Genomic DNA, 63,024 nt, shown 5'->3' with positions numbered 1-63,024 from the left:
CCTCGAACGGGGTGTGCATCTCCGCGAAGTCTGCCCTGCTCCCCAAACCTCTACCCTGCTAGCAATACACAGTTCCTTTACATATGGAAATGCAGAATTAAGGAACAAGTTTTTCCCTAGGTATTCTCAACTTTTAAGCGGAAGTAATATCGTCTTCACAGATACTCTTTAGTACTTATATAAAGTATGAAAAACGAGCGGACTTAAAAAAAAAAAAAAGTCAGGCGGTGGTAGCATATGCCTTTAGAAGTTCAAGACCAGCCTGGTCTACAGAACTGGTTAAACCAAGAAAAAAGAAAGTAACTCTGTAATTGGAATGGGAATATAACTGGTAAACGCTTGCTTTGAATGTGAGGCCCTACGTTCAATTCCTGATACCTGAAAAAGAAAAAGATTGGGCTGTATGTCAAAGTTGTCTAATCGATGCCCATTTTAACAATTTTGAAGATTATTAACTAATGGAAAGAGTTTTTTTGGTTTTTTGTTTTTTTTTTTTTTTCTTTGCCTTTGGAACCTAGCCAGAAATTATAAACCAGCTCATGCATCCTGAGTTCCAGTTTGAAAATGTAGTTACCAGTGAATAGGGAGACTGGTTTGGGCTATTGCGAAATGGATCAGGAAAAGGTTCTGGAGGCTGGGCTAAGTGGGTTAGATTTCCCCCAAGATGAGAGTGAGCAGAAAAGTGTGTGCTCACAATCCAGTGTGGCACTCTCACCCACTCAGGAGTGACACTTATTTACAAGGAAATTAAAACGCCCATGAGCTGTTTCTCCCCCCAGCACATTCACCCTGCCCTTGCCCTGTGAGGAAATGCAATAGTCAGTGATCATTAGCCCTTTCCCACAAGGCAGACCTGGAACTTAGCTCCTGACCAGAGCTGTCCATTAGGACTTAGTTTTAAAGGGAAAGATCTAATGACTCAGCCTCCTCCAGCCACAGCACAGAACTCGGGAGGACTGGGTATTTTAGGGCAAGGCTACGTGGCCTTGCTGTGTGGGAGTTAAAAGGCCTTGGGGAGCAAGAGAGACTTCAGATTAGAATCGATGCCCCTGGCAGAGGGTGTGAAGGCTCAAGAGCTGCTTGCATTATTCTACCAGTCTTTCCAGCAGTGTTTCCTCCAAGGACAGACTGGAGAGGAAGAACTAACCAACCCGCAGAACTTTTGCTGCATTTCCTGGTTACTGATGTTTCCTTTATGGTCAAAAAACACCTCATTATGCACATCCTCCCACATGCGAATGCCTGTTTTCATGGTCCCTCTGCTTGCCGGGTCTACTAGGACAAACGAGTAGATAGCTGAACGAATGAGCTTCCCACCATCTGGCTCTCAGCCTGGCCCTAAAATACCAGTAATAACGTAACAACATGAAGATAACAATAGCACCTCCACTGATGGCCATTTTTAAAAGCATCTACTCTATTCCAAGCTCTGGGCAAGGTTCTTTTCAATAAATTACCAAATTTATGTTTCTAAAGAACCCTGTGAAGAAGGTATTATTAACTCATTTTAAAAGAGAACACGAGGCTTTGAGAAATGAACCGTCAGAAGCAGAATTGGCCCAGGTTTGTCTGCCTCCAGGGCCTCAATAATTGTGTTAGTCTCTGCCTTCCATCACTAATTGGTGTCCCACAGAGTAGGCTGGAGTACTCTATCCCACAGAGTAGACCTCAGGCACCCACCTCTAAGACCACAGGGTCACTGTCACTCTACCTTACCCATAGGTCAATGAAGGGTACTAGCGTCTCAAATCTAGTTTTTCCAGAGAAGGTTACAATGCAGTTTTACTTCTTCCTCACCATCAGCAGATCGAGAACTGGGCTGCAGGTGCCTTATTAAATGAAAACCACCCTTGGCAGTGAGTTTCACACGTAAGTACCCTGAGTTTATCCAGGGCCATCACTGAAGCAGTCCAAGTGCCATTAGCTTATTAATCCTCCCAGCACCCCTGCAAGGCTAAGCTGGCGGTATTCCTGGCTCGGTTTACAGAGCATGATCTCCTTGGAAGCAGAAGCTGTGTGGGCCTGCCACACACAGCAGTATCAAAGAAGTAATGGGGGTATGGCAGAAAAACTGAGGTGCTAAGGTTGGGACACAGCCTGGGTCCCTGGTTCCTGTTCTGTGATTTTTATGTTCTTTTATTTGGCATCATTGTGTGGCCACAAAGTTACTATGTAACCTTGGGTCCTAAGTAGATTTTTCTTTTTTTCTTTTCAACTTGGAACAAGCCAGAGTCATTTGGGAAGAGAGAACTTTCCTTGAGAAGATGCCATCATTAGAATGAACCATAGGCAACTCCGTAGGGCATTTGCTTGATTAATGATTGATGTGGGAAGACCTGGACCACTATGGGTGGCACCAACCCCTGAACAGATGGTCCTAGGATATATAAAATAACACACTGAGCCAGCCACAAGGAACAATAAAAGGGATCAACACAGGCTCAGGACACCCCAAAACCAAGTTCTCAGCACCGAGAAGATTCATTTCCCTCGAGAGTCAAAGGGCAGGGAATAAGAGACAGACAGGAGAAGATCAAGGATGAGGGAGAAGGGGTATTTGTGTTGGTGGTGGGGAACACAGTGTGGAACTGACAACATGACAAAGAACTGTCTCTGGATAGGAAAGAGACAGACGTGGCCCATAGGCCAATGGCAGTTCATAAAGGTACAAGGGGAAAACCCATGGTAAGATGAGGTGTTTCGTTTTAATTGGGCATGTTAATTAGGTGAGCCAAAGTGGGGGTTTGATAGCTGGACTTCAATATCTGATAACCAGACCTTTGCTGTCAGCCTCAGGGAGAGGAATTGTTCAAATAAGGGAACAGGTCTTGGTGTCTAGTTTTAGGAATGTAATCTAATGTTTTTAACAAGGCAGGGGGAATGGGAGACAAGGGCAAAGCCTGCCAGAGTCATGTTTGCCGTGCTTTTGCTAGCTAGAATCCCTTCAAGCAAGCCAGTAAGTAACCTCCCCTATGCCCTGTTCTTCAGTTCCTGCCACCAGGTTCCTGCCTTAAGTTCCTGCCCAGCCTTTCCTTTGAAATGGGTTATAAATTGAAAGGTGAAATGAATCCTTTCCTCCTTTCCTTTTTTTCACTCTATCTATCACAGCAACAGCAGACCCCTTAGAACCTTATTTCAAGTTTCAGAGTCTCAGTTTCCCCTTCCATAAAATGAAAAGGTGGCACTAAGCCGCTAGCCCATGAAGTATAAACAAAGCATTTGCCTCAAGCTTAAGGACCTGAGTTCAAGTCCCAGAACAACTCATGAAAACACACACACACACACACACACACACACACACACACACAAAACCAGGTGTGCTGATGAGCACTTGAAATCCCCACACTGAGGAAGTGAAGACAGGTGTGTCACTGTGGCTCCCTGACTGGCCTGACTAGCCAATGAGAGCTCCAGGCCAGTGAGAAACCTGACTCAAAAACATAAGGTACCCAGGTATAGTGACTACCCCTTTAAATCCCAGGACTTGGGATGCAGAGGCAGGCAGATCTCTGAGTTTGAGGCCAGTCTGATCTACATGACAAATTCCAGGACAGGCAAAACTGTGAGACTCTGTCTTCAACACATACCACAAAGACAAAGTGGGTAACTCTTTTTTTTTTTAAGATTAATTTATTTTATGTATATAAACACACTGTAACTGTCTTCAGACACACCAGACCCCATTACAGATGGTTGTGAGCCACCGTGTGGTTGCTGGGAATTGAACACAGGACCTCTGAAAGAGCAGCCAGTGCTCTTAACCACTGAGCCATCTCTCCAGCCCCAAGGTGGGAAGCTCTTAAGGAACGAATGACATCTAAGGTGGCCTCTGACATCTATGCTCACCCGCACACACACAAAATGAAAGGTAACTTTTCTCCAGACAGTGGTGGTGCATGCATTAATCCCAGCATTTGGGAGGAAGAGGCAGGTGGATCTCTGAATTCAAGGCCAGCCTGATCCACTTAGTGAGAGCCAGGACAGCCAGGGCTTCACAAAGAAACCCTGCCTCCAAAGCAAAACAAACATAAAAGGAAAGGTAACTTCTCATTTAGTGGCATACCATTATTAATAATTAAACAGGACTGGGGTTATGGCTCAATAGTAGAGCACTTCCTACCATACATAAGTCCTTGAGTTCAGCTTCCCTCATAGGAGGGGAGAGACAGGTGAAAATTAAAAGGGGGGCATGATGCTTTAAAAACCTTTTTGAGCACGGAAGATGTTACTGTATATATCTCATGTAACACTCTACTAGACTCGAGGTTAGTGTTTAATAAATGCTAATTAATATAGTAGAATAATATATGGAATAAACTTTGATTCCACTGGTATTACAGAGTTTAATTAAAAATTACAGGTTTTCAGGACCTGGTAGTGGTGGCACATACATTTAATCCCAAACCACTGGGCAGCAGGCAGATCTCTGGAAGTGTGAAGCCAGCCTGGTTTACAGAGTGAGTTCCAGGACAACCAGGGCTACACAGAGAAACCTGTCTCAGGAAAACAAACATATATATAAACAAATCAAACATAGAGAGAGTAGATGTGGTGATACTTGCCTGTTGTTAGGGATAACTGAAGTGTCTATTGATGTGTTAAAGTGGACATTGGCCACTAGGTTCTCTGAGCATCCTCCCAGTTCCTACCTGTTACAGGGCCCAAGAAGCTGGCATACCTCATCCCCTACCCTAAACTTTTCCAGCCCAAGGGCTAGGCTGTCCTTCCCCCAGCTGCCCTTCCCCATATAATCCAGCCATTTTATTATGCTGGCTCCTTTTGGCTTTTTATCTGGTCTACCCTTTCTGTGGGTAAGCTTTTCTACCCTTGGCCAGTCTCTTGGTCAGCTACTCCTCTCTTCTCTTTCCTCCCCCCTTTCTCAAATAGCCCGGCTCACAGTCATGTTTACTCTGGACTATCACAAATGTCTGCCACATATCTCCAGTAATCTTTCACCTCCACCATACCTACGAGCAGTCATGTCCTTTCCTTTGTTATTTCCTTTTTTTTTTTTTTTCATTCTCTCATAACCTCTGCACTAAGAACACTTGGGAGGATTGGTAAGATAAAACAACAGGGGTACATTGGTGGGTTGGGGACAAGGTGTACAGCTAAGAGAGCATGCCACACAACAGATCTAGCACAAGAGGTTTACTGGGGGAGGGGAGAAGAGTGAAAGACCATCTGGGAGTTTGGACATGAGAGACAGACAAACAAGACAGACCAGGAAACAAAGAGAATGAACAAGACAGAACAATCTGGGGTGGCTGGAGTCTTTTAAAGGGGATGAGAGTTGACACAGGACTTGAATCAACAATAGAAATATACCACACCTGACATCACAGGGTGGTGACATTAAACTGCTGCCACAGAGTCAGCAAAAGGCAGACTAACAGTATCAAATTTACAACAAGAATTGTTACAAGTTTAGAATGGCCCCTTTTATATACCAAGTTCCCAGTCACCCAGTAAAGGAATTTTAATCCAGCAACATGTCTTCTGGCAAAGGATCACATCCAAAGATATGATCCAGCTCATGCCCTGGATTACAGTATGATCTGGCTGGAATACAGACAAGCCCTTAGTATACACCTTTAATCCCAAACAATGTAGGTAAGGTTAGTTTGTAGGAGGAGGCAGCCATGTTTGAAAGTGATGTCTAATTGAGGTGCAAAGTGACTATTCAGAGAAAGACTTGACAGAATGAATCAGAGATAGGGTATAGCTAACTCTCATGGGGGCAGAACAGATGAGGCAAGATAGAGAGAGCAAGAGAGGGGCGGGGGAAGAGGAGGAGGAGCTTTTGTGGCAGTGGTTTTACTGGGATAAATTTTACAGAGACAGGTTGCTGGTGAACACAGAATGAGCCAGAGATTAAGAAGGAGCCAGAAGATTGGAACAGATTGCCAAAGTTGGTTTGATACCAAGCAGAGCAATTTGGTCAGAAGCCGAGAGAAGCCAGTTTGAATCAGTTAGCATGGAAAGGCGTGTGAGCCTAAAAAGCTGAGTTGAATCAGTCAACCAGAGTCCAGGAAGAGCAAGAAATGGTGAGCTTATTCATCAGTAAGTCTGAGATGACAATTACATCAGAGAAATTAAAATCTGCTTTTCACATACCCAGGGCTGTGGAGAGTCTGTCTCACACAAACATGGCTGAAGCATCAGCTCAGTTGGTAAAGTGCTTGCCACCAAGATGAAGTACCTGAGTTAGGATCAGAAGAACTCTTATGGATGTGGCTGCAGTATAAGTAACCCCAGCACTTCCAGGACAGAGATAGAGTTGCTTGGATTTTCTGGCCAGCTTGTTTAGCCAAATCAGTGGGCTTCAGATTTGGTGAGAGATCACACACACACACACACATGTACACACACACATCTGGATCTATTGGGCAGAGATAACTGTGGGCCTGTAGTTTCATTTGCTTGGGTGACTGACTTTGGGAGGATCCTTGAGACCAGAAGTTTCAGACCAACCTAATTAACAGAGTGACATCCCATCACTAAAAGAATTAAACAAGGCTGGGGAATATAGCTCAGCATCAGAGTACTTGCCTAGCATGCACAAGGTCCTGGGTTCAGTTTCTAACAACATAGGGGAAAAAAGTCAAAATTTAAAAAAAAAAAATTTTTTTTGTTTTAATCACAGGTGTGGGATATTGGGCTTCTGCAGACTGTCCACAGCAGCTGACGATGATCTGCCTCCTGCTGTGGTGGGGAAAGTTTCCATGACTGCACGGCGTTTGGAATTCTGGGCATGTCTCAGAGGGTATATAAATGCTTGCTAGCTAGAGAGCCCCGAGAGGTTGGTGGCCGTGCGAAGAAATTAGGTATCCTGACTGTGAAGATCAAATTTGCCCCAAAGAACTCGATACCCCTAATCAGCAGGAAGTAATCCCCTTTTGGACCACTGATTTTAGTCCGGAAATCTCTTTCTTTTCCTCTCTATCCTTTTTTTCTCTTGTGTCCAGTGTTGGGGAATAAAGGGGTAGAGAAAGGTGGAAGGAAGAACCACAAAGCAGCAAAGGACCAGCTGTAGAGAGACTTCATACTATAACTGGACAGAAAACGATTTTAGCCTTGAATCATTCCTGACTGCTAAAGTTTCTTCATCTGTACAGAGCATGGTAGTCACATCTATTCCGTTCCAGTTGTGGAAAACCTAGAAATTAAGGACCAAATTTAGAGTATCTGGCACTGTGGCAGTGGTCTGTCCTTTCTTACTTCTCTACCCCTTTTTACAAACACGCGTTGCCTTTCAGTGACCTCAAGTAAAGGAAGTAACAGGGTGTGGTGGGAAATAACACACGACCAACCAAGCTGAGGTTATTCCAGGCTCAGCCACCGTGTGACCAGGCGGAAGTTACCTATCCTCCCTGAGCCCAGATGTCCCTGCCTCTAATACTAAATATGCGTTTATAGGAACCTAAGAGCAATTGATTCCGGGCTAGGGGCTACTACTACTGGTAAATGCACCCACAGACTTACAGGAAGGGCCAAGTTGGAAGCCACAGCTGAAATTCTTCGGCCCCAAACTAAATAGGTCATGAGCTGCAAATTAAGCCAACCAGTCTCTATGAAGTTCAGAAGAACATGGGAAAGTCCCGCCTAGGTTTGCACAGTACATACGGACGCAGCCAGTGAAGCAGTTAACAGAAAAGGCTATGAGAAAATGGCCCTACCCTCCGAAGAGTGATAACCTAAGAGGAGGAGGCAGGGGTTGGAAGGAATGTACTGATTCACCGCCCCACCCATCCCCTGCCTCTAATCTCTCTTCCGGAATTTTACAGCCCTCTTTCACTGGGGTGAAGAAGAGGGGGCAAGGCGCGGGTTCCAGTCCTCTGCAGAACCCCCTCTCCTCCACTCCCACCCACCCCGCCCTGCAGATCCGCCGGTACAGGAAGCCTTGGGGCCTGCGTGTCAGCCGCACACCCGGCGGCGTGCTCGCTGCACCCTTCCCTGCGCGCCTGGGTTTGAGGGAGCCCAGCGGGGAGGGAGAGGAGCCTAGATTCTAGGCGACAGAGTTCCTAGTCCTGGTGCCAGTTGGAGCAGGAAATCTTCGGATGGAACCCGCGTCGCACCCGATGGGGCAGGCAGTACACCCGAGACCTCCGTTCCCTGGGCAGTCTGCAGTCTAGATGCCCATCTCTGCGGTCAGGTGTAACTGGATTTCTGCTAGAAAAGATAATTGGTTTTAAGAACTGGGGAAGAAGGGAAAACTTGAGACATGAGGCTCAGGCGTTTTGTCTTAAAGATAGGGCAGCTGAGGCCCAGAGAGGGCCTGATCTGTCCAAGAAGGTCCTGAGAACCAGCCATAGACCGCTTGCTGGTATCTGTCCTCTTGCGTTCAGCTCACAGTATTCTCTGATGCTTCGTGACTCGCTTTCCCTATTTGGCAACAGGAAAATGTCAAAGATGTATTAATAACTGAAGCTAAAACTGTTGGGATCAGTTAGTCTCCCTCCACCCACAATGGACTCGGAAGTAGTAGTTCGCAGCTAACTCTTATTAAACACTGAATGCCAAGGCCCTGTTACTCTAAACATGCTTTGGTATGAATTAATTTGGGTTTTTGTTGTTGTTTTTGTTTGTTTTTTTGTTTTTTGGGGGTTTTGTTTTGTTTTGTTTTTGAGACAATCTCACTATATAGTTCTGGCTATTCTGGAACTCACTATGTAGAGCAGAATGCACTTGAACCGACAGAGATCTGCCTGCCCCTGCCTCTTGCGTGCTGGGACTAAATGTGTGCACCAGTCTTCCACCTTCGAGACAATTTCCGCACTGTGTAGCCTTGAATTGTTTCCTGCCTCTGTTTCCCAATTGCAGGATTAAAGGTGTGTTCCTCCAATACTCCGGGCATTGTAGATAAATTAATTTTAATACTACCCATAAGTAGTATTACCATGATTTTCACATCATTATTCCTTTTTTTTTTTTTAAAGATGTGTGTGTGTCACGCGCACGTTTTGAGTGTACAGCTGCTCTAGAAAACCCTAGATTTGGGTACCCCTGGAGTTAAGTTATAGGCAGTTGTGAACCTCTTGGTTGTGGATGCTGAGAATTTAACTTAGCTCCTCTGGAAAAACACTAAGTGCTCCTAACCACTGAGCTATGTCTTATTCTTACCTTTCAAAGGTTAACATTTATTTATTTTGCTGGGAGAAATGGGTCGAGTGCCACAGAGTACACGGTGCAGGCCGGAGGGTAACCAGCAGTTGTGATTCTCTTTCCAATATGTAGGACACCTGGACCAAACTCAGGTCACCAGGCTTAGCTGCAAATGACATTACTACTGAGCACCTTTAGGGTCCCTGCCCCATTCTTACCTTTTAGTCAACCAATCCATGATAGGGACAGGAGGATTTGAACTCTGTATTTTTCCAGGAAAAGTCAGTCCAGTGCGTATTTTTCCACAGCCCTGCAACCTCAGCCACTGTGCAGTTAGGATCTCTCTCCGCTCTGGACCTCACCTTTAAACAAAAAAAAACTTGCTTCCCGGAGCAACCTCTTCTGGAGTGCTTGGAGATTATCAGTACTCCTGTAAATCTTTAATAGGTGCTCCCTGTCCGGATCATGTTCTTGTTCTTACACTCCGAGACCTCAGAGGACCAGGTTAAGCAAGGTAATCGAGGTCAGACTGTGAACCCAAGAAGACTGCTTCCCTCACAGAGCCCAGCTTTCATCCCCAGCACCCACGAAGAGCGACTCTACTTAACTCCTGTGCTGCCAGAAAACCATCAGATCATCCCTCCCTCTGCTCCCAAGGAGTCCCCTACCCAGTCTCAAGTGTACGTGCGTGCTTGCGTACGTAGGGGCTGAGCAACTGTAGGATTCTTTCTTGGTTTAAAGCCCAGACTGGCAAGCCATCTTTCCTTCGAGTGCAAATACACAGGAGACAAAAGCTGGTTCTCCTCAACCGTTTTCATTTAATGAGAATGAAATTACCAACCCCCCACCCCCCAACACACGATTTGGTCATGGAGAAGCCAGACCTATCAACTCTCCTGAATTCAAATCAGAAACACACTCGGAAGTTTTTGAGGATCAGGGCTCCTTGCAAGGGCCCAGGTGAGCTGGGCTGCAGAGATTGGGTTGTGGTTAAGAGCACTTGCTGCTCTCCAGATACCCTGATTTTTGTTCTCAGTACCCATGTCAGCCTACTGTGAGCTCCAGGGGGTTCTGATGCTCTGACTCTCTCTCTCTCTCTCTCTCTCTCTGTGTGTGTGTGTGTGTGTGTGTGTGTGTGTGTGTTGCAGAGATGACTTAGTAGTTAAGAGTGCTTGCCACTCTTTCAGCGGACCTGAGTTGTTTCCCAGCACCAACATAACAGCAAACAACAACAACAAAAAAAAAATATTTTTAAAGTCCCAGAAAAAGAGGTCCTTGGATCAAGAGATATTGAGGGCCTGACACAAAATTAATAGGGAGGGGACTTATTGTAGGAGAAGGGATTCAGTTCATCCCAGTGTCAGAAAACCTTTCTTCTATTGATGGTTTTGGGGGTGTTTGACAGGATCTCAGTGTTCAGGCTAGCCTCCAATTAGTGATCCTCCTGTCTCAGCCTTTTAAGTATCTGAAACTATAGATGTGCCCCACTACACTTAAGACCTGCTGCTATGCCTGCACCTTTCCCTGCTCTTTCTTCTTTTTCTGCAATTAATATCATTACAGGAAGATTAATGTTTAATAATGAAAAACATCCCTGGAAAATCTGTTCTGTCCTAGAGGAAAAAGAAAAAACAAAACTATCAACCTCCCGCTTGTGTATGTGTATATCAGAAATAAAACTGTTTTGTCTCTACATCAGTTTTCTACATTCGTGTGTCGAGGTTGACTTTGTTCTTTGTAGAGTCTGCCTATGTAACATGGCTGAGCTGTAGTGAACAGGTTCCCTATTGATTGGTATTTGGGTTAGTGCCCTTTTTTTTTTTTTTTTCCTATCACAAACAGTACCGAAACACAGTTTGCACAAACATCTTGGAACTACCAAGAGAAACTTCCTTTTCAAACAAAATGTTTTACCCATTATAATTTTCATCATATACCAAGTGCCCTGATATAAAAAGCTAGTTTCTTATCAAAATCACACAAAACACATTACACACAACAGGGCTTCTTAAATGTTTCCAGTGAAATTCTCCACATGGCAATAGCTAGGGTCATACGTGTAAAAAATGCCAGCTGGGTGTTGTGGCACATGCCTTTATAATCAGCAGGTGGAAGGCAGTGGCAGACCAGTCTTTGAGTTATAGACCAGCCTGGTCTACACAGGAAAACCATGTCCCTAAAACCAACCAAACAAAATAAGCTTAAAATAGATATTCAAATCAAACACTTACTGAAAAAGTTATAAGGAAGTTTATTTTGCTGGGCAGTGGTGGTGTACGCCTTTAATCCCAACACTTGGAAGGCAAAGGTAAGCAGATCTCTGGGAGGCCTCTTTTTGAGGTCACCTTAGTCTACAGAGTGAATTCTAGGACAGCCAGGACAACATAGAGAGAGACCCTGTCTTTGGAAACACACACACACAGACTGGGCATGTAGGTCAGTTGGTAGAGTACTTACCTAGCATGCACAAAGCCCTGAGACTTGACCTCCAGCAGCATCTGAAACTGAGTGCAGAGGGTACATCTGCTGTCTAACCCTCTGGAAGTAAAGGCACAGGATTAGGAATTAAAAGCCATCTGAACTACAGAGTAAGCTGGAAGCCAGCCTGAGCTATATGACATCCTGTCCAAAAATCCAAAAGCAAAAATATTATTTTTAGCTGGTCAATGTTAGCATACACAATCCCAGCACATGGGAGGCAGGCCAGTCTCTGAGTTCAAGGCCAGCCTGGTCTACAAAGCAGGATCCAAGACAGCCAGGACTACATAGAAGAGAGATCCTGTCTCAAAAAAATTTTTTTAAGTCCACAACTGATCTATCAGAGCCGCAGACCAGACTTGGGGAGCTGACTGTGACCTCAAGCAAGCATTTTATAGTGCTTTTAAGCATGAAATCCATAAACATCTGTGCCAAATTATTCCATCAATCAAAATTTAAGGATAGGAAACTTTCTTAAGAATATGTCTTTGTTGTACATTTATACTGTTCCCACTGGCTGGGGTATCCAAATGTGGCAGGTAACATTCATGTCTTTTTTTTTTTTAATTGTTTATTTAATGTATATGAGTACACTGTAACTGTCTTCAGAAAACCAGAAGAGGGCTATAGAAGGTCACCATGTGGTTACTGGGAATTGAATTCATGACTTCTGGAAGAGCAGTCAGTGCCCTTAACCACTGAGCCATCTTTCCAGCTCAGCCTTCATGTCTTAGCTGTACAACCAGCGTGTCAGTTATCCATGCACATGACTCTTTCTGCCAAGTAGGACATCAATTCCCAGGGATGTCTTGAGAACTTAGAACTTTACTCAAATCCTACTCAAAATGGAAGACTTATTTCAAATGGCTTCTTATATTGGTGCAGGTGTCTCTCTTAGGTGGAGGTCCATCCCAGGGGCAGCTTTATAAAAGCAAAAACTATAAAAGCTCATACACAGGTGCAGGAAGTACTGCCTAACATTTGGTTTGGGTCCAAGTTCACTGTGGCTAACTATATAAAGCAATTCTAATTGACCTCTATTGTGACAGGTTTCCAAGAAGACCAAAGTACAGAACATAACAGAATGTTATAACATCACAGCAGCTACCCAGGCCTTAACAAAAAGAGAGAATAGAATCCCCACAAGTTGTCCTCTGACCTCCACATATGAGCCAGGGTATGCTTAAACAGTAGAAGGGAGAGGTCCACACTCACTAACATAAAATAAAATTAAATAAATTAAAGGGCAAAATGTAATAAAAATTTAAGCTGGACTGGAGAGATGGCTCAGTGGTTAAGAGCACTGAATGCTCTTCCAGAGGTCCTGAGTTCAATTCCCAGCAACCACATGGTGGCTCACAGCTATCTGTAATGGGATCCGATGCCCTCTTCTGGTGTGTCTGAGACACAACAGTGTACTCAAATAAAATGAATAAATAAAAAATATTAGAAAAAATTTAAGATTTATTTATATTTATATTTGGGGTGAAGGCATATATCGCCAGTCTCCTGTAGCACAAGCTGACCCTAAACTTACTATGCAGTTGAGGATGACCTTGAACTCTAAACTGAGAGTCAAAGTTATGTCTTAATTACTGTTCCCAAGAGATTCATAAAACAAAATTGCTTCTAACCTGTAAATCCCAAAGAGAGAAACTTCCTGGAATGCTGGGGGCTGTGATTTGTGGGAGACAATAAACAAATTTGTTTGACCCATCTGCACCAGATGTGCTTGATCACATGAGGGCACGAGGCACCTAGACAGAAAGTATGTCAGGATGCCTGCTTGTCCCTGATTGGATCTGATGGGAAATGTAGTGAATTATGGATTTTGCCTTTTTGAGCTCCTACAAAATGTGTCTCATGACCATTTTCTGGGTACCCAGAGATGGAGCTGACCTGAGTCTATCCTGGTCAGTATTTGAATAGGGATTGGTTCAAATTTGGCTTTAAACTGTGTGGTGGTGGTCCCATTCTCAACCAGAGGCTTTAACACATCCGGTGCCACCTCACCAGGCTTCATTTCATGATTGCTTTCTCGTAAATGAAACTCAAGTCAGCAATTTTTTCATATCAAACATTCTAGCACAATACAATCCAACGACATACTAATTCGGTATTTACAACCAAGGGAAGACGGTAAGAAAATATTAAGTCTTTGTTTCCTATAATCGAGCCATTATGTTTTTATAAGACGGAACGCAGAGTAAAACACTGCAGCGTATAACATTCATCTCACATCTGAGCAGAGATGCTTCAGGCGAGTGCTGGCACTGTCTGTCTTGAACTGTGTGCACACCACACCGCCATACTGTATGTTCAGGACCAAGGTCATAGCAAAGCTGCACAATGCATGTGAGATTACAGACGAGCAAGCATCACCATGCCCAGACTACTCGTTTTCAGGGCCATTAGTCCTATGGCTTCATGACATCATTAATCTAGTGGACAAAACTTATCCCTTTAGTCAACAATTGCCCATCAAGGGTCTGAGCATCCAGTAAAGAGATGTACATTTTGTCTTCAAGGAGCTGACATTGGGCCTAAGGTGTGGCTTGCAAGGACCACATGGCAGAAAGAACTAATTTCTGTAAATTTTGTCCTCTTATCTTCACATGCATGCCATGGGACAAGCGCACACGCGCACGCGCACACACACACACACACACACACACACATGCACACAGAGAGAGAGAGAAAGAGAGAGATTTTTAAAATGCTTAAAAAGACATTGACATTAATCTATCAGGATGATCTCAACACCCTGAGATGAGAAAATAAAATGGCACTGAATCCCTGCTTGCTTTAATCCCAGCACCTAGTTGGCAGAGGCAGGTAAATCTCTGTGAGTTCCAAGGCACTTCAGAAGAATAAAGAAGGGACATCTATCCCGCCTAGAGATGAGAAGGTCAGGAGAGGGGGTCTGGAGAGGTGACTCAGTGGTTAAGAGCACTGACTACTCTTCCAGAGGTCCCGAGTTCAATTCCCAGCAACCATATTGGTGGCTCACAACAGTGACAGTATACTCATATAAATAAAATAAATATATTTGATGGCTCAGCGGTTAAGAACACTGACTGTTCTTCCAGAGGTCCTGAGTTCAAATCTTAGCAACCACATAGTGGCTCACAACCATCTGTGTCTAAAGACAGTGACAGTGTACTCATATAAATAAAATAAAATAAATTAAATTAAAAAGAAGGGCAGGAGAGGAAGAAAGGTAAGAACTGGTAACAGCTTGATTTATCAAGGGCTCTGCCCTGTGACACTTAGGTCCTGGAACCCTGCCTAGGGCAGCAGGAAAATAAAGAAAGAATACGCATATCCAGTAAAGCTGGGGGTCAGGTGGGCTTCTCTCGCCAGACCTCAGTGAGTCTGTTATGTACAGCACAGAGGGAGAGCTTAGCTAATCTTGGTCACAGGTCTCTGTGGGTGAGCAGTCTCTGGCTTTGAACATCCGGGTGGGGGAAACTGCACTTGCTGGTCTTGCTAACTTAGCCTGGACGATGGTTCATAAATACTCATCCATGGACTCCAAAGGAAAGTCTTGCCATTTCTCCTGGGCCTGGCCCATGCGGGTAAGGGCTTTGCCAAATTGTTCCACTGGTTTGAGGTTTGGAGTTCTTGACATGACAGTTTGCATCTGAACATCCACCTTTACTCAAGACTTCAGGAGCTAGGGGCTTCCACTTGTCCCTACACAAAGGAAAGGAAGTGAATGCAGCAGCTACCAGAGATAACCAAACAGGTAAGAACACAAGATGCTGGTAAGGAAAATAAACGGGCTGGAGAGATGGCCAAGGGGTTAAGAGTGTGAATGTACTGCTCTTTGAGAAGACCCAACCTTGATTCCCAGCACCCATGTCAGGGATCTAAGGCTTTCTTCTGGCCTCCAGAGGCATCTGCACAATGTGAATGCATTAATACAGACATGTACAAATACATGTAAATTTTTAAAATATTTAAGAGCTGCAAACCAGAGCAGAAGTTTTCAAATGTCCACCCTCTCTCTGACTGGAGGTCGTGTGTGGAATAAGAAGAAATATCTGGTAAAATAGCACATTTTGTCAACATCTCATGGAGCCCAGCCAGCCTTCAATTTTGCTGTCACTGAGAATGATTTTGAAAGCCTGATTCTTCAGCTTCCACCTTCCAAGTGCTAGGATTACAGGCATGTACCACCATGTCCCACTTAAAGTGTGTACATTTGTGAGCTGAATTTCTTCCGTTTAAGGGCACCTCACTAGAATATAGCCCTCCTCCCTTTTTTGGATATAGGAGTGTAAAACAATTGTGGGCACAAAGATCATTGTGTTTGTCTGATCTTTGTGTTTGTCAGACTAAAAAGCCTTCAGACATTTTTATCCCCCATTCTTTTTCTTTCTTTCTTGTTTCTTCTTCTTCTTCTTCTTCTTTTACAAACTTTTAATTTTGATAAAGTCTGAACATGGAGAATCTCTGAGCTAGAGGACTTCTAAGATTCTTCTCGTCTTTGTGATTATAAGATCCTTTGCTCTGCAGTGATTAAGGCCTGGAACTAAATAGAGTTTAGAATCTTTGAGCCAAATTCTTTTCCAACAGATCCTGAGTAAAAATAAATACAAATGTGATCAGCAAGGCAGGAGGAGACAGGAACTTGGTATTCTTTAAAACCTTCTTTATTTTCTGGTTCCCAAACCACAGAATACCTCAAGTATCCATCTATCCTTTCTGTCCTGCTCTGAGGACATGCAGTTCTGTAAAAGAGTGACCACAGAGATCACAGATAGAAGAGATGGGAGGGGGAAGAATCAATTTGGTGCACTTTTCACAAACCTTTAAAAGAGAGCGATTTAAGAGATGATGGGTCTTCATGACCAGCGGCGACTCTGAAGGAAATGCTCACATCCCCTGGCATTCCTCTGAGTGGGCAGGAAAGGAAGGAAAATGGTTTTCTTCCTCCTCCCTTTCTACTTTAAAAGAAAATGGTGACAATGAAAAGCAAAAGTCTCCTGTAATGTCCAATTATGGAGGACAAATGAACTGCTGTTCCTGTAGCTCCTCGGCCAGGCACTGCAGGCCCCTTCCTCCATGCTGCAAAAACTAAGTATTCACCAACACACCTGGCACTGCTGTTTCCATGGTGACCCCTCACCCTTTGCATTCCTTAACTTGGGGCGGAGGCTGGTGCTGGGCACAGTTGAGTTTTCCTATTTCTCCCTGGCTTCTGAAAAATGCAAAGATGAGGGGTAAGGATTCTGATCGCCCTTGCCTGCTTCTTGGCTCCTTGTTTTTCAGTTCCTTTACTGGACCTCACTGGCCAAGGGACCTGGGATGGCAGCAGAGGATGTTTTGATGGAACTTAAGGTGCCTAGATTCAAATTTGCAACTCTTCCAGGAATCCATGTTTCTTCGTTCAAACCTGCCTCAAGCCGGGTGCTAAAAGACCCACAGAGCTAAGGGAATAGTTGGTCAGGGACCAAGCTGTAAGTGCCTAGGGAAAACCAAGTGGGCAGATGACAGAAACTAGCATGAAAGATACCAAACCAGGGGTTTATTCTTTACCTACCTAATCTATCCATCCATCCATCCATCTATGTATCTATTTACCTATCTATATGCCTATCTATGTACTATGTATCTATTTATATGTGTATCCATATATATATATATATATATATCCGTCAATCTCTCTCTCTCTCTCTCTCTCTCTCTCTCTCTCTCTCTCTCTCTATATATATATATATATATATATATATATATATATATATATAAAGTTGAACTTTTCCCCCCATGTCTTCTCTTGACTTTTCATTTTGAGGTGGTGTCTCACTGAATAACCCAGGCTAGCCTCGAAGTAGCAATCCTGCCTCAGCCGGCCACTAGGTCTTTCTAGGCTGGCTCTATCACTTCCTGGGGAGACAAAAAGATCCGAAACCCAAACTGAACTGAGAGGGACTCAGGAAGAGACAGACACTTGGGAGCGAACTGCAGGGTCTCGAAAGCTAAGGGTGAGCACATATGATGGTGCCTGCCTATAATCCGGGACTAGGGAGGCCAAGGCAGGGGTCATGAGTTGAAAGTTTGCCTGGAATTCTCAGCAAGTCCCTGCCTTAAAAACAAACTCACACCCTGCGCACAGACAGAGACCCAAACCCAGACTACCCCAAAACCCAATTCAGTAACCTTAGATAGTTCTGGACTTTAGCCCGTCAGTGTCTTTATTTGTCAAAGGATGGTTGGCCATAACCACACCAATTCCGAGGGGTTTTGCTATAATTCAGTAAGATACTCCGACATGTAAACCACCCGGGGTCCTTAAACAAAAGGACCTGAAGCAGAGTCCCTGACCAAGCAGCAGCCATTGTTTCTTTTCCTAAGCTGGACACCACTGTTCTTACTGTTTCACACATGGAGCCCAGCTTCTGGCTCACACTTCCATAACACAGCTTCGCAACCTTTTTGGACTCTTTTCCTTTGGCCACTTTGCTTCCGCCCTCTCTCCCGCGTTCATGCTGTTGGCTAGCTCTCTTCCAGGTCATGGAGGATACAGTTCACTGCTAAGGTTCCTTACTCAGAGTTACCCTTTTCACCAGCATTCCTAAGCCAAAGGGAGAAAAGATGGCTTGGGGCTGGTCCAGGGGTTGCATCTGTGCCCCGCCCCCCCGCCCCCCCCCCCAGGGAGGGCTTCTCCGGAGATCGGAGGTGGGTGGGGTGGGCAGGGTGTGCGTCACTCCTGATGCAATCTCACACTCATTTCTTGGCCCACTTCCTCCTCCTCAAGTGTTTACTGAAGCCTGAATTCCACAGAAACCTTTGGAAATGTGTGCCTTCAGCAGTAGCAGGCAGCGCGCAAGGCCGTTCCTACTCCACGGAAAGTTTAGGAAGAACGTGTTACTGTGCCCTGGGCTCAGGGATACAGGAGAATCCGGTGGGAGGGGCAAGGAAGGTAGACGGAAAAGAGGAGGCTTGGCTGAAGGACTGACTTCTGCCTCATGCCAGATCCAGCTTCCAGAACCCGCTCTGGGAAAGCTAATAAATAGACTCTTTATCTGAGCCGTGCGGAGGAGGCTACCAAAAGGGGTCTCCAGTGAGGGAGCTGCAGAGGCAGCTTAGAGGCTCATGTCTTCTTTGCCAGAAGAATTCCCAACAGCAAAGCTGCTACTTGCAAGGGCCTTGTTTTCTAGCCATTTGCCCAGTCTGAGGGGCCGCTTGCTCCTCAACCAGATGAGTGTCCTGGAGACATCCTTCGAAGGGCAGGGTGCATGGTTCAGGACGTGGGATTTGGGCATGTATTTGCTAGCTGTCCCGGGCAAGTCATTTCATCGGACCCTCAACTTCCTCCTAACAATAGGAGGATGGTGAGAGTTCACCTCAAAGGTCAGAACCTTTTCCGGCAATGTTTACAATTTCTGAACAGCCATTAGAACCCCGCTTCTCAAGCTTCCTAATGCTGCGGCCCTCTAATACCGTTCCTCGTATTGTGGTGACCACACCCCCCCATAAAATTGTTTCATTGCCAATTCATAACTATAATTTTGCTACTGTTATGATTCATAATGTAAGTATCTGTTTCACAGAATATCTGATATGCGACTCCGGGGGGGGGGGGGTGGGAGGTGGGAATTGTGTGACTTACAGATTGAGAACCACTGCATTAGATGATGGTATTCTTATTTTGTTTTCCTTAGGAATCAAGGCTTAAAGAGTCTTTTCTGAAGCCGAGGCCCAACAGCGGGGCTCTTGTCAATATCTAATGACTATTTCCCAGCTATCAGGAGAGATCAGACTTCCCCGCCCCCAGAGCTGTGAAACCTAGTACCTAAACTTGCTCAAGCTCCTGAGTCATGCAGCAAAACCAGCCCAAGATAATCAGGAGATCAAGGAAACTCAATGCAGAGGGGAAAACCCAGCCACAGGGCTAGGGCTTTCTCATAGGACCGGTCCCACTGCAGGCCCCTCCAATGAGCATTCACTGTGACCATCGCTGAGCAAACCAGCACCTGACACCTGGGTCCTTCCCAGGCTCTGGGACTTCCCAGAGTTAGGTATCAGCGACACCTGGCTCTCTAGTCAACAGCCACGCCTTCCCCTCTTGTTCACTTGGTTTTGCTTTTTTAAAAGACAAAGAGACTCTGTAGCTCTGGCTGGAACTCACTGTGTAGAGCGGTCTGGTCTTAACCTCACTGAGACCCTCCTGTCTCCACTCCTGAGTGCCAGACCTTTGCTTTTAGATGACTCTCCATCCCGCATACCCCACTGCTGGAGGAAGTGACACCCGACTCTCATCTTTACTGTGCACCCATCTCCAAGCCTCTGTGGCTGCTGCTCCGCTACCCCACTATCTCTCCCTGATCGCACTCACCGATGGTCTCTTAATTGCCAGGACCCAAAGGCTGCCTCCACCCTCTGTGTTCTAGCTTCTCTAAGCACTTAACACTGTGGTCAATGTCTTTTGAGGGGTGGTTGGGAGGGGTGTATGCATGTACATGGCCAGAGGTGGATGGCTAGCTTTATCAATTGCTCTCCAACTTGTGTTGGGACAGAGAGTCTCTCACTGAACCTGGGGCTACAATTTAGCTAATCTCCTCCCCAGTGCTAGGAAAACAGGAACATGCCACACTGTGCTTTGTGTGGGTGATGGGTTTGAACTCTCAGCAATCCCTCTGCCTCAGCTTTTTAGGCAGTATGATTGCAGATATGATCACCAAACCCTGCCACTTTAGAATTATCCCTGCTGGGCTTCTGCAAGGACTTTGCCCCTGGTTGTCCTACTGTGCACTGTGCTCCAAACTCTAAGCATTGTTCCTCACAGTCCTTTTGCCCTCCTCATCCTCCCCACAGTTAGCCTGAGTCTGTGTCCGGACTCTTCCCCCCTGTGGTGACTTAATCTGTATCTGAAGCTCTCACTTTCCTCCAAAGGGCGCTCACTACCAAATTGTCTTATCTGCATGACTCTAGGGCAAAAACCCAGGAAAACTCATTGTTGCCAAAATCACCAAAAAGATTGCCACACCCAGCCTCTGTTTCTCCTCCCCTCCTGTGCTCTCAATCTTTCCTGTTTTGTTTGTTTGGGGATTTCTTTGCATTTTTGTTTCAGGATAGGGTCTCATTGTGTAACCCAGGCTGGCCTAGGATGCTCAAAGATCTGTCTGCCTTTGTCTCTCTCTCTCTCTCTCTTTAAGATTTACTTTACGTATGTGCATACATAGTCACTGTCTTCAGACACATCAGAAGAGGGCATCAAATCCCATTACAGATGGTTGTGAGCCACCATGTCGTTGCTGGGAAATGAACTCAGAGCCTCTGGAAGAGCAACCAGTGCTTTTTTTTTTTTTAAGATTTATTTATTTATTTATTTATTTCATGTGAGTACACTGTCAGTGTCTTAGACACACCAGAAGAGGGCATCAGATCCAATTACAGATGGCTGTGAGCCACCGTGTGGTTGCTGGGAATTGAACTCAGGACCTCTGGGAGAGCAGTCAGTGCTCTTAACCACTGAGCCATCTCTCCAGCCCCTGCCTTTGCCTTCTGAGTGCTGAAATTAAAGGCTCGTGCTGGCTTGTTTTGGGTTTTCTGGGACAGGGTCTCTTGTAGCTCAGGCTGACCTTGAACTCACGATATGGCTGAGGATGACTGAGCTTCTGACCTTTATGTTCCCCATTCCTCAGTGCTGGGATTACAGGCAGGTGACCCCAAGCCCGGCGTACGTCATTCTCCGGATCTACAACACAGAGTGTCATACATGCTAGGCAAGTAGTTTATCAGTTGAACTTCTTCCCTAGACCTTCCTATCCCACTTCTTTTCTGGAAACAGAGTCTCACTTATATACCTCAGGCAGACCCAGAGGGTCACAATGCTCCAAATTCAAATGCTGCAGTTGCAAGCCTTGGACCTTGTCCCTTTTTCTTATGGTGATGAATGATTTTTAGCCTGTCCTCTAAGGCCGCTTCCCGGTCCAACTTATAATAACCGTGTTTTTAACTTAGTATAGTTAATATCCCCTTCCTCTCTCCAAGCCTACTGTTTCTACTTTGTAGAGGTCTCCTTTGTGACCTAGAACCCGGATTACATGTTTTGTGTAGTAAGTGGGCTCCAGGCCTTGATTTCTTTTCCCTTGAATGGAACAGCTCTTGAGGTGTCTCCTCATGACAGCCCTGTCTATAAGAATGTACTGATATAACCAGGTCATGCTGGAGGGGTGTCATGAGACCCCTTGTTGACCTCACTGAAGCCTTCCCCACTGTGGCCACAGGGTTGAGAACCAGAGGTCCATGCTCTACCCAAGCTGGAGTCTGAAAACGGGTCAGAGTGACTGCAGCTCAAATGTCACAGGAGCGAAGGGGACTGGCAGCCACTGCGGCACTGGAAAGCCTGTGCCTTGGCTATCCGCAGCAGCTGTCACTCAGCACTAGCAGATGGTTGCCATGGAAACATAGGCCCTTGTCAGATAGTCTGGTTTTCTTATGTGGAATTCCCCTGTTTTTAAATTCCAGGGATTAATTCTTGCTTTTAAATAGCATAGGCTAAACAGTTATTGTTGTCATTGTTGTCATTGTTGCTGTTGTTGTTGTGACTGCTGTTGCCCTCTTTGGTTCGTATTTGGCATTCTGTTTGCAATTGGTACCACGGAGTCAGGTTCAGGCATCAGCCCCAAAGGTGGAGACAGCATCTTCCTGCTGTGCTGCTGAGAGGCAAAGAAAGCCCTGCCCTGCATACAGAGGACCGAGCTGACTGTCCCCACATGCGTGTGTCCAGGCCTAACTCCTTCTGCCTTTCCTCCTGAGCAGGGCTGCATAATAGGTTAATGTTCTTTACCCTGAAGCCAGACAGAGCTAAATTCAACTGATCACCCCATGGAGCTCTGGCCATGTGTCTTGAGCCAGTCATGCTTCCTCTCTGAGCCTCTATGGACCATTTTCCTCATAGGCTATCTGGGCTATATGAGACACTGAGTAGAAAGCTTTGAACACAGTACTTAGTACCCACAGTACTCAGTACCCACAGTACTCAGTGTCCACAGTACTCAGTGCCCACAGTACTCAGTGTCCACAGTACTCAGTACCCACAGTACTCAGTGCCCACAGTACTCAGTGTCCACAGTACTCAGTACCCACAGTACTCAGTACCCACAGTACTTAGTACCCACAGTACTCAGTGCCCACAGTACTCAGTGCCCACAGTACTTAGTACCCACAGTACTCAGCTCCCATAGTACTCAGTGCCCTCATTACTCAGTACCCAGTGAAGGTTGTACTCACTCAATACCCAGTCTCTTTATTGCAGTAGAATTCTTCCTCATCCCAGCCCTCTCTCCATTTGTAAAATTGGGCATGTATCATTTGCTCATAGCACGTATCGCTGTTTTGCCTGCCTCAGTACAGTTCAAAAGAAAAGTCAGGGCTGGAGAGATGGCTTAGTGGTTAAGAGCACCGACTGCTCTTCCAGAGGTCCTGAGTTCAAATCCCAGCAGCCACATAGTGGCTCACAACCATCTGGAATGGGATCCAATGGCTTCTTCTGGTGTGTCTGAAGACAGCAACGGTGTACTTATATATAATAAATAGATAAATCTAAAAAAAAGAAAACATTTTAAAAGAAAAGTCAGTGCTGAAGGTCAAACCCATAGCCTTGTGCTAACAAGCAATTGTAAATGTCTCGAGGGGAAGACCCCATTTTCCCTCTTTGTATGAGGTGGGGTGGGAATGAGGCAGGAATATGTTTTGCACATACTCAGTAACCATGGGTTGCTGCTACAGTACTCAGAATTTCAGTTCTATAGGAAGAAGAATCTTGTCTGTATGTCCCATTCTTATTTCCCAGACACACAGAGAACCCTTGATAAATAAGTATTGAATGAAAGAATGGCCGGCTTCTCATAGCCCTGTCCAGCCAGTGCCTGCAGAGGCCAGTCAGACAGTTTTGAGCCACTATGTGGTTGCTGAGAATTGAACTCAGGACCTCCTAAAGAGCAGCCAGTGCTCTTAACCACTGAGCCACCTCTCCTCTGACCCCAATGCCATTCTATTTTTCTTTTGATGATCCATCCCTCTGTATAAGTTAGGGTTTCATTTGCTGTGACAAAACAGTGTGACCAATGGCACTTACAAGAGAAAAACAGTTAACTGGGCTTGTGGTTTCAGAGGATAGGAGTCCATGATGATGGAGTAATGGTACGGCAGCAGGAACCACTGAGAGTTCACTGAGCCACAAGCAGGAGGCAGAGAGCACACTTGGGATCTCAAAGCCCATCCCCAGTGACGTACTTCCTCCAAGAAGACCACACCTCCTAATCTTTCCCAAGCAGTTCCACCAACTGGGGACCAAGTATTCAAATATATGAACCAATGAGGTCCATTCTCATTCAAACTGCCACCCCCCACCCCTCCTCAAAGTGGCTAGGTGGCCTCAACGCTGAGCCTGTCACGTGACCTATGGCTAGCCAATCAGAGATGGGATTTGTCACAGGACTTGAAGGCTCAGTCAAATACAACCAGAACTGAAACTGCTGGAAAGAGGACATAACTTTCCCACAGAGGAAGTTAAGTTGAGAGACTATAAGCCAGAGCCATGATTGTTGTTAAAAGATGATGTCCCGGGTTTTGGCACCAATGTTTGGAAAAGGATAAAGAGAGTGTGGGGGGATATGGCCCATGGAGGTGTGGTAAGGCCTAGAGGCAAGAGTGATGCCTCTGGGGGATCCCTGTTGGGAATCCCTTCCCCCTGAGGGACCAGCCACACAGCGATGGTATAGTAAAGAATAGAGTTTATTCAGGTCATGGGGGAGTTAAGAGGGGAGTAGAGGCAGAGAGAGAAAAGAAAGGAATAGAGGAGTAGAGGTCAGCCATGAGCATGTGAAGAGAGAGGGGGGAAGGGAAGGGAAGAGGAGGGGTAAGGGCGGGAGAGCAAGAACAAGAGAGAGCAAGAAAGAGAGGAGAGGCCCTTATATAGTGTCAGGTCACTGGGGTGGAGCATACCTGGCTATTGCCAGGTAACTGAGGAGTGGGGTTTACGGAATCCCAACAATGATGTCACAGCTGAGAGTCTCACTAGGCATGAAACACACACACACACAAAGGTCCTTTCCCGACAGTGTCTTTGAGAAGGTGTATCTGGCTGTGCCCAAAACTAAGCCCATGGCTTTTCTACTAAAGATCATCAATTCCTTTTGACTTTATTTATTTAATTTTTATTTATTTATTTTGCTTTCTCAGTGTGAACCCAATTTCTGTCACAGCCAAAAGATTCCTGGGTAATATTGAGATCCTCTGGACAGTCATACTGAATATCTACCTATAGTCTTGTAAGTCCAAAATGATCCTTCACCCACAGAGCAGACCAGCAGCCACATAGGAGCCACCCAGCCCTGCTCCCCAAGGCTACAACGGGTTAGACCAGAAAGTGGACACGGTTCAAAGATATCTAACCAGATTCTCCCTTCTGGGGACTAGAATTTAAGATCAGAGAACTAGGTAGGCTGCAGGTTTAAACAAAAGCGTTATGAATTTCCAAAGTGGGAGAAGGGCATGTTCTCAGCACCGAAGAGAAGCCAGTATGAGGAAGGATAGTAAAGAGGAACCCGCAGAAAGAGAGGCTGGGGGCCATGGTTTCCCAGAGAGAAGGAAACAGAAAGGGCAAAGAAACACTGCTTCCACGTTCCTCACCAGGCTAATTACTTCTCCTCTCGGGCTCCGGGAGACTTCTTTTTGTTCATAATTCGCCTCCCCCACCAGTCCTTCTTAAACTTAAAATAGCGTACTGTTGTTTGTGGTTTTGCTTTCTGTGGCCTGGAGAAGGCCTTTAGGCTTCAGTCGGCCACAACAAGGTCACCACTAAAGCCCTCTTGCCTCTGAAGCTGATCAGTGATCCAGATACCCAAATGTCCACACACAGATACACAGTAATGGACCCTCGAAGATGGTAACAATAGCACCTACCTACGGAGTCCTTTGGAAGACTCAGAGAGGTGAGGGTAGGCAGGAACTCTGAGGACAGAGGAGCCATGTGGCCAAGTGCAGAAAGGTGAGGCCAAAGGCTAGGACCAGTTCTCTGGTAGGGCCCAGCAAGCACAAGAAAAAGAAGTCTAAAGGGACACAGTTTTCCCTCCTACTGCCTCCTCATCTTTTTTGTATCAGGTATTCAAAAACCTCAAAGAGCAAAGGAATGTTCTGGAACTCCATTCTAATGAACTCATCGGACTAGAGAAAACACGCAGGTCCAAGCATGGTGGCCACAATACTGTCAGTATGAAGGAAAAACTGCAGGTGATTGAAATGTCCAACACTATGCTTTGCTTTGTCCGTATCATAAGATGTCACAGAGATGTGAAGGATGATTAGTTCAGCGTTGCCCCCCCCCCCCCACATCCAACCTTAGAAAGGCGGAAATGGGAGTTCAAGACCATCCTTAGTTATACAGTGAGCTTAAGGCCAATGAGACCTTGCCTGAAAAAATAAAAATGAAGCAAGCAAACAAAAAAGATGTGGAAGAGAAAAGACACAGTATTTAACTTTTAAAAAATTATGCTGGGGATTACAGAGATTGGTTAAGAACCATTCGTAATTCTAGATTTAGGGGATCTGATGTCTTCTTCTGGCCTCTGTGGGCATCAGACACATATGCAGACAGAACACTTACACATGAGGCTTGTACTCAGTGGCTGAGAGCACTGGCTATTCTTGCAGAAGACCCAGGTTCACTTCCCAGCAGCAACATAGAAGCTCACAATTGTAACTCCAGTCCCAGAAGATATGATGGCTCTTCTGTCCTTTGAAGGCACCAGGCATACATGTGATGCACATACATACATACATACATACATACATACATAATACATGCATAATACATACATGAAGGCAAATCACCCATAAACATTTTTTAGAAACAAAAAACTCAGTCTGGCATGGCGGTACATGCCTTTAATCCCAGCACTCCAGAGGAAGAGGCAGGCAGATCTCTGACTTTGAGGCTAGCCTGGTCTACAGAGTGAACTCCAGGAGATTCAAGACTACATAGAGAAACCCTATCTCAGAACAAAACAATACAAAACAAAACACCTCATACACATAAGATTAAACTAAACAGCTGGGCATGGTAGCACATGCCTTTAATCCCAGCACTTGGAAGGCAGAGACAGGCAGATTTCTCTGACTTTGAGGCCAGCTTGGTCTACATAGCAAGTCCTAGACAGCCAGGGCTATGTAGAGAGCTTGTGTCTCAAAAACCAATAAATATGATAAATAGATAAATATTAATACAAGTTTTAAAAATGTGCCAGCATAGTAGTGCACATTAACTTCCGTACTCAGGAGACAAAGGCAGTCAGATCTCTGTGAGTTCCAGGACAGCTAGATCTATATAGTGAGGTCTAGTCTCCAAAATGTATATAGGTGCACATATATACACACACATACACATCATCTCTATATGTAATGCTTTGGGTGTGCACATGCATGTCTCTGTATGCATGCAATAGTCTAAGAATGACTTTCCGGACACCACTTTTGCCTCCCACTGTATGGGTCCAGGGGATCAAACTCAGGTCATCAGATATGACTTAAGCCATCTTGCCAGCCCAAAACACAATATTCTTAAATAAGAACAAGCATGGACTCGAATTCAAGATGTTATGTTGTATAACACAGAGTTTGTCTGAAAAAAACTTTAAGGTAAAAATGTAATATAACAAATAACTTCCTTATGTTTTTACATTCTAGCCCCACACAGCCACGCAGAACACCTGCCCTTTCAAAACCTTCATTTTTCTCTGCAGCATTTATGTAGGCCCTGTCCTCTATAAAGATATTGACAAGAATAGATACCCACAGCATATTCTCCAAGTAATAAAGCAGGTTGCAAAAAGATGGCCAAACCCATAAACGGTGCGTGTCTCAGGTCATAGCACATCAGGTGATCTCTTCTGTGTATTTTTACATGTTAGAAGGTGATTTTTCATGATGTACATGAAAAATATCACTAAGGTATTTACATGGGGAGTAATACACCTTGATTTCATTTTCTCTTATGTTATCCTCGTAGCGTGTTTAACCAGATTTTCTCTGATACATCATCATTCTCTGGAACAGGAGAATTTACTTGGTCGTCTGTGAGTTGCTTCAGGCAGTAGTAACCTTTCTTACAGGGAAAAGCACTCTTGAGCCTGGTGAAAATTCTAGACGGCTCACTAGTGCTCTCTAGTGGGCATAAGATGTCAATGCCTGTTCCAGCTAAACAATTCTGTTTTCCAACAGCCAAGATTATCCTCAAAGGCTGATTTCCCATTACTGTTTTCCCTGTAGTCTGAGCACCTGATGCCAGCATCAGGAGATCAGAACCTGGCTCTCAAATACATCATGGTCTTGCTTTACCTAGACTCAGCCCACTATCTGCTCCAAAGCAGAGGCTTTCTTGTCCATTAAAGAGGGCTGGCAGTCAGAGGTATGGACAGTAGAAAGCAGGCTGTAAGAAGACACAGTCATTCTAATCATGAGATCATTACCTTTGTGTGGACTGGAGAGATGGCTCAGAGATTAAGAGTACCAGCTGCTCCTCCAGGAGACCTAGAGAATTCCCAACATCCACATGGTGGCTCAGGATCACTGAGAATTCCCTTATCCTGGGCTTCACAGCACCAGGCATGCACAAAGTGTACTACGCACATACAGGCAAAGCATTTATACACATGAAATAAAGTAAATTTTGTGTTGATGTTGTTTGTCTTTTGAGACAGGGTCTCTCTATTACATAGCTCTTTCCCTGGAGCCAGAGCTATCCTACCAATGTAGACCAGGCTGGCCTCTGATCCACCTGCCTCTGCCTCCTGAGTGTTAGGATCGAAGTCTCAGCAATAAAATTGCGGTGGTTTCGATAAGTGTGGCCTTCTTAGGCTCGTATATTGTAAAGTTTCATCACCAGGGAGTGGCTCTATTTGAAAAGATTAGAAGGATTAAGAAGTGTGGCTTTGTTGGAGAAAGTGTGTCACTGGGGGTAGGCTTTGTTGCTTCAAAAGCCTGTGCCAAGCCTGGCTTGATATATAACAGTTGTCTTTTTTAAGATTTACTTATGGTTCGGGTCGGGGGGCGGAGGGAAGAGCGGACGGGCGGGAGACGCCGGCGCCAGACGAGGAGGAAAGGAGCTGCGACTAGCTGTGTGGAGGCCGCCGAGCCAACGACGCCTGAGCTAGTCGAGCCGCCAAGGACAGTCACGAGGACCATGACACTTCCACAGAGAATGCAGATGGGTCCAACCACGACCCAGTTCAAGCCAATAGTTTCTCTTCCTGAGCAAGAAATTAAAACGTTGGAGGAAGATGAAGAGGAACTTTTTAAGATGCGTTGCAAAGCTGTTCCGGTTTGCTTCAGAGAATGACCTCCCAGAATGGAAGGAGCGAGGCACTGGTGATGTCAAGCTTCTGAAGCATAAGGAGAAAGGGACCATTCGCCTTCTCATGACGAGGGACAAAACCTTGAAGATATGCGCCAACCACTATATCACACCGATGATGGAACTGAAGCCGAAAGCTGGCAGTGACCGTGCCTGGGACTGGAATACCCACGCCGACTTTGCTGATGAGTGCCCCAAGCCTGAGCTGCTCGCCATTCGCTTCCTAAATGCTGAGGATGCACAAAAGCTCAAAACAAAGTTTGAAGAATGCGGGAAAGAAATTGAAGAGAGAGAAAAGAAAGGACCAGGCAAAAATGACAATGTCGAAAGGGTGGCTGAGAAGCTGGAAGCTCTTTCAGTGAGGGGAGGCCAGAGATGAGGCTGAAGAGAAGTCTGAGGAGAAGCAATGAATCACTCTTTTTCCTTTCCCTTTCTTTTTTTGTTTGTTTGTTTGTTTGTTTTAACTTTTTTTCCCTCCAACTTTTGACACCATTGAACATGACTTCAGACATCCATTCCCCAGTGATGAAAATGTACTGTGCTAACTTCCTTTTCCATAGTGGAAACACCTATTTATAGTCATCAAAAATAGTGAATAAAAAATGCCTTTGAAAACCTGAAAAAAAAAAAAGATTTACTTATTTACTTTATGTATGTGAATACACTGTTGCTGTCTTCAGACACACCAGAAGAGGGCATCAGATCTCATTACAGATGGTTGTGAGCCACCATGTGGTTGCTGGGATTGAACTCAGGACCTCTGGAAGAGCAGTCAATGCTCTTAACCACTGAGCCGTCTCTCCAGCCCCCATATAATACTTTTAAAACATAATCTTTTCTTTATTTTTAGTTCATCCCCAAGATCTCAGATTAATAAACATCACAAATATAAAACATATTGCAAACTAAAAAACCTCTACAGTCCTTACCAGTTTAAACACTTTAAAAGTTTAGTTTCTATAAAGATTCAAAGTCTCTTTTTAAAGCCCAAAATTTCTTTTAAAAATTCAAAGTCTCTCAACTGTAGGCTCCTCTAAAATAAAAAATTAGTTTAAATAATGTTTTTCAACAAGGAAAAGCCATGTTGTACACTGGTGGCTCATGCCTTTAATCCCAGCACTGAGGAAGCAGAGGCAGACATAACTCTGTGAGTTCAAGGCCAGCCTGGTCTACAAAGCAAGTTCCAGCACAGCCAGGGCTACAGAGAAACCCTGTCTCAGAAAACCAAAAAGTTAAAAAAATAATAAGAGGGAAAAACCACAGCACAGTCATAATCTGAACAAGGCAAACCCACAGTCCAGCAATGTCAATAATTCACTGTCCACTGTCAATAATTCATTGTCCACTGTCTGGGATTCACTTGTGATCTTGGCTCCTCCAACGGGCTTAAGTCACGTCTCCAGCTCTGCCCTCTGCGGCACACACAGCTTGTTTTCTAGGCTCCGGTTGGCTCCGTTCCACCGCTGCTGCTGTTCTTGGTGGACATCTTGTGGTATTGGCATCTCTAAAGTGCTGGAGTTTTCTGCTGCAACTAGGCTGTGTTTCCCCTAATAGTCTCTCCTCGGCTCTCTTCATGGTGCAAAGCCTCAACTTTTCCCCGGGACCCCTTTAATCCTGGGGTTTGTACTCTACTCTGGCTGCCTCTTGTGGCCTCACGGTGCCAACCCTCACTGCCCTCCCCGATTCCTTCACAACCAGTACCACCTGGAAGACTCTTACACGTGCCCAAGCTCGGTTGCCTGCACAAGAACAACCTTGGCTGCCTCTGAACATGGCTTGCATATGCTGACTCTGAGGAAACTCTTCCCAGAAGATGATGCTGGCCTCTTCTTAACCATGGCTGATTTTCAAGCCCCATCTGACCAGACACCACAGATTTTTTTGTATGTCAAATGGCCAAGGAGGTCACTTGTGCTGGCTAATTTTATGTCTTCTTGACACAGGCTAGAGTCATCGGGGAGGAAAGAACCCTAAATGAGAAAATGCCTCCTTAAGGTTGAGTTGTAGGTAAACCTGTAGAACATTTTCTTAATTAGTGATTGGTGGGCAAGGGCCCAGACCATTGTGAGGGTCCTATCCTTGGGCTGATAGTTTTGAGTTCTATAAGAAAGCAGGCTGAGGGCTGGAGTGGCTTAGTGGTTAAGGCTGCTCTTCCAGAGGTCCTGACTTCAATTCCTAGCAATCACATGGTGACTCACAACCATCTGTAAGGAGATCTGGTGCCCTCTTCTGGCATGTAGGTGTACAGGCAGGCAGAATGGTGTATACATAATAAATCTTTAAAAACCAGGAAGCAAGCAAACAAACAAAAAAGCAGGCTGAGCAAGCCATGAGGATCAAGCCAGTAAGCAACATCCTTCCTGACCTCTGCATCAGCTCCTGCCCTGCTTGAGTTCTTACTCTGGTTGCTTTTAATGATGAGCAGCCACATGGAACTGTGAGTGAAATAAACCCTTTCTTCCCGGACTCGCTTTGGTCATGGTGTTTCATCAGTGCGATAGTAACCTTAACCGAGACAAATACAAATCTTCTTTTGTTTTGTTTTCAAGACAGGGTCTCTCTGTGTAGTCCTGATTGTCCTGGAACTCACTCTGTAGACCAGGTTGCTGGTCGAATTCACAGCAATCCACCTGCCTCTGCCTCTCGAGTGCTGGGATTAAACGCATGCTTCACCACTGCCCAGCTTAACAAAGTTATAAATTAGACCTGCATGTGTTGCTATTGGAATGACCTTCCTGGAATGTTGTTGAGATTTACTTTAAAATAAAGGAGGAGCCAGAAACCAGATATCGAGACTGCAATGAAGCTGGGGAAGGATTTGGTCATCATAGGGTTACATAAGTGAGTTTCAGATACCCTGGGCTACAGAATGAGGCCCTGTCTCAAAAAGAAAACAGATCAAAGGCTAGAGATAGCAGCTCAGTAGATAAAATAGAATCCAGGGATATATATATATATATATATATATATATATATATATATATATATATATATATATATATATATATATATATATATATCCCTCATGTACCTGAACTTGAGCCATAAACTTTAAACAAGTCTATCTAGGTTGAGCAGGGCAGTACTCACTTGTAATCACAGCACTGAGAAGTAAGGACAGGAGGAGCTGGAGAGATGGCTCAGTGGTTAAAAGCACTGACTACTCTTCCAGAGGTCCTGAGTTCAAATCCCAGCACCCATATGGTGGCTCACAACCATTTGTAATGGGATCAGATGCTCTCTTCTGGTATGTCTGAAGACAGCTACAGTGTAGTCGCATAAGTAAAATAGATACATCTTTTTAAAAAAGAAGAGGAAGGATCTGGAGGCTCATTAACCAGCTTTTCTAGCCAATCAGTGAGTGACCCTATCTCAAAACATAAGGTGAAGTCTGGGGTGATAGCAGGAGTTTGAGGCTTGCCTGGTTCACATAGCAAGCTCCATGTTAGCCAGGGGTCACATCGTATGAGGTGGAGAGTAAGGGAGGAAGACACCCAGCAAGGACTGTTGGTTTGCACAGGTTTATACACACAGATGTGAGCACATACACACTCACACTCAAAATAAAACAAAAACAAACAAATAAAACTAAGGGGGTAACATACATACAAGTCATTAAGATAACACAATGTATTTTTATAAAGATTTGTAATATTTAACAATTGTTTTAATTGTACTTATTTATATGTGTGTAGGTGTTTTTTGCATGTATGCCTAGTGCCCATGGCAGCCAGAAGAGTGCATTGGATCTCCTAGAACTGAAGTTTCAGATGGTTTTAAGCCGTTATGTGGTTGCTGAGAATCAAACCCACGTTTTCTGGAAGAGCAGCAAGTGCTTTTAACTGCTGAGCCATCTCTCCGGCCCTTTCAGCCGTATTTTAATCAGTTTGGAAGTGGACTTGTGACTCTTGCCAAATAGATGAGAATCCTGGAAGTCAAGTTTGGTTTGGTTTTTTAGTACTGGGAAGTGAACTCAGAACCTGAAACATGCTATCTGCCACTGAGCTGAGCCCCAGCCCTCTTTTTACATTTTCCTTTTGGTTTTCTTGAGACAAAGTTTCTCTGTGTAGCCCTGGCTATCCTGAAACTCACTCCTTAGACCAGGATGGCCTGGAACTCAGAGCTCTGCCTCCCTCTGCCTCCCAGTACTGGGATCAAAGGCAGGTCCCACCACCAACCAGCTTTCCTTTTGACCTGTTCATTTTGAGACAGACTCTTACTCAGTTTCCTAGGCTGGTCTTGGACTTGTAATCCTCCTGCCTCTGACTTTGAAGCTGCTAAAGATGTTAAGCCATCAGGAGAACACAAAGTCAGGAGACTAGAGCCAAAGGATGTGGACACTCTGTGGTCCATGAGCTTGTTTCTAAACTCAAGCCTCAACTCTTTAGTCTTGTCTAAAGTTTATGGCTCAACTTCAGGTACATGTGTGTATATATATATCCCTCCCTTCCTCTTTTTTTTTCTCCTTCCCTAACAACCAAAATAATCCTTATTTGGCAAATCTATCAGTCAGGGTCCCAAGTGAAAACAGATGGTGCACTCAAATTAGAATAATTTGGAGAGGATTTATTCACAACAGTGTGGGTGGGTGTAGGGGACTCAGAAGGGATGGTGTGATGACCTAAGGCTACAAACAGCTGAGGAATTGTCACTACCCTAAGGCCTTACCTTACCCTGAGGGAGATGGGGCCTGCTTGTGAAGGCCAGTGACTGTCAATCAAGACCCATGGCAGTCTGGGAAGGGAAAGCAATGAATGTGAAGCCCTATGGCACCTCTTACCTCAAAGTCCCGTCTTATTGGCTGAGCTCAGCCAGAAGGCAAAGGAGCCTGTTGATGACACATCCCGACCGAATCAGACACAGCATCGGGCCAAGAGGGGCCAAGGGTGGATCTGAAGGAGTACACAGCATCTGGTTAGCTTTTCCAGGAAGGGGACAGCCTGCCTTGGATGCTCACACAATGCTACACACTGGTCATTTGGAACGTCATGACAAAGTGTTTAGTTATGTTGGCCAGACTAGACCTGATCTGGAGTCCCTGTCTTTGCCTCCCCTCACACTAGAATGGCAGGTGCCACGTCATCCCACTCACAGACCAGAGTTCTTAAAGTGGCAAAGCGCCCTGTGGTCTTTAGAAATGACCCCACTAAAGGGTACAGTCCAGATTCTGAGTATCTAGGAAGAAGCCATTTACCTAGCCTTGCTGACTTTGCAGGGAGCCCAGCTTCCTCCTTGACCAGACAGCCTTGTGCTATCTTCCGGCTGTGGCTTTTCCGGATCCATTACCCCTACAGAACTCTGTCCTCAGGCCAGTGTGGCCCCAGTCACCAGCACCACCAGACAGCAACTTCACAACTTCCCTTTCTCTCCACGGGAGATGTCTGCTTCCTTCTGCAGCCAGCCAGAGAGGTTTTTTGGGATTCCCCACTGCTGGCAGGGGTCCAGTGGTGCTCTGAGGACAGGGCTGAGCTGCATCCAATTGTCTCATTTGGTCACACAGATACCTGTTCCTTCTTTTCTCCCCACACATTTATTCTCCTTTGCTGCCAAAGTGAATTCTAACATCTGTAAGAGAATGACCCTCATACTTCTCTATATTCTTCCCTCCCTCTTCCCTCCTTCCCTCCCTCCCTTTTCAGTACTTGGGATTAAACCCAGAGCCTCACAAGGAACCGCTCCTCTGTGCCCACCCTCACCCCCTCACCTCCCCACTTCTCAAATCCAGTTTAGATGGCCCTTAGCACCTCCCCTAAAGGCCTTCCTGAAAGGAAAAGATGATGGGGCACCAATGAAAGGAAAAGTCACTGAAAGGAAAAGTCACAGGGCCCCAATGTTGTGAAAAGATGATGTCCTGGGTTTCGACAGCAATGTTAGGGGAAGGATGAAGAGAGTGGGGGGCATATGGCCCATGGAGGTGCAGCGAGGCCTGGGGGCGAGGGAGATGCCTCTGGGGGGCCCATGTTGGGAATCCCTTTCCCCTGAGGGACCAGCCACACAACGGTATAGTACAGAATAGAGTTTATTCAGGTCATGGGAGAGAGTTAAGATGGTGGTAGAGGCAGAGAGAGAGAGAGAGAGAGAGAGAGAGGAATAGAGGAGTAGAGGCCGGCCATGAGCATGTGGAGGGAGAGGGGGGAAGGGAAGGAGAAGAGGAGGGGTAAAGGGGGAGAGCATGGCTGCAAGAGGCCTAGAGAGGCAAGAGAGGAGGGGGAAAGCAGCCCCTTTAATAGTGTCAGGTCACTGGGGTGGAGTATACCTGGCTACTGCTAGGTAACTGAGGTGTGGGGTTTACAGAATCCCAACACTTCCTCATTTTCAAACAGAAATGCAAAACACCTAATAATAGCTGCTAGTATTTACTGCCCATCTGAGCTAGTTTCCATAAGGGAGCCATCTCAGTTCTCGTAGGAGCTTTGTGAAGTAGGTGCCTGAAAAAGCACAGGGTATGCTGTGATTGGTGCCCTAAACTCTACCCGAACACACAGTGCCTGGAGGTGATCTTGAGAGCCACGCCTTTACCCATCTCTATAGTGAACAAACTAGTTTCAGAAAACCACCTCGCTTAAGTGCACACAAGCAATCAAAAGGCAGAGATGGGGCCCCAAACCAGGTCTGACATAGCCCGGGTCCTCGTTCTTAGACTTATGCTGTTTTCCCGTGACTGGGGCATGTCCCGCACACAGTAACATAACTCATAACTGCTGGACTCCCAAGATGGACTCTGTGCTGTGCTTACACAGTGCTGGCATCCCAGGGAGGCCAATGCCCCACACAAATAAAGCACCTCTGCACTGTTAACAATGCTCTCAGGGTTTTACAGCAAATGACACCATCATCCTCTCCTAGTTAAAACTCATTTGACAGCCATTGTGGCTCTGGACCCCCAGAGTGATAGTAAAGTCAGTGTGAGATTAAGAACATGTGACACATGAAATGCAGAAAACTTACTGGGGGCTGGAGAGATGGTTTAACAGTTCACAACCGGCTTATTGAGTTCTCCCTTTCTTGTGATATACTCCTGCACACAATAAACTTGTACACCTGGCCTCCTGTTAGTTGATTTCCATAGATTTAATTAGTGAGCCTTCAGATGACAGAAGGAAGCTCTTTTTGCTCATGCTATTGAAAGAATAGAAACCCTCACACCCATCCACCCACCACCTTCCAAAGAAATGAGTACTTATATGAATGAGTCTTCATTGAATAAATGAAGCCAGATCAAAAATTTATATATAGAACATTATATCTAATTATATATATAGCTATATATATATATATATATATGACATCTACTCCTCTACTCCAATAAAGCCACACCTCCTAATAATGCCAGTCCTATGGTCAAGCATTAAAACACATAAACCTCTGAGGGGCAAATCTATTCAAACCACCACACAGGTATGACTAACTGGTGGCATAATTCCCTCTATTCCTAGTAGGAAGAGTTAAGTCTGGAAGGAATGAAGGGAACCTTCTAGAATGCTATGAAGGTCCTGTGTCTTGACCTAGGTGGTAGTTACTGAGGTATAAACTTTTACCTAGTTATTGATGTGTAAAAGTCTACCTAGTTGTTCATTTAAGATTTGTGTTAGGGAATGGAGAGATGGCTCAGTGGTTAAGAACACTGACTGCTTTTCCAGAGGTCCTGAGTTCAAATCCCAGCAACCACATGGTGGCTCACAGTCATCTGTATTGAGATCTGATGCCCTCTTCTGGTGTGTCTGAAGACAGCTACAGTGCACTCATATATAATAAATAAATAAATAAATAAATAAATAAATGGTTTTTTTTTAAAGAAATCTTAAAAATATTGTATAGTAGCTGGGTGTGTGCTTGTAGCCCCAGCACTCAGTAGGCTGAGGCAAGAGGATTGCTATGAATTTAAGAGTAACCTTTATTACATAGAAAGACGGCTTCAGGGCAGGGATGGGGGTGGGCTAGAGAGATGGTTCAGTGGTTAAAAACACTGCCTGCTCTTCCAGAGGTCCTGAGTTCAGCAACTGGATGGTGTCTCATAACCAATACCCTCTTTCTGTTTCAGAAAAGAATTTTACACCCAGCTGTAGCTCAGTGCTTACCTAGGATGCAAAAAACTGTGATTTTCAACATTAGCACCATCATGAAAACACAGCTGAGCCTTCAAGGTGGCTCAACATGTAAGACACTTGAAGTACAAGCCTGGTGTGACCAACATAAAGGTAGAAGGAGAGAAACAGCTTCACGAAATTGTTCTCTGACCTCCACACATGAGCCAAGTGCATACTACTGTATCCATTTTGTACCTGTGAGGGCTTATTTCTTCCCCTCAAAGACAGTGCAGAGTTAAGGGCTGTGGGTATTTTATAGTCTATACCTTGATCCAGCTTGATGAAGAACGAAAGGCCAGAGGCTTCCTTTAATCTTACCTCTGCTGTTTGAGTTCTTCACCTCTGGGCTCAGATGAAAGCATACCCACAGCACTTAGGAGCCACCTATGAGCTCAGAACAGCCCAAGTCAACACAGTCTCAAAGTGTCTGTGTTAGGCTAGGCCTTGTGCTGGGAGTGCTGGGGATACAAAGACAATAAATACATCATCCCTGTACTTTTTTTTCAGTTGTATAACATGTGTATGGGTGCCCTCAGAGGCAAGAAGAAGGTGTCAGGCCCCCTGGAGCTGGAGTCACAGGTGGGTGAAAACCAACTACTGTGGGGACTCGGGAACCAAACTCCAGTCCTCTGGAAGAGCAGCAAGTGCTCTTAACTGCTGAGCAGTTTCTCCCGCCCCTCATCTTTTAGTTGTTTGGTTTTTCTTTCTCAAGACAGGGTTTGTCTGTGTTGCCCTGGCTTTCTTGGAACTCACTCTGTAGACCAGGCTGGCCTCAAATTTACCTGCCTCTGCCTCTCAGGTGCTGGGATTATAGGCAGGTGTCACCATGCCTGGCTATCCCTGTAAGGAAAAGTCACAGGGCACCAATGTTGTGAAAGGATAATGATCCGAGTCACGGCACCAATGTTAGGGGAAGGATGAAGAGAGTGGGGGGCATATGGCCCATGGAGGTGCGGCGAGGCCTGAGGGCAAGGGGACCAAGGCCTCTGAGGGGTCCATGTTGGGAATCCCTTCCCTGAGGGACCAGCCACACAACAGTATAGTACGGAATAGAGTTTATTCAGGTCATGGGAGAGTTAAGAGGGTGGTAGAGGCAGAGAGAGAGAAGTAGAGGAGTAGAGGCCGGCCATGAGCACGTGGGACAGAGGGGGAAGGGAAGAGGGAGGCTGCAAGAGCACAAGGGCAAGAGAGGCCAAGAGAGAGAGAGAGGAGGGGTCAAGCAGCTCCTTTTATAGTGTCAGGTCACTGGGGCAGAGCATACCTGGCCACTGCTGGGTAATTGAGGGGTGGGGTATACCTGGCTGTTGCTAGGTAACTGAGGGGTGGGGTTTACAGAATCCCAACAATCCCTCATCTTTTAAAAAGCTGCCAAGCAAGAAGTGGGAGCCAGGGCTGGGGGTGGGGTGGGTGTCAATGGTAGAGCATGCAGCATATGGGAGACCCAAGGTTTGAACTCCTGCACTGCAAAAATAAAAGCTTGTGTTTGTTTGCAATGCTAGGGATTGAACTCAGAGTCTGTATGGTTGCACATGCCTGTAACCCCAGCACTAGGGGACAGAATCAGGCACATCCTGAGGCCCCTCAGCCTGGCACTTTACCCCTGAGCCACACCCCCAGCCCTTGGTTGTTTGATACAAGGTTTCACTGAGTAATTCAGTCTAGCCTCAAATTCTCCCCATCCTTCCATCTCTGTGCCTTAGTGGGGCTGCTTAGATGGAAGCAAGAATTCCTCAGGAGGGAGGCAGTGTGGATTCCTCAGGAGGGAGGCAGGGTCTTTTGCAGCAGCCAGAAGCCCTTGGAAAATAATCATGGAGACAAGGAGACAAACAACCGCCCTTTATAAACTGCCAGGTGCTGTACATTACATCAGATTTCTTTCTTTCTCTCTCTCTCTTTTTTAATTGCTATTTAAAACCACAACTGCCTGCAGCTACTTTTGTCTGTCCTGGGAGTGGCATCATTTTTTCCCCCTCTGGGTAGATGGCTCTTTGTTTAGGAAAACACTTAATAAGTTGCTTGGGCATAAAGAATGAAGCTCCCTGGGGCTAGAGCAAGACACAGAGAGCTGCAAGACCCTGCAAATGAGTGAGGGGGAAATTGGCAGTGGGGGGGCAGAGCGAGCTAAAAGGGAGGCTGGAGGCTTTGTACAGTGGGGGGGGGCACTGTTGCTGCTGCCTTCCCAGACTCCCTTCTACACAGAACCACCCCTTTGCCTGACTAACCCCCCCTTATCCTTCAGGCTTCACCTTAAAATAAACAAATGAATGAATAAATCACTTTTTTTTCTGTCATATGACCTTCAAGAGAAGGAGGAAATGCTCCCAGGGACTATGTATGAGGAAGGCACTGGCTATATTGTGAAGTCAGGGGCAGGGAGCAACTGGGAAGCTAGATACATTATGTAATCCCTTTAAAAACATCTACTGGTTGCAGACATCTTCTAGTTACCTCCCAGTCGGCTACCCGCCCCTTGCAGTATACTCCATAACCACTCTTCTTTGAACAAAATGTGTCCATTGGGACTGGGGAGACAGCTGAGTTGGCCAAGTGGGTTTGCTCTGCTCAGGAGCGCCTGAGTGTGAACTCCTATCACACACATAAAAAGCCAGACTTGGCTGTGTGTTCGTGTAGCCCCAGCACTGAGGGACAGAGACAGAAAGATCTAGAGGGCTCGCTGGCCAGCCCACCTAGCTGAAAGGTGAACTTGGCGTTCTCAATGCGAGATCCTGTCTCAAGGCAAAAAGGCAGGCAGTAGAGAGCATACAAGACACCTGACAATGCACATGTGTGCACACACTCCCATGTGGGAGTGCACACACAGAAAGTGGGAAAAGACAGAGACAGAGAGAGATTGTTTTGAGACAGGATCACATGTATGTAGATCAGGTTGTCTTTGAATCCCTGATCCTCTGGTTTCCACGTCCCCAGTGCTGAGATTACAGGTATGTGCCAACCATTGCTTTTTTATTTATCATAAATTTTGGTTTGGTTTTCTTTTCTTTTTTTAAAGATTTATTTATTATATATAAGTACACTGTAGCTGTCGTCAGACACACCAGAAGAGGGCACCAGATCCCATTACAGATGGTTGTGAGCCACCATGTGGTTGCTGGGATTTGAACTCAGGACCTCTGGGAAAGCAGTCAGTGCTCTTAATTGCTGAGCAATCTCTCCGGCCCTGGTTTTCTTTTATAGCCTTGGCTGACCTAGAATTCACTATGTAGCCCAGCTTGGCCTCGAACTCAGCATTTTCTGCCTCTGCCTCATGAGTGCTGGGATTAAAGGCATGAACCACCAAGCTCAGTTGTATAGTCCCCTTTTGATTGGTTTTAAAGTTTAATGTTTATTTTTAATGTGTATGGGAGGTCTACCTGCATGTCTGTGTACCATATGTGTGCATTCAGTACCCACAGAAGCCAGAAGGGCACCACATCCCCTAGGACTGGAGTTACAGACAGTTGTGAGCCACCCAGTAGGTACAGGGAATTGAAACTAGGTCCTATGGAAAAGCAGCCAGTGCTCTTAATGCTGAGCCCAGCTCTCCAGTCCCTACTCTCCTTTTTTAAACATAGTATCATGGGGGTCAATGACTCAGAGCACTTGAGCTGGAGCACTGACTGCTCTTCCAGAGGTCCTGAGTTCAATTCCCAGCAACCACGTGGTGGCTCACAACTACTTCCCACTTGTAATGGGATCTGACGCCCTCTTCTGGTGTGTCTGAAGATGGCTGCAGTGTACTCATATAAAATAAATGTACTAAAAATATATATATATATAGAGAGAGAGAGAGAAAGAAGGAAAGAAAGCACTTGTTGCTTTTACAGAGGACCCAGGTTCAATTCCCAGCACCCGCATGGTGGTTTGTGGCCAGCTCTAACTCCAGTCGCAGAGGATCTAATGCCCTCTTCTGTCCTTTGTAGATACCTGGTATATACACCGAACAGCAAAAAGCCAGATAGAGATAAATGTCCATCTGGATATATTATGGTAGAAAAGTACCTAAAACGACACCAGTAGCTATTCCAACTCTGGAGGGTGGAAGCAATTCGGAGAGTATTTTCCATCCAGCCTGCTAATTTATAACCATCTACTATGAGATTGTCATCCTCTTTACGGCGTTTCCCTTCTGTCTTCACTTCTGTGGTAGATCCGGTTTCCCTTGGCATCCCACCCTTCCCCCTTTTGACTCTCTGCCCCTGTGTAAATGGTCAGCCTCTTCCCCTCACCTCTGCAACCACCCAGCTGCCCGCTTCAATGGCCAAACCGTACGGACCCGGACTTCCTGACAAAGCGCACCACAGTAACTGAATGCGTGAATTCCTTTACTTTCTAGAGTGTTCTGCCCAGAGAACATCTGCGCACCACCTGTGTGTGGTACCCAGGCCTGGCTCACAGCATTCCTGCTAATTCCCCAGCCTGGGGATTGGTGAGCTGCCTTTTCTTGTTCTGGAGACAAGTGGAAAAACAGCTGCCCTTGCCCTCCGCTGCTTCAGCCCTGAGGGACACCAATAACCTGCGAGGAGGTGTGAGCAGGTGGCCAACCAATTACTGCAGCCGCTGGGCACCGTGGCTGACCTTGGCTGGCAGAGACTGTTTTTCTTCCATCTTTTCTTCTAGCAGCTGGAGAAGTAGGGGGAATGGAGGCCTAATTGCTTTCACCTTGAGAAAAATCTGCTGCTGACCGTGTGCACAGAAAACGACTCAGTTCTCCAGCAGGGGGTTTGAAATTATATCAGATCGGGAGGGCTGACATCCCCCCTTCCCCCGCCGACTAACAACCCAGGAAGGGAGAGGCATTTGGCCTCACACCCCTTTTCTCTCAGCCCTACCAATCGCACGCTGCTTGCAAGCTCACTCCCTTGTGTCTGCCCAGAGCCCCACCGGGACCTTTGTGTGCCAGTTTCCTCGCTACCCGAGCAGCTGTCACTAGGTTCGTGCCTTCACTAGGTCTTGCCCAAGCCACAGCTAAGGCTGCCGGGAGAGAACTGAAGCTGTCGCACAGCGGTCCCTCCCCGCCCCCCCAACCCGCCGCCTGCCAGGTGGATGTAGCTACTTGACTCAGCCAGCCTCTCCCTGCTGAGTTCAGACGAGAAAAGTAATACCCGCCATAGAAACTACCAGGGAGAGACACTGACCAGCCACATGTCCCTGATTCTGCCTGGACACTCTGACAATTAAGGGAGTGGATGAACTCTTAGCATCCTTTATGTTAAAAACCACAGTCTCTAACCCCTGGGGCGAAGCCGGGACTGTGCTGAAGAGGAAGCTATGTGTTTCAATAGAAAAGATTTAAACAGTACTGACGGTAGTAGAACCTACCACCAGAAGCTCAACATCCGAGCCAGTGGGAACCACCCACGCAGGGCACCTGTAACACTGATTTAATTGACTGATGACTTAGAAAGCTTCTGGACACTTGCTAGTCACCTCCCGCGGATCCCACAAACAAAATTGCCTTAAGAAACCCTGGGGAAGCAGAGAGTACTTGGGAAACTGAGGCAAAGAAGGTGATGAATTAAAAGGTTCAAGGGCAGCTGGGCATACTATCCCGCACCTTTAATCAGAACAATGCAGGAGGCAGAGTCAGGCATATCTCTGTGAGTATGAAGACAGCGTGATCTATATAGAGTGAGTTCCAGGACAGCCAGGGCTATATAGAGAGACCCTGTCTTAAAAAAAAAAAAAAAAAGCCAGGTGGGGGCACACGCCTTTAATCCCAGCACTTGGAAGGCAGAGGCAGGCAGATCTTGTGAGTTCAAGGCCAGCCTGGTCTTGAGGGGGGGGGGAGGAGAGAGAGAGCATACCAGCAAGGCAGCCAAGGCTGCACAGAGAAACCCTGGAGAGAGAAAGGGGCCAGTGGGGGAGCTCACCCCTGCCAGAGAAGCTAATGGGAACTGATGGCTGCGGGTGGTGCAAAAATCTTACCTCCTTGGGAAGGTGACCCTGAGAGGCTATACTTGCTGTAGATGTGTAGGACAGCCAGGGCACACTCAGGTGAGCACTGAGCAGACTTCATGAGTAAAAACTAAGCCAGAGACGACGGGAGGAAAAAGCAAAGGGAGGATAAGGGAGGAGTTGAAGGGGAGGGAATGGGAGGCAGATTTGATTAAAACCGTTCTATGCATGTGTTATAGCCTCAATATTAAAAGAATTTATTTAGAAAGAGTAGGGGTAAAGGTTGCCAAGAAATTGTCTTTCCCTTCTCCTCTCTTTTCTTGAGTAAGATCACTGTGTGGTCCCAGAGACGTCGCTGACAGAGTTATAATCTAATAAGGCAAAGCTGTGTGTCGCTTGAGCTGCACATGGGTTCAGTGCCTGTTCTTTCCTAGTAAATGGGGTTCCTGGTGAGATTCCTAGAAAATTGCAGGTTTGTAGCTGGGAAGGGAGAAAGGCCTTGAGAAATAAATTGTTAATTGTGCAAAAGGTCTTCTTTCTCTGCCAGTAAGAGGCTTCAGCTGGGTTCCTGCACAAGGGGCACCCCTCCTTTTTTTTTTTTTAAAGACTTATACTGCCAGTTGGAAGTAGCAAACATCTTTAATCCCAGCACTTGTGAGACAGAGGCAGGCAAATCTAAGTTCCAGGATAGCCTGGTCTATAGAGCAGGCTCCAGGTGGGGTTCCATCCAGGACAGCCAGGACTAAACAAAGAAACCCTGTATCCAAAACAAAAACCTTTATATTTTTTAAAATGTACATGCAGTGTATGTGAGCCTGTGTTGAATACATGAACCAACCACCACATGCACACAGGAGCCCACAGAGGCCAGATGAAGAAAATTAGATCTCCGGAAACCAGGGTTACAGGAGACTGTGAGCTGCCCTGTGGGAGCTGAGACCCACACTCAACTCAAGAGCAGCTACTGTACAATCTGTCCACCCTCTCCTCTCTCTCTTATGCCCACTCTGTCTTTCTATCCTGTCTCAAGTTATCGTCTCTGAACCTCAATTTCCTATATTTATTTACTTTGTGTGTATGTGTGTGCATGTCCACATGTATGCAGGCTTATGTGTGGGGTTGCTCATGTGTGCAAGTATATGCATACAGGCATGTGGGTTATGTGTGTGTGTGTGTGTGTATGCAGGCCAGAGATTAACATCAAGTGCCTTTCCCCATCACTCAATCACTCTCCATCTTATTAAGAAACTCTAGTTTGGGCTGGAGAGATCAGCAGTTAAGAGCACGGACTGCTCTTCCAGAGGACCCAGGTTCAATTCCCAGCACCCACATGGCAGCTCACCATTGTCTGAAATCTGAAATTCCAGTTCTATGGGATCTAACATCCTCACACAGATATACATGCAGGCAAAACATCAATTTTTAAGAAATTTTAGTTTTTAGGATTTTTTTTTTTTTGAGACACGGTTTCTCTGTGTTGCCTTGGCTGTCCTGGCACTCTCTCTGTAGACCAGGCTGAACTCGAACACACAGAGATCTGTCTGCCTCTGCCTCCTGAGTGCTGGGATTAAATTGTCCACCACTACTGCCCTTCTAAATAACATGTATGTATTTATCTGTGGGGATAGGGACATGGGTATACATATCACTAAGACTACACTAAATATACAGAACATTCTCCTTCATCTACCCTGGTATCTGCTTTAAACCCCGTTTCCTTCTCAGAGTAGACTCTGGGCATCCAAAGCCTTCTCTATGACTTCTTTTTCCACCAGGGTCTCCATAGTCTTCATTCCATACTTAGCCTAGTTCCACTAGGCTTCTGTTCTTGTCCCTTCCCCCCCAGCTACCTCCTATCCATCTCTTTCCCATCCAAACCCATCCTTCAAAGCCTGGCTCAGAACTCAGCTTCCTCGAGCCTTCTCTAAGATGGCACCCACTGTATTCACTGGGAAGGGGCAGAGAGCTCAGGAACCAACAGTCTGTGGTTCTGTGAGGTTGACGCCGGTCAGCACGTGTGCCATGGCCTTCCACATCCACCCGATGGCAGAGACAGTGTCCCCGTTTCCCCCTGGATGACGGCGCATGGTGATTTAGAGATGAACACATTTGTGCTCTGTTCCTCGATGTCACTTTCTCACTGGGTCGTGTGACCTTGACGATTCCTCCAAGTCTCACCTCCCCTCGCACGGAAAACAGGGATCCTAAAGGCCCCGGAGAGTCAACCTAGATCAAATGATAATATATGCAAACTGCATCACAGGGCGCCTGGCATGTAGTCCGTGTTCAATAAAAGGTGGTGATTATTATAGTCCCTGGCACTCTTTCTGCAGCCCCGCTCATTTGCATAGCCGAATGGTAATTTACATAGACTCTTATAGTCCCTTCTATCTGCTTCTAAAACAGCTCTCCTCCATTTTTATCGATGGCATACTCTTCCAAGGCTCACAGGCACAAGCCTTGGCAAAATACTTACATTCTTTTCCTGTTCTTTCATGGGCCAAACCTGTTGGCACTTACCCATGGCCCTCTCTGACTGTCCTGAGGGTGTCCTGACTCCCCACGGGGATAGTAAATGCCTGACACTGCCTTGGTGTCTATTATGGTAACAAGGAGTCCTGTTTGTTTTCTGGGAAGATTTCATCAACAGGTTTCTGGGGCCAATTGTGAAGAAGTCTGACAAGGTGATAAAAGGACGATGCTCTGTGCCTGTCTCTGCTCTTTCTCCGCCCCAAGAAGGAAAGGAATCCCACTCATTCTCCTCCCTCTGAAGTCATCTGCCCGCACAGGGATTTACCACAGCTCTTACACTAGCCGAGGAAAAGAAACAATGTAGAAACGCCTAACTTGATGAGTTTCCCTTTGTATCCTCTTCTCAGAAGTAACCACCTCAAACATGTGTGGAGGCCTCTATGAACCTTCCTGTACATTGGGATTATCTTTTGGAGGGGGGATTATCTTATGTTGAGACCAAATATGAAAATAATCCTTTTTAAAAGATAGAATGATTTTTTTTTTTTTAAGATTTATTATAGGCTGGAGAGATGGCTCAGTGGTTAAGAGCACTGACTGCTCTTCCAGAGTCCTGAGTTCAATTCCCAGCAACCACATGGTGGCTCACAACCATCTGTAATGAGATCTGATGCCCTCTTCTGGTGTGTCTGAAGACAGCTACAGTGTACTTATATATAATTAATTAATTAACTTAAAAAAGATTTATTACATAGAAATACACTGTAGAAGAGGGCATCAGATCCCATTACAGATGGTTGTGAGTCACCATGTGGTTGCTGGGATTTGAACTCAGGACCTCTGGAAGAGCAGCCAGTGCTCTTAACCGCTGAGCCATCTCTCCAGCCCTAATAAATATTTTTTAAAGGCAGAAAATAAGTGTGAATTGCTGACTCTAGTACTTAAAACTAAACATGTAGCTCTCATGTGAAAGGAAACAGGGTAGGTGCTCAAAGTTGTACCCAGTGACAACTCACCTTTAAGCAAGTGAGCAGAAAATGATGTCAGCAGGAAATGAAGCCAAAGGCAGAGAAGCTGCAATAAGCCATGAGCAGTGGAAAGAGAACCAAACTGGGAAGCGGAACTGGGAGGAAGCTGGGGATATTGAGAAGTCATTGCCAGGACTGCTGGAGAAAGCAAGGAATGTGGGGTGGAGGGTGGGGGCTGTATGGGGGTGAGAGGTATGTGGGGTGGGGGCTGTATGGGGGTGAGAGGTATGTGGGGTGGGGGCTGTATGGGTGTGAGAGGTATGTGGGGTGGGGGCTGTATGGTGGTGAGAGGTATGTGGGGTGGGGGCTGTATGGGGGTGAGAGGTATGTGGGGTAGGGGCTGTATGGGGTGAGAGGTATGGAGGGTGGGGGCTGTATGGGGGTGAGAGGTATGTGGGGTGGGGGTTGTATGGGGGTGAAAGGTATGTGGGGTGGGGGCTGTATGGGGGTGAAAGGTATGTGGGGTAGGGGCTGTATGGGGGTGAGAGGTATGTGGGGTGGGGGTTGTATGGAGGTGAGAGGTATGTGGGATGGGGGCTGTATGGAGGTGAGAGGTATGTGGTGTGGGCTGTCCTGAGGAACCAAGGACATGTCTTGGAAAGAAATAGCCACTACAAGGGGAGTTAAGAAACACAGCCCAGAAGAAGGTAAACTGTCAATACTCACCTCTCTTGTGTGCTGGTACACCGATCCCTCCCACTAGCCAAACCCAAGAGCAGTAGACCCAGGTAAGAAGCCCATGAGATCACTAGCTTCCTAGGGCAGGGACTAGTAACACTGGGGGCCACAAAGTCTTGGGCTACCAACTATCAAGTACATCAAAGCTAAGAGATTTTAGTATCTTTGTGCTTGGGATCTAAACAGTAAACTTCACCATCGCTGGTGCTTTTCCGTGTCGGAGAGCAGGAAAACCGTGGCCACAAAACAATAACAAGGTAAATAAGTATGTTATCCGTAAAACTGCCAAGTGTTGTTCCTCACACTCGTAATCCCAGGGTATACAAGGCTGAGGCAGGAGGATTGAAGGTTTAAGGCTGGGACTTGGAGAGCAGTTAAAAGCCCTGAATTCAAATCCCAGCAACCACATGGTGGCTCACAACCATCTGTAATGGGATCTGATGCCCTCTTCTGGTGTGTCTGAAGACAGCTACCGTGTACTCATATATGTAGAATAAATGAATCTTCTAAAAAAGAAAAAAAAAAAAAAAAGAAAGTTTTAGGCTAACCTGGGCTACGTACTAAAACCCATCTCTAAATAAATACATGCACACAAAACCAGAATTGAAGAGCCAGACAACTGAAAAGACGTCTGCAGACCTATCCACCCTGCCTCAGCGAGAAGTGAGGATGCTGAAACGGAATCTGTTACTACCTTCTTCCGTGTCCCCTTTACCACTGCCAACACGTTGCTACTGGTGATTCTTTGCCTGGTTCAGGTGACCTGACCTTCGTTTCCACAGGATTCAAGCGGTTAGTGGTCCCTTTACCGCTTTGCTACAGTTTTATCCCAACAGTTATTAGAATGGGAATTACTCAGAGACTCCCTGGTGATCCACTGGAAACAAAAGATTCTTTGTCCCTTTAGTCATTGCAATCTAATTTCCACAGGACGATGACGACCAGTCATGCCAGCCAATATTGCAAACTCCTTTTCTACCATCAGCTCAATAGTATGATGATCAAGAGGCAACCAGGGGGGACATCTGAGCTTGTAAAACAGATAGAAGCAATTTCATTGTGTGTCTTCCCTGGAGCAAGCATTGGCTCTCTGGGAAACAGGCTCTTCAGATCCACTGAACAGAAAGTTGCAAGGACAGAAAAGCCAAAAGAAATCAGGTGAATTATTAAGTACAAATGTAAAAAAGGTCATTACAGTTTCCACCCTGGAACCCTGCATCCTGACGTGTTGAAAAGAGTGTACCACACCGGTGCCTCTGGTCTGGGGGAGCATTGAGACAAGGTTTTACTATGTGGTTCTGGCTGTCCAGAAACTCACTCTGTAGACCAGGCTGACCTCAAACTTAGAGATTTGCCCATCACTGTCTCCCAAGTGCTGGGATTATAGGTATGCACCACCTCCACCAGCCAAGAAAGGCTGTCCTGAAACTCTCTCTGTAGACCAGGCTAGCCTAGAACTCAGACACTGACCAGTCTCTGCCTCCTGAGTGCTGGGATAAAAGGCATGGCCACCATGATCAGTCAAGAAAGGAGTCTTAATTGCTTGACTTGAGCTTTAGCATAGTAATTCAATATTTCAGAATCAATCAGCTCATTAAGGCTGGCTTAAGCTTTTATGAATTATATTTCATAGGATATTGAAAATGTATAAAGAAATCACAGGATTTAAAAAAAAGCATACCAAGTTTTACAGTATGAACTGTAATCTATATAATAAATCTACCAATCATATAATTTTAGGGGGTTATGGCTAAGTCTTGGGTTTTAAATCCCCAAATTGGTCACATAGAGGTTAAAATATTGTCCTTAAGTCAGAAAGTAGATAAAGGACAAGAGAGAGAGAGGAAATCAAGTGATTTTCAGAGTTACATTACAATGTTCAAACATCCAGTTTTTATTTACTCTAGCCCATACCCAAAGGGTGCTGGGGGCTGCTGGTACCCACGACATGTTCAAAGCCACAATGCTCAGCTTCACCTGCTCCATGTGGGGCTGGGAGACGGCATGGTAAATCAGGACTGGGTCTTCTGAGTTTAACCATGTCTATCCTCCACACCCATGTGCCCATATGCTGGCATTGGCTATGTACCAGGAAGTAAACTAACTTTGTACATGGATGGCTGGCTGTCCAGGCCTCGTGAATAGAAAACACCATGACGATAAACCAGGGATGCTGAGAGGATGGTAATCTAGGGGAGGCTTCAGCCTATTCCTCCCTTACCTTGTGCATCATCTAGTTTTTCAGTCAGATAGTAGAACAGGATCAACACCTTCTTGGGGGGGAGGGGGAGAGGGACGAAGACCTCAAAAACACAAGTGTTCTATTGAGCTTGTCTTGGGGAAATGTCCACTTGTAAAAGTAGTGAGCCACTAACCCAAGCAACACAAACCATGCTGATATAATAACCCATGTGAACGCGTGTCTCTGGAGGTCAGGGTGAAGGCAAGGAATCAGCTTATGGGGTAGAATCAGACTAACCAGTCCCGTCAGGTGACAAACCAATTATTTTAAAATTCTAGGGGGCTGGCAAGATTGGTTATTAGGTAAAGGAGTTTTGTTGCCAAACATAACCATGAGTTCAATGCCTGGAACTTCCATGCTAGGAGGGAAGAACCAACTCTTACAAGTTATCCTCTGACCTCTGTGTGCTTACATACATAAATGCCATAGCATGTGCGTGTGCACACATACACGTGTACAAGCACATAATTAAGGCTTTTTAAAAAAGTTTTCCTGTACCATCTCTGGTCACTATAGTCCTAGATCTTCAGAGTCTCGGGAGACTCAGGCTGTTTCCAACACTGAGAGCACAAACGTCTTCATTTCCTGTCCTGCAAAGCCTTCATTGCATTAGGGGAGAATGGAGGTGTTCAACCAGTGAGTTCTGCTTTTTCACACACTGAGTCTGGTGTCAGGAGGACAGATGATTATTTAGACTGACTTGAGGCAATTAGGGAGAAGCAGCTGAGAGTTAGGCAGGCCCTGAACCATCATTCGGCTGCTGAGAAACTTTCGGATGCCTTTCCTATGCACGCTCAAGAGGCTTATAAAAATAAAATAAAATCAACTTAAGCGGATTTCCTTTTAAACAGAAGGAATATCCCTCAGATCCAGACGCACTGAACTACTCACGAGTCCTCCCACTTACCAGCTTCTCTCCTCCCCTTAAGCCCTATTCTCCTTTCTTCCAGTGCTCCCCCTTGAGTGCTCCCCCTTGAGTACTGAGAAGGAAACCCACAGCCTCACACAGAGTACAAGCTGTAACAAGTTAATCCCATCTAAACTCCCCAGCAGGTGTGAGCTCCTCCTCTACACCTGCCCAATTGTTTTGGATTCTCAAATGAGAACACACACACACACACACACACACACACCTTCCTGCTTCTAGTGCACTCTCCCCTTCAATATTCTTGAATTACTACTTTCTAAAATCTACATTCCCATTCCATCTCTGCTACCCCAGACCCCTGGGGTCATTCTACCCCGACTCTTACATATTATGTGCTTTCTCTTCTGCGGTTTTCAGGCTCCACCTTTCCGCTTCCCTGGGCATGGCAGTTCTAAAACCTCCTTCTTCTCATGGTCCCTAGCCTAGAAAATCTAAAGTCCCGCCTCTGTCTCCCTGCCCAGTCATTGGCCACTGGCAACTTTATTTACCAATTACAGCTTACTGGGAGCTGGACGTGTAGATTCCCATGTTTTGGGCAAACAAATGAACACAAATAGCATTAGAACCAGTCCACAACACCCAGGCCTCTTTTTTCCCCTTCTGTTTCCATTTTGTATACACCCATGTGTGTTTTTATATGTATGCGTGTGTGTCCAATATGTAGTGTGTTCATGTGCCAGTGTGGGGATGTGCAGGAGTGGGCGTGCACCCCAGTGTGTGCATGTGGGTGTGGACACTAGAGACAGACACAGTATCGTTCTCCGCCTTAGGTCCTTACACAGGGTCTCTCAATGAGCCTGAGGCTTACTGATGTGCCCCCCAGGTCCTCCTTGTCCTGCCTCCCCAGTACTGAAATTACACTGCGTGTTTCACAGTGCTAAGCTCTTGGAAGGACGCTGGGGACTGAACTTGGGTCCTCCCCTCTTGCAGAGAAAACGGTACCAACTGAGTCATCTTGCCAGCACCTCCGCCTTTAAATTACATTTTACTTAGTATGCACTTGTGTGAACACATGAGTGCGTGCTGCCAGCTGCACGTGGAGACCAGAAGATAAATCAGGGGAGTCAGTTCTCTCCCTCTACCATGTGGGTTCTGGGGATCAGTTTCAGGTGGTTCAGCTTGCTGGCAAGTACCTTCACTGGCTGAGCAATCTCACCAGCCCCCACTTTCTTGCTAAGCTGCTTCGGGTAGCAATTTAACCCCCTATAGTCCAGCCAAGCCTTAAACTCCCTGTCCTAATGCCTCAGCATGCCAAGACCTGGATGACAGGCTTGTGCCATCATGACTGACTTCCTGAGATCCTTCGTCCTTCCCTTGAATGACATCTCCAGGAAGCATTTCTGGATCCTGAAAACCAGGTTAGGCAAGTGTCCTTTATACTGCTATAATATCTGTCCTTTACCCAACCACCTTTTTAAAAAGACTTTTTCTTTTTCTTTTCTTTTTCTTTTCTTTCTTTCTTTCTTTCTTTCTTTCTTTCTTTCTTTCTTTCTTTCTTTCTTTCTTTCTTTCTTTTTTTTTTTTTGAGCACCACATGTATGCAGTTCCTGCAGTAGCCAGAAGAGGGCGCCAGATCCCCTGGAACTGGAGAGTGATAGTAAACTGTTGCTTAGGAGCCAGGAACTCACCGTGGGTCCTCAGCAAAAGCATCAAGTGCTCCTAAGAGCTGAGTCTTCTCTCCAGGCTCCTGTCCTCACTGTCACTCTGCCATATACCATACTGAGTGATTGACGGTTGCCAGTTTTCTTACCTGTATCCCCATTGCCATCAGTAACTTGAATAATACAAAATTTCTTCTTTCCCTATTCTCTGTCTCTGTCTCTCTGCATCTCTCTCTGTCTCTTTCTCTCATGTATGTTTTACTTACATCTCTACACAGTGTTTATGCCTAGAACCCATAGAAGCCAGAAGGAGGCATCAAATGCTCTGGAACTGGAGTTACAGATTGTTGTGCCCTGCTGGGAACTGAACCTAGGTCCTGGCAGAGCAGGACTGAACCATTGGGGTTCCAAGGCCAGCATTAGCTACAGTGTGAGATCCAGTTTCAAAATAAGTAAATGACCTGGGGATGGTATTTAATGTATTTAATCCCAGTATGTAGGAAGCAAAGACAAAAGGATCTCCGAGTTCAAAGCCAACCTGGTGTAAAAAGAAAGTTCCAGACCAGCCAGGGCTACACTGTGAAACCCTCTCTCAAACAAAAAGGTACTCCCAGACTCTCCATTTCCTATGTAGAAAAAACAGCAGCCTCCCTTTTATCTTTGTGAAGAATAACAAGGAAGCCAGTGGTGGGTGGGCCAGCCCAAAAGGTATTATCTCATTTAAATTCCAGTTGGTTCTTGGATCAGTCAACTTCTTATTTTGCCTGTCTTCTCCTGGAGCTCAAAGAAAACCCAATCCTGAAGTCATCACTGTCTTTGCTCTTCTGACTGGCCACCCGAGCCCAGGCAGAGGGAAGCCAGAGGCAGTGTCTGGGTGTCTTCACTTGAACATGAGCTCCTTTTCTTTCCCAGGAGCTTCTGGCGGCTCTTGCCTTTAGTCTGCATCCTTCTTCAGTCTCTTCTCTGATCCCAGAGCTGGGACTGTCCCTCTAGACTGGGGTTATTAGTTCAGTGTTTAAGGAGACAGGCTGATCATATGCTTCCGTCTGGGGAATTGGAAACAGTCGCCGTCCACAGGCCAAAGGTTGAGGCTTCGGTGTTTCCTGGTTATCAAGAAAAGTACTAGACTTTATTTAGAAGAAGAGGTTCGGTGGGAATAGGAGGCAATGAGAGAGAATAATGGGGTACGAATAACCAAAATGCATTTAGTATGGAGGAAGTTGTTCAAGAATTAAAACAAAACAAACAACTCGCAGTGGAGAGAATGTAGTAGGCTGGGGTAGAGCGCTTTGCTTACACAGGATTCTGAGTGTATCACAATGTAAGCTAGACTGTCCTGCCCTTGGCTGTGTGAGCAGCCCCTCCTGGGGGAGAGGCTTGTGGGTATGTCTGAAGGAGAGAAAAGAGTAAGCTGAGTTGGATGGGGGAAGGGAACAGAGACTGAGTCTGAGGCTAAGCATGCAGCATGTGTGCAGTCTGAGGTAGGCAGGAGGCTGGCTTGATTAAGGTACTGAAAAAAGCCAGGGTGGCTGAACACAGGAACCGAGATGCTTACCAGCAGGAAGTAAGCAAGCTAGGCAGGGACAGCCATGCAGACAGAACCAGCTCAAACATGCAATGCTCCTGAAAAGGTTAAGTGTGTGTATGTGTGTATCTGTGTGTATGTGTGTGTCTGTATGTGTGTATGTGTATCTGTGTGTGTCTATCTATGTGTCTGTGTGTATGTCTGTGTATATATGTGTCTGTATGTGTGTCTCTGTATGTGTATGTGTGTGTGTCTCTCCATGTGTCTGTATCTCTGTGTGTATGTGTGTGTATGTGTATGTGTGTCTGTGTGTGTCTCTCTGTATGTTTATGTATGTGTGTACATGTGTGTCTGTGTGTCTTATCTTCGTGTCTGCGTGTAAAAGAGAAATAAAGGATTGAAACATGGTTCAGTTGGTGAAGTGCTTCCCAAGTGAGCAGGAGGACCTGAGTTCAGATTCCTGGCACCCACATAAAATACCAACTATAGGGACACAAGTCTGGTCCACTGCTCTTGGGAGGCATCAACGGGAGGATCCCTGGGGCTCACTGGACAGCCAGTCTTAGAGCTCCAGGTTCAGCGAAAGAACTTATTTCAGCAAATTAAGAGGAAAACTATCGAGGAGAACGTCCAACGCCGACCTCTGTCTGGCCGGTGTCACACACGAGTGCTCACACACACACACACACACACACACACACACAAAGATTGAAAGATATAATCAGGTTTGCATTTTGAGTATCATCCTAACTAGTTTTATGTCAACTTGATACAAGCTAAAGTCATCTGAGTAGATGAAACCTCAGTTGAAAAACAAAACTCCTTAAGATCAGGTGACAAGCAAGACTGTAGAGAATTTTCTTTCTTATTTTTTTAATAGAATTATTTATTTTATATGAATATACTGTAGCTTTCAGACACACCAGAAGAGGGCATCAGATCCCATTACAGATGGTTGTGAGCCACCGTGTGGTTGCTGGGATTTGAACTCAGGACCTCTGGAAGAGTAGTTAGCGCTGTTAACCACTGAACCATCTCTGCAGCCCCAAGAATTTCCTTAATTAGTTATAACTGTTGGGACTCAGACCAGGGAGAAACTGCTGAGGTCCATATTTTACAAACCAAAGTCCTGGGGCTGAGCTTCCCTTCCCCCACAGGTTCTTTCCTCTAATCTAGACATTTCTGTGTCTTCTCTCTTCTTTCCCCTCTCTACATTTTTTTCTCTCTCCCAGTGAGAGAGCAGGATCTTTCTCTTCCCCCTCCTCTTTGTAGCCCTCCTCATGGTGACTTTCCTGGCCTAGTTGGGACCAGTGAACTCACCTGAGAGCAGCTTCCCAATAAACCTGCCTTTAGATACTATAATCTGGCTCATTCTACCACTGGAAAAATAACTTATCAGAAATTGGTGGGGAAGGGTCCAGCTCATTGTAAGTAGGAACAAGCCTGTGCTGGGTGGTCCTAGGGTCTGTAAGAAAGCAGGCTGAGCAGGCATAAGGAGCAGTCAGCAGCATCCTCCATGGCCTTTGCATCAGCTCCTGCCTCCAGGTTCCTGCTTTGGCTTCCCTCAGCAGACTGTGATTCAGGATGTTAACCAAGTGAAACTTTTCTTCCTCCAGTTGCCTGTGGTCATGGTAACCCTGACTAAAACAAATATTCTTGTTTTAAGCCAGATTTCTACTCTGCAGCCCAGGCTATCCTAAAATTTAAATTTAGGTCCAACCCTGTCTTAGCCTCTTAAGTGCTAGAATTGCATGTGTGAACTAACAGGCTCAACTCCCAAACTTGCATTGTGACTTTAGTGTGCTAAATCCTGGGCTGAGAATAATAAACAAAGTGTCAGGGTGGGAAATTTAGATTTAGAGACCTAAACAATCGCTCCTTAGATAGAGGCAGAGACAGCGGAGGCTGAGAAATCCCAGTGGGATTTGTCACACTGTGGGGCAAGTGACAGAAAGATCTGCAGAAGTAGCCTGGGTAAGGTGGCTCATGCCTTTGATTCCAGCACGTAGGAAGCAGAAGCAGGTTTGATGTAATATATTATTACCATTATTAATGATTTTGCTTTTTAAAAAAAAATGTGTGCTTGTATGTGCACACAAGAATAGGTGCTTCCTGAGGTCGGTCGGAAGAGGGTACAAAATCCCATGGAGCTGGAGCTACAGTTGTGAGCTGTTGGAGCTAGGTGCTGGGAGCTTCCTTCCTTCCTCTGGAACAGCCATCTCCCTAGCCCTGAGTCATTAAATTATATAACCATCCACTACTGGTTTCCTTAGTTAGTTGCTTACTTTGTTTGTTTGTTAGTTTATTTGAGCCTTACTTTATTTAACCTTGGCTGGCCTGGAACTTAATTTATAGACCAGGCTGGCTTCCCAATCCACAGAGACCTGTCTGCCTCAGTCTTCTAAGTATGGGTAAAGGCATGTGCCACCACGATCAGCCTAAAGTTCCATATTTTTTTAATAAATTATTCCATTTGTTTACAACTCAAATGATAGCTCACTTCCAAGTGATCCCCTCCACCAATCCCCCATCCCATGACATCTCACTTCCCAGTTACCCCTTCACCAGCCCCCATTCCACATCTGCCCTCCCCCTCCCCTTTACCTGTATGAGAGTTCTCTCCCACCCACTCAAACTCTCCGGTCCCACTATCCCAGCATCCCCTATGCTGGGACATCAAGCCTCCCTGTGACCAAGGACCTCCACTGCTGTCAGGCAAGGCCATCCTCTGCTACATGTGCATCTGGAGCCATGGGTCCCTGGCTGGTGGTCTAGTCTCTGGGAGAACTGGATGGTCAGGCCAGCCTGTGTTGTTCTCCCAGTGGGGTTGCAATCCCCCTTTGCTCCTCCAGTCCTCCCTCCAGCTCTCAAAGTTCCATATTTTAACTTACACACAAAAAAAATAGAGGCCAGACATGGTGGCACATGCCTTTAATCTCTTCTCTGATCCCTCTGCCCCTACCAAGGGTGGCTTCTGTGAGGACTGGAGGGAGACAGATGAGGAGCAGGCCCTGCAGTGTAGCTGTCTGAGCACTCTCTCCAGGTGAGACACTGGAGCAGGCCTGGAAACAGGGAAAAAAACTCCACAGTAAAAACTCCGTGAAGCTGTCTGTGCCCTGGAACAGTACTGCTAGGGCTTTTCCTGGGGATGCTGAGGCTGAAGGGCTCCTGAATCAGGATAGGGACACGGTCGGCTTCTGGGTCTGAGACTGAGAAGGTTGAACTAGAGCTAGATTCCAGAGCTGAGAACTCTGGGAGGGAACCCTGGGTTGGGACTAAGCTCTGCTAGAGGCACAGACATACCCTGCCACAGCCTACTTGGTAATTTCCCAAACACTCCTCTTCCCTGACTCCTGGACAGTGAAATGAATCAATTTAAGCCACATTAAAGAGGGAGAGAGAGGGGAAGGACAATAAAGGGGAGGGAGAATGAGAAAGAGGGGAAAGGGAGAGAGAGGGCAGAGGAGAGAAGAAAGAGGGAAGGAAGGAGGGAAAGAGAGAAACTAAAATGTCTAGAGTATATAGAGGGGAGCTTCTGGGGGAGGGAAAGTCCAGTCCCTAGCAAGAAAGTTCAGGGCAGAGGGCAGGGTATGGCAGCCATGCCCTATAACAGGTAGAAAATGAGGAATGCTGGGAGAACCTGGAGGCCAGGTACACTTTTGTATGTGAACTATGCGCCTCAGCTGCTCATCCTGGGTCTGGATTCCAGGCTAGTCCCTTCTCCCTTAGCATTCCCAGGGTTCTTTGACACCTTTTTGAAGACAGCTCCTTGACCCCCACCCTGCGGCAGTGCTCAGAAGGAACCCAGGATCTTGAACTTAGGCAAGCCTTCTGTTACTTGCCTATATCCCACCCCCCTTTGTTGTTGTCTTAGGCGTTCTTGTTCTGTAGCTCAGGTTAGCCTGCAATTCACTACTGTCAACTTAGCTGTCCTCAATTTCAGTCCTCTTGTCTCAGTCTCCAGAATGCTGAGATCAGTTAATGTGAGTGCCCATGCCTGGCTTGGTTTACAATCTGTCTCCTCTGTGAGAACAGGGCTTCTCTTAATCAAGGCCCACTTTCCACGTCCCCTGCCATCTCCTGCCATAGATTTGGCACCAAGCAGGCATTTCACTCAAGATTGAACAGCGGAACTACTTGCTTGGAAAGAGAAACTCTCCTTGCTGAAATGATGTCCCACCACCAGGAAGATCACAGAAGTCAAACACGGGCAAAGGCAAGCCTCAGCCTCACAGTATGAACCCAAGAGAAAGGGGAAGTCTGCAAATCAAAGGCAGTAGATACGCGTTTGCAGTAGCACTCACAATTGCTATAGAGATCGCTTGTCAAACAGCTCCTAATTACCTGGCCCCACCCCCATCCCACACTAAGAGCTTTACTAACCCTGACTCTTTGAACCTGGGGAGCCCATGGATGGGTACTGTTACTATCTCTGTTTGATGAAAGAGGAAGGGGCGGGAGAAAGTTCAATAGTATGCAAATTCACCCAGCAGGTAAACAGCTCCCAGGAGCTTCGGATAGAAAGGAAACAAGAGAAAACAAAATACCCTGGCTTTTTGGAACTTCCCCACCTCCAAAACAAAGTTTAGCTAAAAGCCACTGACAAGGATAGAGAGCAGAGGCCAGGCCTCTCAGGACCACAGCAACGTGAAGCACCCCGGGGCCCTAAGGGTGTAGGCATAAGCACCTGTTACTGTTCTGTGACTGGGATAAACACCATGGCCAAAGCAACTTCCTCCAAGGAGAGGAAGAGTTTCTTCAGGCTTTAGGGTTTCAGAGGGATGAGAGTCTATGATCATCGTGATGAGGAAGTGTGCTGAGGTACAAGACAGACCCGAGTCAGCAACTGACCGAGTCCTTTACATTCTCAAAGCCCCCTCCAGTGACGCACTTCCTCTATCTGGGCACACACCACCTAAGTCTCTCTAAACAGCAGCGCCCGACTAGACAGTGCATTCAAATATCCGAGGCTGCAGGGGACATATTCAAGCCACCACAGCTGGGTTTGCACTCTTTGTCTTTCAGGGAGGTTGTTACCCTCAGCTGAGCTTGGGAAAGTCCAGACTGCTATGCTTCAGGGGATGGAATCTGCTTCCCTGCTGAGGAACACCCCTGTATCAGCCCCGCCCCTTGATCTCTTCAGTAGCTGGTACGGTAGCCTCCACAATTAAGATGCTCGAAGGTTTAAGTTTGTGTTCTCACTAGGAAAAAGATCTCACCCCGCCCCCAATTCTACTCTAGAAGCGAGTAAAGATATGGATGACATCAGCCTGGGCTGCTGCTTAGTTGTTCTTTACCTATATTAATAGAGGGTATTGCATGGCGTTCTGATTTGCATATGCATGATGTTCTGATTTGCATATGCAATGAGGAATGGTGCCAGTCTAGAAAACCCACAGAAAGCGCCTCTCACCTTCTTCCCAGACACATCTTTATCCAAGTGTTATCAGCCTCGGCTCAAGGTTCTTCTATCTGGGCATCTCATTACAGAGCAAGGACGTGCCAGCCATCTGTAACTCCACCACCTAAACAGGATTTTCATGGACGGAGGCGCACAGGAATTGCAGGGGACCTATAAATCCTCCTTTCTCCTTCCCCTCCTCTGGAATTTGCTCTCTCAACCTACTTACCTATTCCTCTGCTCTGAAATTGGATTACTCCCATCCCTGACAGCGAGTCTCACATTTCATCCTCCTGTGCCCATTCACACTCCCTCCCTCCAGGGACTTACTCTTCCCTGATTAGAATCCACCTTCCGCTTTGAACTCCAGTAGCACTTCATTTTCACCCACATTTTGTCACTTGTCATGTTACATTATTCATCACAATTATCAGAATCCATTCTTTTTGAAGGGAACGCTCACTCTATCTTATGGAATGAGGTGTTGCCTGATTCTAGGATCACAAATAAAAGCCAATTAAGAGTCTTATACTTTCCAAAGGCACCCCAAATATATACACATAATCCTAGCACTTGGGAGGCAGGGGCAGGCAGATCTCTTCAGATCAAGGTCAGCCTGGTCTGAGCGTTCCAGGATAAACAGAGCTACACAGAGAATTCCTGTTCTTGAAAAACAAACAAATAATCAAAATAAGATGAGAACAAACTATTTTCTGTTTCCTGCAGAAACCCAAGTTCAATTCCCAGAGCTCACACAGGGCATGTTACGAACCTATAAGTCTAGTGCCAGGGTCTCCTACGTGTACACATGTTTAAAAACAAAAAATTAAAAATATTTAAGCTGGGTGTGTAGCATACACTTTTGTTCCAGTAGGCTGATTTCTGTGAGTTTTTAGAGTTCTTAGACCAATCTGGAATATGGTCTAGATTGCAAAGCTAGGTAGGGCTAAAGTGAGATCCTGTCTTTAAAAAAAAACGTGCAATTAAGATAGAAGCATGAACATGGGCTGGAGAGGTAGTTCAGCGCTTAAGAGCACTCACAGCTCCTCCGGAGGTCCTGAGTTCAATTCCCAGCATCCACATGGTGGCTCACAGCCATCTGTAAAGAGATCTGATGCCCTCTTCTGGTGTGTCCAAAAACAAGGACAATGTACTCATATACATTAAGTAAATAAATAAGTCTTTTAAAAAAAGCATGAACATTACAGCATCTCATAAATGTCTGTCTACCTAGCCAGTAACCTGTCGGAGGACGTGTGTCACTGGGGGTGGGCTTTGACGTTTCAGATGCTCATGCCAGGCCCAATGGTTCCCTTTCTTCCTGCTATAATGGACTAAACCTCTAACCCGTAAGCCAGCTTAATAACATGTAGGGATGTTGTCTGTCTAGCTAACCGGTGCTAGGGATAGAATCTAGGGCCTTGCACGTTCATACATTCTACCACTGAGCTATCTTGCCAGCCCTCTTTGTTCCATTTTTCTAGGGGGGGGAATATCCTAGATGGTCCAGGAGATCTCAGAGAGTCAAAGCGGCAGCCTGACTAGTGAGCACAGGTCAAACATTAAGATGTATTATAGTGTTCAGTGGCAAATCTTCCATGAAAGGATGAACTGGCCTTGGAGTGTGATACTTGTCCTAGGTCATCCATCAGTGTCACAGAGACACTCATGGGGTTGGCGATATCTCAGTGCTGAAGAGGGCTTACTGCTCTAACAGAGGACAGAAGTTCAGATCCTAGCATCTGGGTGGCTCACAAATGCTGTGACCCTAGTCCCAAGGAATCAGAGGCCCCTTCTGGACTCCATAGGCCCTGTGCAAACACATGTGCATACCCCCAGACACACAATAAAATTTATTTTTGAGATAGGGTCTGAAGCCTTGGCTGGCTTGGAACTCACCTATGTAGATCAAGTTGGTCTTAAACTCAGAGATCTGCCTGACTCTACCCCTGTGATCCTGAAACTAAAGGTGTGCATTACAAACCCAAGCTAAAATTAAAAAATAAAAAATAAAATTCATGCAGAACAAAGTATACTGGGGTCTTCACACAATACAATTCTATGGTGTTTCCTTTTTAGGTTTTGATTGGCTCTAAGAAACTCAAAATCTAATATAAAAATGAATTAGACCAATCATCAAGCAAGACAAGAATAAGGGTCCATGGGCCTGGGGAGATGGCTCAGCGGTTAAGAGCACTGGCTACTCTTCCAGAGGTCCTGAGTTCAAATCCCAGCAACCACATGGTGGCTCACAACCATCTGTAATGAGATCTGATGTCCTCTTCTGGTGTGTCTGATGACAGCTACAGTGTACTTATAATAAATATTAAAAAAAAAAAAAAAAGAATAAGGGTCCACTATACTGTGGTGGAGTAGTATGGTGGTTTGGATAGGAATTGCCCCATACACGCAGAATGATTGGTCACTAGAGAGTGGTACTATTAGGAGGAAGGGTGTCAGTGGAGATGGGCTTTGACGTTTCAGATGCTCAAGCCAGGCCCTCTCTTTCTGCTATTATGTTATGGGCTAAACCTTTGAATCATAAACCAGCCCAAATGAAATGGCTTTCCTTATAAGCACCGCCACAGTCAGTCATAGGTTTCTTCACAGCAGTAGAAACCTTAAGACAGGCATCTATGGTGGTTAGAGGATGAAGAGATATCCTCAGAGTAAATTATTTGGGTGGAAGAATTTGGGGATGCCTAGAAGACAGGGTGAAAGGTCAGGGGGTGACTCACAAATATAATCCCAGCACTCAAGAAACAGAGGCGGGGAGGCCAGGATGATTTTGAAGTGAGATTGTCTCAAAAAGCAAAACAGGATGAGTTCTTTTCCTAGTATGCACTTTGGGCAGCTCACAGTCACCTGTAACTCCCGCTCCAGGAGCTCCTAATGACATGTCCTCTTCTGGTTCCATTGGTACCAGCACACATGTGGTGTCCACTTACACAGACACAGACAGACCGACAGACAGACAGACACACACTCTATAATGGGATCTGATGCCCTCTTATGGTATGTCTGAAGTCAGGGACAGTGTACTCATATACATAAAATAAATAGATATGTCTTTTTAAAAAAAAGAATCAAGATCATCTTTGGCTACATAGTGCATTCTAGGCTAGTCTGGGACAAATGAAGCTCTGTTCAGAGAAAAAAAGTGTGTAATAATTTGTAATAAATCTTTGTGTGGGGAAGTCTCCCTTCCTGTGGTAAAAGTTCCTGTTAGAACTTCCTGGGGAGAGAGCTGATGATTGAGTTCTCATTGAAAGCCCTGTCTTTGGGCAGGGAAGGGAAATTCAGAAAACTTTAACCTGATTGACTATTGGTAATCAATATATCAAGGGAAAATATTTGGGGATGGCCTTTTTTCAATGCTTTCTATGGCTAGCTTTAAATTAATTTTTTTTTACAGTCCAGATTTTTAAAAAAGATTTATTTATTTATTTAATGTGAAAGGTTTATTTATTTATTTAATGTGAATGCACTGTCGCTGTCTTCAGACACACCAGAAGGTGGCATCAGATCCCACTACAGATGGTTATGAGATACCATATGTGGTTGCTGGGAAGTGAACTCAGGACCTCTGGAAGAGCAGCCAGTGCTCTTAACCACTGGGCCATCTTTCCAGCCTGGTTTATACCTTCTTATTCCAGCATTCTGAAGATTAAAACTGAACTGCTAAAAATAAAGACAAACAAACAGCTGAACTGCTGTGAGTTCAAAGCCATCCTGGGTGACAGACTGAGTTCTGGGTCAGCCAGGACTCTGCAGTGAAAACGTGTTAAAGGGGAAGAAAGTATTTGTCTTTTTGAGCTAGGGCAGTATGGTCTATTGTGAAGCACCAGCACTTAGGCCAGTAGTAGTAGGAGCTCTGAGAACTAGACAGCCAACGCAGACTAAGGGCTGGGCCTGTAGTCACTGTTTTACAGAATAATCAGAAGGTGATAACAGAATGCTTCTAACCGGTGCTAGGACTGCCTGCCACCTATTATAAGACGATTCTTAGTTTGCTTTTGGGGGACAGGGTGTCCCTCGATATCTTAAGTGGCCTGGAGCTGTGTATGTAGGCCAGACTCTGTCAAACTTGAGGTAATTCTGTGGCTCTCCCTCCTGGAAACACTATGATGCATAATCACCTCATCCTCTTTGTATGGGTGGACATGAAGGCCACTATGTGCATGTAGAGGTCAGAAAACTTGGGAGACCTCCTCTCTAT

At 45.8% G+C, this 63,024-nt stretch overlaps 1 pseudogene across 1 annotated transcript; it reads left to right on the top strand.

Annotated features, from left to right (window-relative positions):
* Nucleotides 1–9,570: 9,570 nt before the first annotated feature.
* Nucleotides 9,571–29,358, top strand: LOC308424313 (ran-specific GTPase-activating protein-like; annotated as a pseudogene). Its single transcript has 2 exons — nt 9,571–9,785; nt 28,749–29,358. The product of its transcript is annotated as a ran-specific GTPase-activating protein-like (transcript).
* The last annotated feature ends 33,666 nt before the right edge of the window (nt 29,359–63,024 follow it).

Source organism: Micromys minutus (assembly GCF_963924665.1).
Source record: "Micromys minutus genome assembly, chromosome: 9".
Classification (NCBI taxonomy): domain Eukaryota; kingdom Metazoa; phylum Chordata; class Mammalia; order Rodentia; family Muridae; genus Micromys; species Micromys minutus.
This window is presented reverse-complemented; position numbering and strand designations above follow the sequence as displayed.